At 34.2% G+C, this 72,089-nt stretch overlaps 2 protein-coding genes across 5 annotated transcripts; one reads left to right on the top strand and one right to left on the bottom strand.

Annotated features, from left to right (window-relative positions):
• Positions 1–15,303: 15,303 nt before the first annotated feature.
• Positions 15,304–18,819, bottom strand: LOC139899327 (uncharacterized). Of its 4 annotated transcripts, none has more exons than XM_071882153.1 (9): positions 18,634–18,819; positions 17,925–18,146; positions 17,572–17,675; positions 17,297–17,365; positions 17,033–17,167; positions 16,777–16,842; positions 16,004–16,069; positions 15,798–15,857; positions 15,304–15,488 (listed from the first exon to the last, which is right to left on the bottom strand). In XM_071882153.1, exons 2-9 carry the CDS (start codon positions 17,992–17,994, stop codon positions 15,348–15,350), a joined length of 711 nt encoding a protein of 236 aa, XP_071738254.1. In that variant the 5' UTR covers positions 17,995–18,146; positions 18,634–18,819; the 3' UTR covers positions 15,304–15,347. The 4 variants fall into 4 exon arrangements, with proteins under 4 accessions (XP_071738254.1, XP_071738255.1, XP_071738256.1 ...); XM_071882154.1 differs by having other exon boundaries at positions 18,713–18,813; XM_071882156.1 differs by lacking the exon at positions 15,304–15,488 and adding an exon at positions 15,517–15,723.
• Positions 18,820–42,882: 24,063 nt separating this feature from the next.
• Positions 42,883–44,490, top strand: LOC139899326 (probable aspartic proteinase GIP2). The gene has a single exon (XM_071882152.1). It carries the CDS (start codon positions 42,892–42,894, stop codon positions 44,200–44,202), a length of 1,311 nt encoding a protein of 436 aa, XP_071738253.1. The 5' UTR covers positions 42,883–42,891; the 3' UTR covers positions 44,203–44,490.
• Positions 44,491–72,089: the final 27,599 nt, after the last annotated feature.

The raw sequence follows: 72,089 nt of genomic DNA, 5'->3' as shown, positions 1-72,089 counted from the left end.
CGTCATGAAAACATTTTTATAGTTAGCCATGACGACCTCGATCAAATTTCGGGACGAAATTTCTTTAACGGGTAGGTACTGTGACGACCCGAAAATTTCCGACCAAATTTAAACTTAACCTTTATATGTTTCCGACACGATAAGCAGAATTTGTAATGTTGAATCTCAAAAAGTTTGGAACTACATTCATGTAATCAATTATCCTTTGACCGTGTTCGACGATTCACGAACAATTATGTGTATATAGATATGTATATATAATATATAATATTAACTGAAAACATTAACAAAGTATTAGATATATGATACTTTACATGAATGTATTTGTTTCGATATATTTATTGACAGAATTAAGAGATAATATCAAATGATTGAATTATCAGATACATTATGATATGATTACGGGCCTATGTTATGAGGTCCACTGTGATTTAAGAAATCTATTCTTTTTGACCACTCATTACTTAACTAGTATGATAAAATAACGATATTTATATTTTATTTTATCAAATATATATAACGATTTAAATTAATATTATATATATTTATACGCGTATTATAAGTACATAGTTTTATACTTTTACTATACTTTAACTTTACCTTTACTTTACTTTTACTTTACTTTAACTTTAATAATTCATACTTTAATAATTCACTTTAATAATTCATACTTTAATAATTCACTTTAATAATTCATACTTTAATAATTCACTTTAATAATTCAAAAATCTATTATAAATAGAATTCAATAGGTTTTATTATTTCATAGAAACTTGAAAATATATGTCTCTAAACTCTCTCAATCGAATTACACATATATATTTTCTTTGTATTATTTTAAGATATTATTAGTATACATAAAATACTACGACGGAGTTATATTCAGACGATTTTAAAATAAGTTTTCAAACGGAATAGAGCTAAGGAAATTATGGGTTATAGCTATGGAGGTTATGGGTATTGATCGAGGGTATTGCTCGTGAGGTCAACCTAACGTTTATCATTTTCGTTTCGTCTACGTACTTTCCTGCAATATTGAATCTCAATATTGATACGTGAGCACTCATAACTTAACTTTTATATTTAAATAGTGTATCCCTGACTAGTGCTCGAGTATATAGGATTATGCATGCTTGTACATTCGATATTGTCCTTAGATAGGTTTGTTGAATCCTGAATTAGATACATATGCTACTGAGATAGGGTATATGATATGCATGTCATTGGAAAGCTAGCAAAAAATTAAGAACTTTTCACTTAGATATCGAATGGTTTCGATGAACGGATTAGAAGTTATAGTCAACTGAATTTTAGTATTATTGTTAAAATGATTATTATTACTATCGTCGTTATTATTTTAATAGAAATATCATTGTTATTATAAAATATCATTATTACTATTATGTTAGTATTATCATTTTATCATAATAACATTTTTAGTAAATATAAATATTGTTATTTTTTTATAGAATAATAATAATTATTATTACAAAATAATACAACTTTTACTTATTATTATTATGATCAATATTATTTTATCAAATAAATAGGGGATACAAAGATATTTTTCACCACGCGTAATATAATTACATTAATAATACTTACCACTATAGTTTTATGATATTAAGTAAACTTTATAAATTTTACTACTTAAGATATATAAAAGTATATTTTATCATATATAAACGTTAATATAAATTTTTATTAATAAATGACTTTTATTATTATAAAATCTAATAAATATATTTAAATATATAAAATGACTATAGTTAAGTTATATAATAAACACGTATAAATTTTAGAAGTCATTTTGGGTTAAGTTGACTTTTGTTGACTTTTGCATATTAGTCTCGAGCATTAGGATTGTGGTACACTATGACTTGACCAAAAATTGTTAGACAAATATTGACCAACATATAAATATATATAATTAATATAGGTTCGTGAATCCGAGGCCAACCTTGCACTTGTTAAATGACGTTATATGTATTTTTACTACGAAATACAGTATGGTGAGTTTCATTACTCCCTTTTTATATATATTTTTGGGCTGAGAATACATGCGCTGTTTTATAAATGTTTTACGAAATAGGCACAAGTACTAAAACTAATTCTATGTGGGTTTAAACCAGAAATATACCCTTAGCTTGGTAACATTAAACTACTTGTCTATGTACGATAGGCGCGAATCCTAAAGATAGATCTATTGGGCCTGACAAACCCCATCCTGACTATGGGATGCTTTAGTACTTCGAGGTTATTTTAAACACACCTGATCTGGTGTACTTCAGAGGGTAAAACATGAACGTTAAGGCTTGTTACCGGGTGCCTACAACTTATAGAATACTTTTATACACTTGCGAGTGTACGGATATTTATAGAAACTGAAATCTTGTGGTCTATTACTATTACGGAAATGATTGATTATGATAAACTAATAAACTCACCAACCTTTTGGTTGACACTTTAAAGCATGTTTATTCTCAGGTATTAAAGAAATCTTCCGCTGTGCATTAGCTCATTTTAAGGATATTACTTGGAGTCATTCATGACATACTTTGAAAGACGTTGCATTCGAGTCATTGAGTTCATCAAGATTAATATTAAGTCAATTATAGTTGGATGTAATATGAAATGGTATGCATGCCGTCAATTTTTGATGTAAAGAAAGTTTGTCTTTTAAAAACGAATGCAATGTTTGTAAAACGTATCATATAGAGGTCAAATACCTCGCGATGTAATCAACTATTGTGAATCGTTTATAATGTATATGAACGGATCCTTTCACCCGCGATTTATCAAATCCACAATCCGAGCACTAACACCATGCTCATTCCCTAACACTGGGAAAAAAAAAAAAAAAAAAAAAAAAAAACCCAACCAATCTCATACCGAGATATTAATTCCTTAGTGTACTATTACCGAGTACAACGCTAAAAGCAACCAAGTCTCAACCTAAAGTCAACAATTCGAAACGATGAAACCGAACCAAACGAATCCTTACGGATATCACCTAATCATTAAACATCCTTGTAGTGCGCTATACGACCAATACGCAACTACCGTAACAATACAATCCAACGGTTAGAAACCGATAGCGCCCAAAACGGCTATGGGAACGCAAATCCCAAGGGGTACGAAATCATCTATCGTCACACCCGTAACAAACATGTGAGCGAAATACGGCTATCGCACCACTAATCATACCACATGGTCCTCACGACCCCACCATCGACGCATAAAACGACCGATAGTTCCCACAACATGGTCCTCACGACCCCACCATTGGTGTATCAAACAACCAATAGATTACAACTCAACATGGCCGAAACAACCCGAGCCAAAACACATATGGAGGATGGTCGAAACAACCCGAACCTTAGTGAATTCGCACAACCCGAAATCCACCAACCCAATCCATATATCTCACAACGACATGACCGCAAAACCCGAGTCATCGTGAATACGCGCAAACCGATATTCACTACTACCGCCACATAGTATAACCGAGGATGGCCGTACAACCCGAACCTTAGTGAATTCGAACTACCCGACATTCACTACCTCAAACTATGAGCCCAACCAACAGGGACATTCGTACTACCCGAAATATTGTGAATACGAACAACCCGATATTCACGTCCCACAACACAACCCTCTTGATGAAGTCAGCGGACCCCGAAGGTCATGCTCCACCAATCTCAATATCGGATGAAGTCAGCGGACCCGAAGATCATGCTTCACCGATCTCAATACCGGATGAAGTCAGCGGACCCGAAGATCATGCTTCACCGATCTCAACACCACGCTCATGACGAAGTCAGCGGACCCTAAAGATCATGCTCCATCAATCACGTACTCCCATGATGAAGTCAGCGGACCCTAAAGATCATGCTCCATCACGCAACCATACTATAATGAAGTCAGCGGACCCCGAAAGTCATGCTTCATTAATCATCAATACCACGATGAAGTCAGCGGACCCCGAAGGTCATGCTTCATCAACTACATACCATAATCGAGCAAGAACCACCTATATCAAACATAGGTACCGAACAAGAATTCTCCAAAAGAGAACCCGACACACACCTTCCTTAACCGAAGGATTTCACCTTGCTCACCAAACACGTCCATTATCTCTCAACGAGATTTACCACATTACCGCCTCGGTGGGATTCCAATCCAAACCATAAGTACAATTTATCCGAAATCGCACTCTACCACGAATCGACCCAAAACTAGGTCTCGGTAAAAATTCCAGATCTACCAAAATCATCATCCGAAATATCACACTAACACTTTCCTCGCGCAGGAGTGCGACTCCCCCACTTGGAAACACGTTCCTACATCACAACTCGTACACCCGTACGATGCTACCAAAGGTAGACTTTACCAACAATTGGGTACACACGACCCATCACCACACCTTGCTCTAACCTTGAGCACACGAAGGATTTCAATCAATCCTTAAACACTTCGAACGAAAAGTGTACCACGATTACACAAACCATACCCTCGCAATTATCCAATTGCTTTAGTTTGTCAAGTTTCACCTAGTCACTCATGTACCTAAGGGTTTCTCCCGGGACCCTAAGTACAATGTAACCACAACACAATCGGAGTCGACACCACGCTAGTAGGTATAAAAGAGGCACCTAATGTCGCGTCATAAAGACTCCATTACCAACATACGTCAAGATTTTAAACACTCGATCTCAAAGGTTCCAATCACCCGACGAACCCCATGGTTCATCACTTCAACACAGAAGCGAACACGCGCTTAACAATCGAACACCAAATCCATTTCCGTGGCTTGGTAGTAACATTTCCCAAATACTAAGGAATGCTTGGTTGCACCAAGTCTTACGCCATTCGTCCCAAAAATCAAACATCGTCACAGGGTACTTCCATTAGGAACGTCACCCTTAACAATAACATGCACAACACAATGCATCTAACAAATCCGAACCTAAACGCCACATAAATAAATATTCAAAAGACATATTTATTAAAACGAAACGTACCTCAACGTCTCCTTGCGGCATTCGCCGCCGCCAACTCGGGACAATCCGGCTTGCGATGTCCCTCTTTATGACAATAGTAGCACATTCCGTCATCACTTCTCGGCATTGTGCATTCCCACAACTTGTGACCCCTAACGCCACAATTGAAACATCTAGGCGCACGAGATTCCACCGCGCCCTTTACCACTTTACTCGTACTCGCACTCGGACCCTTAGTCCTCTTACTCGGAGCACCATAAGAAACAACCCTTCCCTCACTTGAAGGTTCGCCCTTTTTCGATCGCGTATAAGACTCGAAACCTCTAGCCACCGCAAATAACTCCGCAAACGACTTCGCGTAACCCCGGCTAATTTTGCTTTTCAAGTCATCGCTCAAAGTTCGATAGAAATCCTCCATCAACAAACGATCGTTCCCCAAATATTCCGGGCAAAAACGAGCCTTCGACATAAAAGTCGTCTTTAAAGTATTCAAGTCCATAGAACCCTGTTGCAAATTTCGCAACTCACAACGCAATTCCGATAAATCGGCTGAAGTTCGGAACTCCTCGAAGAATTCCTCCTTAAATTCGTCCCATGATAATGCCATAAACGTCTCACCACCGACAAGATCAATCTTGCCATCCAACCAATCCTTCGCCCTACCTCGCAACAAACTAGTAGCGAGTCTCGTCTTTTTCTCGGGTGGGCATTCCATAGTACGAAAACACCCTTCGACATCCGAAACCCAAGTCGTACTCACCAAAGGATCCGGTTTCCCATCATACATAGGGGGTTTAGTCCTCATGAAGCTCTTAAGACAACGCTCCATTTCACCCCTATTTTGGAATTCGCAATACTTCCCATCCATTTCTTCTCGAAACGCCCTCATTTGCTCCGCAACAGCGGCCGTAACTCTAGCGTTAAATTCCGTGTCGTTCGTCTCGGTCTCGTTTCGCGTCGTCATTCTAAAGAATGCAAAACGATTAGTCCACACACGTATAAAACGACACGCACAACACCCTCCCATCTTGCTAAACACTCGTCGTACATCACTTGTTAGACACGATTTGCACCCGTAATAAGGTCTGCAAGTTCTTATTACGCACGCACGCCGCATCGACTCGTTAGTACAACGACCGCCTCGCTCGATGCTATAAACAAACACAAACAAAATTCTACGCGATAGAAGCACACGCGAGAATTACACCACAACACAAATAATATATTAATAATATCCGCAATACTAATATAAACGTTAGTCGACCTATAAACAAGGCACTAACTAAACCCGTTCCTGACCCGTAATCCTACAAGTCCCGCAACAAATTACGCGCACACAAAAGTCTAAGTCTAGGCACCTATCTCAAGTCACCTAAATCCCTTAGACCATGCTCTGATACCACTTGTAACAACCCAAACCATACCGCGTATAAAACCCCGTTAAATTTCATGACAAAAAAAAAATTTTGCTGTTGGCTGAGTTGCGCGGCGCGCCAACAGGTTGCGCGGCGCGCAGAACCTGTCTGGCAGCCCGCTGTCCGGTTTTCCTTGAAATGTGAAAATGTTTGACCCGTTCCCGACATTTTTAGCCAAAACGCTTTTAACCATGAATTCATACATATAAAACTAACACGTTTAATTAATAAAATTAAGTTTACGAAGCGGGTCCCACATCGACCCATTTTACCACCTTAAGTACCAAAATACCATTTTCGACTTTAAGACTTTAATACAACACAAAGCCGAGCATGGCGATCGGGGATACGCTACCCAATCCTAAACGATCCAAAAGCAAGTCTCTAAAGCAAGCTATGAAAGTCTTCTAGTCCTCGCACTTACCCGAGCCACCGTCCGCATGAAATCTATAAAAATAGTCAACAACGAGAGGGTAAGCTAATGCTTAGTGAATGATAATATACTACATACATATATATGTATAAAATGAATACGCCACACAAAACAAATACCGCATACCGAAGCATCCAAGTATAAAGCATCTACACTAAGCATACCGTACGATCTAAGCAACGAGCTAAAGATACAACACAAAAGATAGTCCACCAACGACAAAGTAAACATCGCCAAATAGCTACACCCGGAGGGTTAGCTACAACACAACAACACATTAATATAATACAATAATAATAATACACAAGGTTAACCCCTTAACCTCAATCACACGAACATTGGCCGAACAACCCGAGCCTTGTGAATTCGCACAACCCGAAATTCACTTCTCAACCATAAGATGACCGAACAACCCGAGTCATCGTGAATCCGCACTACCCGAGATCCACTACCTCAATAAGGTGACCGAACAACCCGAGTCACCATGAATCCGCACTACCCGAGATTCATTTCTCATTACTAAAGCCCACGGTCACGGGATTATAAAATCCACCACATCGGGGTCATCCACAACACAACCATATCAATCCTTCTCCATTAGGGTTATAACAACCAAATCACAACCATGTGTGATAATGTGCACACAAAATGTGCACCTCGCCAAAGATGGTCAACCAAAACGCACAACCATGCCAATTGGACTTATACACAAGTCCAACAAGTCCACCTATATGTGAAGTGAGCTCTATAACCGAGAATCACTTCACCCGACCCGCACCCATCCTACACATACATATGCACATAGGATATCATCACTCACCTTGAAGTCTTGAAGAAAGCTTCCAAGTAAACCGCAACTCGCCAATGGAAAATACCTATTCCATTATCACAAATACCACAACACAATTAGATTGGATTCACAAATTAACCCAATTCGTCACTTAGTGCCATTTCGACCCAAATGCACTTCCAAGCACAAACCGTACCCAAACCAACCAATAATCACTAACACAAGTGAGAATGGTCATAATATGCCAATTAAACCCGAACTCAAGTGTTAAACACGTGTCATACCCATTTTGACACTTAAACCCTAATTTTGACCCATAAAGGCCAAAATCTCATCCTTTACAAGTTTTGACACCAAAACACATTTAACTCGGTTCTATACTTCAACTTAATCCATTTTAAGTTTATAAACCTCATTAAATCGCCAATCGGGTCATAGTCACCACCAAACCCTAATTTGACCCAAAGTCAAAGTTAGTCAACCAAACAACCTCCAATGGGTTCCAATACTTCCATAATCGCTAACTAAAGTGATTAAACTAAATTTCAAGTTCTAAACATGGCCAATTTGTTCACCAACCCAAAATCCACCAACAATTAACAATAAACCCGATTACTAGCATCACTAAACCCATTTCATCACCTAAAAGGGTATTACAACAAATTAACTCAAAACCCTAACTTGAATATCAAATTAAATAGATGAAATTCGGAGTTTGAGCTTACCAATACTATCACCGCGTAGCCGAGAACGAAAGGAACAACTTTAAAACCCGAGACTTTGATCGATTCGAGCTTCTTCTTCCCCAAAACCTCAAATCTCTCTCTAGACCTCTCTCTCTCTCTCTAAGAATGGATGAGGATGATGAATGGATGTGAAATGATCCAAAGTTGGATCTAAACCAACTGATAATGCCCACAAATCCGGCCCCATGTGAAATTACCCAAATACCCTTCATTTAAAATAAATAAAACAAGATAGGTTCTGTCAGCGCGTTTGCGCGGCGCGCGGCCGCTTTGCGCGGCGCGCAGATTGACAGATTCAGCTCTTTTCCAATTTTAATATATATAAATATTCAACGAAGCCCGATCTCATATGCCTTTAATAAACAAGTATACAAAATAAATATTCGGGTCTTACAATTTAAAATAATTCTTTAAACAATCAGGAGACGTTGATGCGCCCATGTGTAAATACTCATCGAATGCATCAGGCGCAATGCCATACGCCAATTGACGTATGGCCGATGTACACTTTTGAAAAATATTGAAACCGAGTTGACCGGTTGCATCGTAACGTTGATCAAAATATTTAAAATAATCGGGTCTCGATTGAGAATCATATGATAGAATAGCATGACCAATACGAATAAACAATGACTTACTCATTCGGTATCGATTTCGAAAATAATCACCCGAAAATGTTGGATTATCCGAGAAATAGTCGTTGTACAAACGATTACCGGTATCAAACCGATCTCTTTGTAACCGGCGTCTTCTAATATATGTACGAGAATTTCGAGCTTCATCTTCTTCGTCCATTGCATCAAGCGAATCGAGTAAGTTAAGCGTGTTGTAATCGTCTTGAATTAAATCTTCATCGAAATCGGACTCTGCGCTATCATTATCCGTCACGCTCTCGTTCTCACTTTGAGAATTCAATAAATCATCCATATCCATTTGAATTTTTTTTGTATTTGTTTGTGAAATATGAATGGAAGATTTGATATGAGGGTGTGATTTTGTTTGTTTGAAGTGGTAATATATATAGTGGTTGTGTATTAAAAGAAAATAATAATAATATAAAAATAGCCGTTTGAAAATTGAAAAAGATAAAACAAAAAGTCTTGTGGGGCCCATCAAAAGAAGCCGTTAGCCTCGTTGCAGCAGCCACTGGCGGAGCCAGTGACGATTTGCCAGTGATGGTGGTCAGGCGGTGGCGATGGGTAACGGACCCAACTCACGATCGATTGCATGTGGCCTAATAGCTTATATCACCAAACAGGCCCCACATTATAGACCAGCATGCATATGCATGCCTTTTGGTTTTCTTGTGGGTTACTATTAATTAAAGTATACAACCATATGAATCTCAAGCCACCATAAACGATTCGTAGTAAAGATGCAGACTACAATTTACTACTTCATATGTGATGAAAATAGTACACGCGCATACAGATGATAAAATAATAGTTCCTATGATTGTTAATTATAAGATAATAATTGAAGATAATTTAATATTTGTTTGTCTTTTTAGAGAATTTTATAAACACTTGTAAGTTTTTTTTTTAATTGATAGGTTCCCACTAAAAACATGAACATAAGTGGTCCATTAATGTGATGCATTCAACACTTTGGTCACTTCTTAATCAAAGTATTAATGGAATAATTTTGAGTGCTCTTAACCTATATATATATATATATATATATATATATATATATATATATATATATATATATATATATATAGAGAGAGAGAGAGAGAGAAAGGATCCAGTGAAATCTTTTTTAGTGTGTGAACTTAAGAACTCCAAAAACACTCAAAATACACTAAAATTCGAGCAAAAAAGGTGCACGGGCGAGCAAAAAAAAAAAGAAATTTGAGCAACAATAAAAAAACACGGACGAACAAAAAATTCATAGTCGAGCAAAAAATATATATATATATATATATATATATTTTTCGAATTTCAAAATGTAGAACACATTTTTGTTCGAATATCAGCATTTTTGTTCGACTACCCGTGTGTTCTACATTTTTTTGTTCGACTATCAAAAATGTAGAACACAAAATTGTTCGCCCGCCTTTTTTTTGTTCGAATATCACTTTTTTGTTCGCCCTTGTCCCATTTTTTGCTCGAATTGCTCTTTTTATGTTCGCCCGTGTCTCATTTTTGCTCGAATTTCCCTTATTTTGCTCAAATTTCCCTTTTTTTGCTCGAATTTCAGTGTATTTTTGAGTTCTCAGGGTTCTACACAAAAAAGTTCTCATTTGATCCCTCTAATATATATATATATATATATATATATATATATATATATATATATATATATATATATAATTCACATCAATTCAATTCAGTAAACAACTTGTGTTTAGTTGGGAGGTTGGAAATATCTACAAGAATACAAAGAATACTTGACATTAGTTTTAGTGTTACTCTTAATAGTGGCACTGAGTTTTCAGTGTTCATCAAATTTGTATAATTATTTAGTTAGCAAACAAACTTATTAATCAGTAATGATTTAAGAAAAACATGATGAACAAGGTAACGTTGACGCGTTCATATGTTTCATTTAGAGAACGATAAGTTATAGGTGAAAGCGACATATCGTTCCGTTAAGGAGAATGTTCACCCGTGTTAAAAAACTTGCAACTTTCTTGTAACTACACTATTCAGAACAAGCTAAACTATTGCATGCCTCATGTGTATCAGTGTATGATGTAATATACATTTGTAATTATAATATATATACATACTGTTGATAAAAAAAAAAAAAGGAACCAGCTAAACTACACGTATAAGATATGTCCTTAAGGTTTTAGTTAATGTGCGATGACATCGACCACTACATTATGCCCTTATAGACTTATGGTATACATATCAAAATGAAAAAATTACGCCGTTGATACCTGTAGTTTGTTCACATTTTCATCACAACACCTAAAGTTTATTTGTGAGGGGTTAATTTGATATGGGTACTAACCACGCAAGTCTAATAAAAACTATGTACCAACAACGCAAAAAATAAACTTTAGGTATTGTGATGAAAATGTGAACAAACCACAGGTACCAACGGCGTAATTTTTTCTATCAAAATTCTTCTGTAAACACTAGTTATTTAAATTCTCTGTATTACAACCTTAATTTGATTTGATTAGTTCGTTACTTATATATATATATATATATATATATATATATATATATATATATATATATATATATATATATATATATATATATATATATATATATATATATATATATATAAAGAAAAGACTCTGAAAATATAGCCTAGGAGATTGAACTTAAGCCTTTACTAGAAATATTGTTAACCCTCAACCAACAAGCTACCCTCGAGGAGTCGAGGGTCTTTTGAAAAGGTATTTGCATATAGAGTGAACCTTCTCTTCATTAATACGAGTAATAAACATCACAATAGCTAAAGTTACGAATCATTAATTTAATGTTGAGCTACAACACATTGCTAGAATAAAACCATAATAGTTATTAATGTTACTAACCAATTATTAATGTACACATAATTATATATTTTACCCAGCTCAGCTCTCTAGATTAATCTAGGGGCATAACTGTAAATTTATAAGAAAAACGTGTACATGGCTCAAAAAGTGGTTTGTGACTGTGTGAGAATCACCTCCCCATACGAAAGTATACTAAATGTATTATTTAAGGTATATATTATTTAGTTTTTGTGTTAATAAGTTAAAAGTTATTGTATGTTATTTTATGTATATCAAATATGACTAAAAACTCATCTAAAAAATAGAAAAAAAAAGCATGAATATTTATATATTTTTAAATTAATATTATTTTTCTTTTTTTCGTGAATATTTCTGTTCTTCAAGATTTTTTTTGGGTAAATTTTAACTGAATTTGATATATATGAAACAACACATTAACTTAGAAGGTGATACTCATACACCAGCTTTTGATCCATACACACCTATTTTACCAATATGTTCTTATTTACAATAATAGTGGTTCAACTCGCTAGATAAATTCAAGGATATAATTGTAAATTTTATAGTAAAAAATGTGTATGGATCAAAAAATGGTGTGTAAGTATCACCTACCTATTAACTTGATTGGTATGGCATACGAAAACAAACGAAATATTTGGAAAAACTCCAAATAATATGATCCAACAATAAATTGAATTATTTTCTTACCGTTCTAAAAGTTGTGTAATTCTTATCATTGTCTAATTACAACAATTTACAACAACGAAACCCATTTACAATTCGTAACAAGGTTTAATTACTACTTAAATCTTTATACATTTCTCTGACGAGGCCAATTCGATCAGGGGAGATGAAATTTAAAAAAAAAAAACAAAAAACAAAAAAAAAATACGAAATAATTTGTAGAAACCAACTACGGGTGTGTTTGGCCGCGCAGCTTGTTGGAGCTTATGGGAGCTTGAGTTTATTTTTTTCATAAGCTTAAGCTAGTAGCATCGTTTGGATGACATAAGTTTTCGAGCTTATGAAAAAAATAAGCTCTAGAAAAAGAAGCTAGTTGAAGTAACTTTTAAAAATAAGCTCCTAATCTTTCTAGTTTATGATATTTAAAATTACACTTTTGTCCCTTATATAATCATCTATCATATATTTTATTGTCTATTTTAGTCAATTTACAAACAATAAGCTCCAGCTCCAGCTACTTTTATCAAACACTTATTAAAAAATAAGCTCCAGTTTACAGCTTGAAAAATAAGCTCCAGCTACCAGCTCCGTCCATAAGCTCCAGCTCCAGCTAGTAATACCAAACACACCCGTATACCAACTATATACTGTTGTGCGCAATGTAGAATGACACAACCTGTTAGCACATTTCAGGGTAACAAACAAAGAATGTCCAAAGAGAACCACATAATACGCTCGTCTTCAAAACTATAACGCCTATCGCTTAATCATGTGAATAATATCACGAAGTCCGCTCGTCTTCAAAATTATTTTTGCATGACGATTATCGAATCTAATGGTACCATATGAGCTCAAACTTATGCAAAATATCGACATCGCGATATATACTTGGTTGTAACATCTGTGTGCAAAATGTATGCTTCCTAACACAAACTGTTAGCACATTTCAGGGTAACAAACTAACACTGCCTTCTGTTTTTCACCCACTGTCAACCTTGGCGCTTGAGTACAAAAGTTGTAAAGAAAGTTGTTGCTTTGCTTACTAGCTATATATTAATTAATATATACCATATAAAATAGTCTAAGAAAAAAGGCAATAAATATTTTAGAATGTTGAGTTTAAATTTCTAATCTAAGAAGCTATGAAAAAAAGTATATCCATCAGTTTCTGCTCATGGGCAAGACTGACCAAAGATTACTGCACATGTATTTTTAATCATTCTACTTGCACTAATTAATCATTCTACTATAACAATACTTTAACATATATTTTTAACTTATAATATATTATATCTATATCTATGATTTAAACCATGTTATTAAAGGCACTTCATGGGCATTTGACCCATCAAAAGATATACAACTCAAATCAATTCACTTAAGTTGGTCGGTACACTATCTTTAAAATAAGCCAAGTTGTACCAAAAACAAAACTAAAAGTGGGAGAGGGCTGGGGTCAATGATAAGAACAGAATAAATGCCTCGAAAGAATATTGACCCTTTGCTGGTACTAAAAAAATGGTGCTCTCTTAATACTCTTAAGTACCTTCTATTTTTGTCCTTATTTGTTGTTTGTGGTCCTCTTTTCTCTTTTACTACTTGACTATATTAACTTATCACCACCAATCTATCTTGATTCCATTTGTGTTCACTTAAAAATGCAAATGAATCGAGCTTATCTGGCATCTGGTTTGAACAATTCAGTCAAGCCACACTAGATCCTGCAATGGGCTAGAGTGTATCTATACTCAAAGGCATATATCTCACTTTTCTAAATTATGCACGTAGGCTAGTCAAGCTCAGCGTTGAGTCGAGGTAGCAAACTAAGTGGCATCTGTGACTTTTGTACATGGCGCCATGATGGTCAGATAAGTTGACCGCTAACATTTTATACAATGTTCAACGTTTATTTGTTACTAGTACTAAACTTAACATCATATGATATAAAACAAGAGAACAAGAGAACATTTTTTAGTTCACAGTTTCAATTTTGAATTAAATCATTTCAAAAAGTTCGAATGCATTTAGATATAAGACAACGGATCCATTCCACCTGTTTTCTCATAAAAACTTCTTTATGCATTTGGCCCATTAGAGATCAAGTGTAACTCAAATCAGCCCATTTGAAACCCTTAAAATATTACAAAAAATTCAAGCATAACTCAAGTTGGACCATTCGCAAGTAAATGAAATCAAAGAGTGTTGTGTGGGACCATGGTTGTAAAAGTCACTGTCTAGACTGATCAGTCCACGACTAGTCGGAATTTTGAAGTAGTCCGACTACTCTTCAATTTGGCCGATTTACTTGGTCAAAGGTGTCAAAAGTCCAATTTAGTCAAAGTCAGATTTATCAGTGAAGAGTCAGATTTATTTAGCTAAAATAGATCAAATACAGCAACGTCCGACTAGTCCCACACTAATCTCCTACTTTGCCGATAGTTCCTACAGGGTCCCAACCGGCTAGTCCTCCACTAGCCTCCGATTTTGCACCTACAAGGTCCCAACCATCTAGTCCTTGATTAGCGACTTTTTACAACATGTGCAGGACAAAACCGATTTACTATCAAACAAAAAAGCATGTTAGTGATAACTAACAGCAATTGGCAATCAAGCTAAATAATAAGCTTTGCCCGTCCACCACTTTTTGGGTCCGTAAACATGACCGCCGTCAAGCGTACCATTCGCATAGTGGCAATAAGGGTATTAGAAATCGTGAAAACTTGCTAGTTAGATATCTCAGTTTTTTTTTTTTTTTTTTTTTTTTTTTTTTTTTTTTTTTTTTTTTTTTTTTTTTTTTTTTAATACCAAAATCTCACTTAGGAACAATAGGCATCATAAAAAGATCTCGTCTTTAGCAGCATGGCTGCTTCTGATGGGTTTTCATCCAACAACTTGCCAATGATGTCATCCAGTGGTCCGCTAGTGGTGCTTTCATTAACAAGGAAATGGCCATATTCCTGTATGTAACTAAAATTAACAGAACATTGGTGGCAATATGGGTGGGTTGGGCTAAGGGTTTAATAAAATGTCAAAATGGGTCATGGCTAAACTTCTACATTGACAATTTAACTTCCTTGATTAGTGAAACTAGGAGCATTATGCATTTGCATACAATATGGATGACAGTCAACCGATTATGAATAGGAAGACCCAAATTAGCCCATTTGAAAGTAAATGTGTCCGATTTGCCACCTATTATAAACATGATCTGGTTTATTAATCACGTGTCTTCGTATAAACATGCATTAAGTCATTAATAGAAATACCTCAAGGTGCATCATGTGATTAGATGTTGGTTCACCTCCCAATCTGTTCTGACTTAGTTCCTGCATCATCGGATTACTTTGAGGTCAAGTAGTTTATGAAAATTTAGAAATTTATAGTCAGTTACAAAGACTGATTTATAAAGTTCGTACACAGAAATCCAGAAACCAGATAGGACCTTTTGCAAATGGTAGTATGCAAAACTCACCTTCAAGTGATGCTGCAAAGACTTAATATAGTCTACACATTTATCAACGATATCTGTTTTATTTCCCTGCAAAAGTAGACCAAATAGATCAAGTGGACTAGAAGTCGCATTTGACATGACAAATGTAACACACTTCGACTTAATCCAGTTATCCTCGTCGGTCTTAAAAAAGTCCGAACGCCATACTCCGATACTCATATTGATTAAGTATTAAACAGAGCTCACCGTCAAACGTTAGTAGCTATTAGAACATAAGTACAATGTTTCTTCTAGGTACCACCTTTTGACTAATTTACAACATGCGATCCCAAAATTTTTGTAATATCAATGTTCAGATAATGTTTACATATGATGTGGTTTTTTAATCAAGGATGGCTAGGAACATAAAGTAAGAGACTAAAAGGTGGCAAAACTGATAGATTGGGTAGCAAGTTCAGATCTCAACCTGACCCGTTAAAATATTTTGTCCAATTTTTCAAGTTTGTAAATAACATCATAACAAAAACTATACCACTAAAATAATATAGCATCTTCTACTAAAAAGAAAGATCTTAGCATTGTAAGCGTTTAAGTTCATATTAGGTGCATTTTAACTCATCTGAACCACAATATCGGTAACTTATTTTATTATATTACGTGTTTGATCCATTATCGATAAACTACAGCCTAAATTAACTCATTTGCATTTATATAGGTTGACATATACTGCTCTACAGTTACAGTACGATTGAACATATTTATGAGAGAAGTGCAACAGAGTATATACATATTACCCCATGAGACAGCGGAAGCGAACTCTCCAATGAGTCGATTGCGGCTGCAATCCTTATTCTTCGACGCTGAATAACAAACAAGAGGGCTGGTAACTAAATGCATATATGTTAGAGACAGAGTCTTGCTTGCAGTAACAATGTAAGTTTGCAATTTTCTTAGGACATGGTAAATATGATCCAAAGAAAAAAATAATTGGTATTCTAGGTGTTACATGTCTAACAGAATACTAATCTGCGATTGGGAAGTTAAACTTACACGATCTGCATCCTTAGCCTTCTCTTTCGAATATCTTTTGCGTGATTTGGTTCCGGTACCTGAGGTTGAGGTTGATGCTGACATGTTTGACTGGTGTTGAGCAACATTATCCTTACTTGCATTCGTTGCTTGTTTCTGTCAAAGATTGAAAAAATAAAAATAGCTAAATAGGACAATAGTGTAAAAATGAGTTAATAACATAAAAGATAGATAGATCCACATTTGCCACAGAATGTACTGAAAGGAACATGAGTTTTGAGTGACCTGATACTCCCAATTGCTTATGTCATATTGCGTATTTTTTGAATTATTCCCGGTTAATTTTTCATGTTCCTGCCAGGTGTGTCTTAATTACTCATCCAGACATATTAAGGGCATCATATGAATATCACATTTACATACTTTAACCATCAATAGAATCTTATTTGCCTATATCCAGTTTCAGGAGATGCCTATATTATATGTGCATGAAAAAATCATGCAGGTAAAAATTCATGATAACGAAATCAAACATATGACATAACGCATCTGGGCTCTACCTGATGGGCATCCATGCTGATTAAAGTCTCATCAGGTGTAGAACTGCATCCGATTCCAATGCTTTTACACGGTCTTTCTTCTTGTATGTAACAACTCCCATTTCCTGCAAGATACTCAGCATAGTATGGAGCCAAATCAGTGGCGAATCTAGGATTAAAATTCAATGGGGTCCCAAAATTTTTTTCTATTACAAATTATGTTTGAAGAGTATTTTAGTGGTCGTTTACCTTCAAAAATCTATAAATCCTGAATATATATGGGGTCCTATACTAAAATTTAGTGGTGATCTACACAGTTTGAAGTATAAATTATTAAAAAAAAATTAATCATGTGGGGTCATAGGACCCCATACCCTTTAAGGTAGGTTCGCCCCTGAGCCAAATGCTCGAATCCGATCCAATGAGGAAGAGAATAGTTATCATAATCTTCTGGTTGGACTAGGTACTGTTGGTAAAAGGTATTTTCAGCTGAAGGGGGGTACATAATTGAAATTTCCTAGTAAAGTAGATAACGAAAACTGCAAATCTGAATTATTTTGTAGAACATATTCCTCCATCTTATCCAAAGCATTAAACTGCATGGAAAATAATTGTAAAAAACAATCGTATCAACAAAGTCTTTCAAACATCTTCAGTTCATACCAACAAATTAATGCTCTCAGTAAATCATATCCTCAAAATTTAAGAAATCATAAACTGGACTTTAGAGCAGAGCTGGTAGTAAGCAGTGCTCAATCACCAAAACAAGGGTTAAAAAAAGACCTATATACATAACAAATTTAAAAATAATGTAGGAATCTTAAATTTCATAATAAATAATAAATCATCAACAAGGAACTAATCTAAGTAACCTATTTAAGTAATTCGAAACAAACAAAGCTACAGGTAAGCTTAACTCATAAGCATCCGATTAAATAATAACCAGTCCACAATTTATTGATAATTGAAACAAGGGAGGCTGATAAACGTCTAAGAATTAGTAGCAGAGTAGCAAACTGTCATATAAACTTGCTCTAACATCTAATATTCATTTCGGTAATAAGGTATATCAGATTCAGATACCTAATGAAATCGCACAAGTTTTACACGCGCTATATATCTGTGTGTGTGTGTGTGTGTGTGTGAATAGATATATACGTACACACACGAAAGTTACGAGTGTAGCGATGAATTAGGGTTTTGGAAGAAACGATTGATTGTGTGAATTTGGGCGTTTTTTGTTCATTCTGTGTTTTCCGTACGTACTTGAAGCTGTGCGCATGGATGGCACTACATTTTCATTTGTTATCTATTTCATTTGTCTATTTTATCTTTGTTATAATTCAGTAGGCTTATAACTTCTGTGCAGCCTGATTCTCTCTCTGGAAATGAGGGTGCCCTCGATTGACATTTATCATCGAATAAGGAATCCTTCCATGGATGAGAAGGTTGAGTTACAGTACAGACTCCGTTGGCTTTCGCAAGGAAGCATCTCGAAAGTTCCGCAATCTATGGTGGATGCCTCACTCGAACTCTATCCCATACCCTACTCGATGCTGAAGCTACTCTGCCTTTCGGAACCTATCTTTAGTGGTTCTTGACTGTAGAAGGTATATAGAGATAGAGATACTGTAAAACGGAGAAAACAAAGGTTGAACAAAAGGTATGAGTAATTGGTTTTTTATTTATAGAAAAATGTACAATGAGAGTTTGGTGGCATTTGGAATCTAGAGAGAGAGAGTGTTTTTGTTAACCAAAAAATACATACAATAAACTCTAACTCAACACACCTATTTATACTCATAAAATATACTATGCAATATCTATAATAATAATAAAATTATCATCCAATTATTACTTTTATAACACTCCCCCTTGGATGATAATTTTATTAGTGAATAACTAGTACTGCCTCGTTAAAAACCTTGCTAAAGAAAACCCTTTGGGATAAAACTTTAGCTAAGTGAAAAAGAGTGCAGCATAGAGTTGACTCCCCCTCAAGTAGGCAACGCCTGAGTTGTTACATCTTCTGAACATGCCTCATGCCAATATTATGAACGTGTGTTCTGAAAATAGCAGTTGGAAGTGCTTTGGTGAAAAGGTCAGCAGAGTTTTTGCTGGACTGAACATATCTCATTTCAATCTGGTTGTCCTTAATGAGATTTTGAGTGTATGAGAAGAATCTAGGGGGTATGTGTTTTGTTCGGTCACTTTTGATATACCCTTCTTTCATCTGTGTTATGCAAGCTACATTATCTTCATAGATAGTTGTTGAACTTTTATTGCGTTCTAGTCCACAAGAATCAGTAATGAGTTGTGTCATTGATCTCAACCAAAAACATTCCCGACTGGCTTCATGTAATGCAATTACTTCGGCATGATTTGATGATGCTGCAACAAGTGTTTGTTTTTGAGAACGCCATGATATTGCGGTACCTCCATTTAGGAATACATATCCATTTTGAGATTTAGCTTTATGTGGATCAGATAAATAACCTGCATCTGCATAACCAACCAAATCTTGTTTTGATTCGTTAGAATAAAATAATCCTAAATCAGTAGTTCCTCGAAGGTATCGAAATATGTGTTTGATCCCATTCCAGTGTCTTTTGGTAGGAGCTGAGCTGAACCTTGCCAACAAATTAACTGCAAAAGAAATGTCAGGTCTTGTACAATTTGTAAGATACATAAGAGCTCCAATTGCACTAAGATATGGTACTTCTGGTCCCAGGATATCTTCATGATCTTCACAGGGACGAAATGGATCAGTGTCAACATTAAGTGATCTAACAACCATAGGAGTACTTAATGGTTTTGCCTTGTCCATATTAAAACGTTTTAAAATCTTTTCAGTATATGTTGTTTGATGTACAAGTAAACCATTAGGCATATGTTCAATTTGTAAACCAAGGTAATACTTGGTTTTTCCGAGATCTTTCATTTCAAATTCTTTCTTTAGAAGTTGAATGGCTTCATGGATCTCTTTATTTGTACCTATGATATTAAGATCATCAACATAAACAGCTATGATCACATATCCGGATGTTGTTTTCTTAATGAAAACACATGGGCAAATAAGATTATTGGTATACCCTTTGCTTATCAAGTAATCACTTAATCGTTTATACCACATGCGACCCGATTGTTTCAACCCATATAAAGACCTTTGTAACTTGATTGAGTACATTTCTTTGGGTTTTGCATTGGTTGCTTCTGATACCTTAAATCCTTCAGGTATCTTCATATATATATCACTATCAAGTGATCCATAAAGATAAGCAGTCACAACATCCATGAGATGCATTTCTAAATTTTCAGAAACTGCCAGGCTGATTAAGTATCTAAAAGTAATTGCATCCATAACAGGAGAATAAGTTTCCTCATAATCAATTCCCGGTCTTTGATAAAAACCTTGAGCTACAAGTCTAGCTTTATACCTTGTAACTTCATTTTTCTCATTTCTTTTTCGCACAAAAACCCATCTATATCCCACAGGTTTTACATCTTTAGGTGTGAGAATGATAGATTCGAAAACTTTTCTTTTATTGAGTGATTCAAATTCAGCTCGTATTGCTCCTTTCCAATGATCCCAATCATGTCTATTTTGACATTCCATGACAGATTTTGGTTCTGGATCATCATCATCATTCATGATGTCATATGCAACATTATATGAAAATATCTCATCAAGATTTTTCATTTCATTTCGGTTCCATAATATTTTTGAATGTGCGTAATTGATTGAAAATTCCGTATTGACATCATCAATCTCCTCTGCAGAAGGAGTATTGATTTGTAGTTCTTCTTGAACACTTTCTTTTACCTCATTATCAGCTGATTTTCTTTTCCGAGGATTTTTATCTTTGGAACCAATTGGTCTCCCACGTTTCTGGCGTGACAAAGACTCAAGAATAACATTATTGCCAGTTTTTGGAATTTCAATTCGAGCTGGAGCATTTGCTGCTGGTATATATGATTTAGTCACTCTTTTTGTATCTGTAAATGCATCAGGCAATTTATTTGCAAGTTCTTGCATATGCATTATTTTTTGAACTTCGATCTCGCATTCTTTTGTGCGAGGATCAAGATACATTAATTGAGGTTCACACCATGAAACATCATTTTCTTTATTTTTTATTTCTCCCTCTAATCTAGGGAATAATGTTTCATTAAAGTGACAATCAGCAAAACGTGCTGTAAAAACATCACCCGTCATGGGTTCAATATATCTTATTATTGAAGATGTTTCATATCCAACATATATTCCCATCCTTCTTTGAGGACCCATTTTAGTGCGTTGTGGTGGTGCGATAGGGACATAAACCGCACAACCAAATGTTCTAAGGTGAGAAATATTTGGCTGATGACCAAAAGCAAGTTGCAAAGGAGAATATGTATGACTTGCGCTTGGTCTAATGCGAATCAATGATGCAGCATGCAAAATTGCATGGCCCCATACAGATACTGGGAGTTTTGTTCGCATTATCAATGGTCTAGCTATTAGCTGCAATCGTTTAATTAATGATTCAGCTAAACCATTTTGTGTATGCACATGGGCAACGGGATGTTCAACAATAATCCCAATAGACATGCAAAAGTTATTAAATGCTTGAGACGTAAACTCACCGGCATTATCTAGTCTCACCCTTTTAATAGTATAATCAGGGAAATGTGCTCTCAATTTAATAATTTGAGCAAGAAATTTTGCAAATGCCATATTTCGACTTGATAATAGACAAACATGAGACCATCTACTAGATGCGTCTATTAGAACCATAAAATATCTAAATGGTCCACATGGTGGATGAATTGGTCCACATATATCACCTTGAATTCTTTCAAGAAACATTGGTGATTCTTTTTCAACCTTAAGAGGTGATGGTCTTATTATCAACTTTCCAAGTGAGCATGATGTACATGGGATAAGTGCATCATGAGGGATCCTTTGATCCGCCAATGGATGTCCATGTGTATTTTGTATTATTCTTTTCATCATTGTTGATCCTGGGTGACCTAATCTCTCATGCCACAAACTGATCATTACAGGATCACATAATTTTTCTTTAACTACCACATTTACTTCAGGTACATTTATATGTGTATAATGTAAACCAGAATGAAGTCTTGGTAGTTTTTCAATTACACGATTCTTATCAGTGATACTTAAATATTTTTCATTTTCTGTTGTCACTGACTGATAATCATATCCATTTTGGTATATGTCAGAGAAACTTAACAAATTTCTCTTTGACATGGGAGAAAATAAGGGATTATTTATCAGAAAATTCGTACCATTTGGTAACATGAATTTTGCCTTTCCCATTCCTTTTATTAAGTCCACAGGACCTGGTATAGTATGTATAGTTCCTTCCGTTGCTTTCAAGTCTGTGAAATATTTTTTATATTTGAGTATGGTGTGAGTGGCACCACTGTCTGCAATACAAATATCTCCACCATTTGACTGATTTTTTACTCCAGCAGTATACATCATGAACTTCAAAAAAAAATATGAGAAACAAATAATGAGTATATAATTCATCAATATATTACATTCAAAACATGTTACAAACGATAGCACATAATAAGGAAATATGTAGTAAACTAGATATGGTGTAGATTGAAAATCTACAACCATTTATTTAACGAGAACATATAATAGGATATATATATATATATATATATATATATATATATATATATATATATATATATATATATAGATATTAGAAATTTATTCATTAAAGTAGTCACAAGTTGGCTCAGTGATTTTTGTATCAAGGTCATCCACAAGATTTGCTTCTTTTCCTTTTCCCTTTAGGGATTCTTGATACCGATTAACAGAATGCTGATTTGTTCGGCAGTTTTTAGACCAGTGGCCAATTTTACCACATCGGTAACAAGAATCTTCAACATTCTTTGAAGAGCCTTCTTCAACATTGTGATTTGTGGGATTGTATGGTGTTTGGATTTTATAATTTTGTGGATTATTATTTCTTTGTCCACGACCACGACCACCACGACCACCACGACCACGACCACCACCACGACCATTACCATAAGGGTGATTTCGAACATAGTTATGATTTTTATTATTGTTATGGTAATTTCCATGATGATGGTTTTGGCCAATATGGCTACGACCTCTTCCATGTAGTGACCCGAACTTTTCCATGTTTATATATATTAATTGAGATTGATATTTACATGATTAAATGTTTCCAACATGTTAAGTAATCAAACTTGTTAAGACTTGATTAATTGAAATATGTTTCATATAGGCAATTGACCACCCAAGTTGACCGGTGATTCACGAACGTTAAAACTTGTAAAAACTATATGATGACATATATATGGATATATATATAGTTAACATGATACTATGATAAGTAAACATATCATTAAGTATATTAACAATAAACTACATATGTAAAAACAAGACTACTAACTTAATGATTTTTAAACGAGACATATATGTAACGATTATCGTTGTAAAGACATTTAATGTATATATATCATATTAAGAGATATTCATACATGATAATATCATGATAATATAATAATTTAAAATCTCATTTGATATTATAAACATTGGGTTAACAACATTTAACAAGATCGTTAACCTAAAGGTTTCAAAACAACACTTACATGTAACGACTAACGATGACTTAACGACTCAGTTAAAATGTATATACATGTAGTGTTTTAATATGTATTTATACACTTTTGAAAGACTTCAATGCACTTATCAAAATACTTCTACTTAACAAAAATGCTTACAATTACATCCTCGTTCAGTTTCATCAACAATGCTACTCGTATGCACCCGTATTCGTACTCGTACAATACACAGCTTTTAGATGTATGTACTATTGGTATATACACTCCAATGATCAGCTCTTAGCAGCCCATGTGAGTCACCTAACACATGTGGGAACCATCATTTGGCAACTAGCATGAAATATCTCATAAAATTACAAAAATATGAGTAATCATTCATGACTTATTTACATGAAAACAAAATTACATATCCTTTATATCTAATCCATACACCAACGACCAAAAACACCTACAAACACTTTCATTCTTCAATTTTCTTCATCTAATTAATCTCTCTCAAGTTCTATCTTCAAGTTCTAAGTGTTCTTCATAAATTCCAAAAGTTCTAGTTTCATAAAATCAAGAATACTTTCAAGTTTGCTAGCTCACTTCCAATTTTGTAAGGTGATCATCCAACCTCAAGAAATCTTTGTTTCTTACAGTAGGTTATCATTCTAATACAAGGTAATAATCATATTCAAACTTTGGTTCAATTTCTATAACTATAACAATCTTATTTTAAGTGATGATCTTACTTGAACTTGTTTTCGTGTCATGATTCTGCTTCAAGAACTTCGAGCCATCCAAGGATCCATTGAAGCTAGATCCATTTTTCTCTTTTCCAGTAGGTTTATCCAAGGAACTTAAGGTAGTAATGATGTTCATAACATCATTCGATTCATACATATAAAGCTATCTTATTCGAAGGTTTAAACTTGTAATCACTAGAACATAGTTTAGTAAATTCTAAACTTGTTCGCAAACAAAAGTTAATCCTTCTAACTTGACTTTTAAAATAAACTAAACACATTTTCTATATCTATATGATATGCTAACTTAATGATTTAAAACCTGGAAACACGAAAAACACCGTAAAATCGGATTTACGCCGTCGTAGTAACACCGTGGGCTGTTTTGGGTTAGTTAATTAAAAACTATGATAAACTTTGATTTAAAAGTTGTTATTCTGAGAAAATGATTTTTATTATGAACATGAAACTATATCCAAAAATTATGGTTAAACTCAAAGTGGAAGTATATTTTCTAAAATGGTCATCTAGACGTCGTTCTTTCGACTGAAATGACTACCTTTATAAAAACGACTTGTAACTTATTTTTCCGACTATAAACCTATACTTTTTCTGTTTAGATTCATAAAATAGAGTTCAATATGAAGCCATAGCAATTTGATTCACTCAAAACGGATTTAAAATGAAGAAGTTATGGGTAAAACAAGATTGGATAATTTTTCTCATTTTAGCTACGTGAAAATTGGTAACAAATCTATTCCAACCATAACTTAATCAACTTGTATTGTATATTATGTAATCTTGAGATACCATAGACACGTATACAATGTTTCGACCTATCATGTCGACACATCTATATATATTTCGGAACAACCATAGACACTCTATATGTGAATGTTGGAGTTAGCTATACAGGGTTGAGGTTGATTCCAAAATATATATAGTTTGAGTTGTGATCAATACTGAGATACGTATACACTGGGTCGTGGATTGATTCAAGATAATATTTATCGATTTATTTATGTACATCTAACTGTGGACAACTAGTTGTAGGTTACTAACGAGGACAGCTGACTTAATAAACTTAAAACACCAAAATATATTAAAAGTGTTGTAAATATATTTTGAACATACTTTGATATATATGTATATATTGTTATAGGTTCGTGAATCAACCAGTGGCCAAGTCTTACTTCCCGACGAAGTAAAAATCTGTGAAAGTGAGTTATAGTCCCACTTTTAAAATCTAATATTTTTGGGATGAGAATACATGCAGGTTTTATAAATGATTTACAAAATAGACACAAGTACGTGAAACTACATTCTATGGTTGAATTATCGAAATCGAATATGCCCCTTTTTATTAAGTCTGGTAATCTAAGAATTAGGGAACAGACACCCTAATTGACACGAATCCTAAAGATAGATCTATTGGGCTTAACAAACCCCATCCAAAGTACCGGATGCTTTAGTACTTCGAAATTTATATCATATCCGAAGGGTGTCCCGGAATGATGGGGATATTCTTATATATGCATCTTGTTAATGTCGGTTACCAGGTGTTCACCATATGAATGATTTTTATCTCTATGTATGGGATGTATATTGAAATATGAAATCTTGTGGTCTATTATTATGATTTGATATATATAGGTTAAACCTATAACTCACCAACATTTTTGTTGACGTTTTAAGCATGTTTATTCTCAGGTGATTATTAAGAGCTTCCGCTGTCGCATACTTAAATAAGGACGAGATTTGGAGTCCATGCTTGTATGATATTGTGTAAAAACTGCATTCAAGAAACTTATTTTGTTGTAACATATTTGTATTGTAAACCATTATGTAATGGTCGTGTGTAAACAGGATATTTTAGATTATCATTATTTGATCATCTACGTAAAGCTTTTTAAACCTTTATTGATGAAATAAAGGTTATGGTTTGTTTTAAAATGAATGCAGTCTTTGAAAAACGTCTCATATAGAGGTCAAAACCTCGCAACGAAATCAATTAATATGGAACGTTTTTAATCAATAAGAACGGGACATTTCAGTTGGTATCCGAGCGTTGGTCTTAGAGAACCAGAAAATTTGCATTATTGTGTCTTATCGAGTTTGTTAGGATGCATTAGTGAGTCTGGACTTCGACCGTGTTTTCTTTAAAAATGATTGCTTAACATTTTTGTTGGAAACTATATATTTTTAACATATGAATATTATGTGATATATTAATCTCTTAACGTGTTTGATATTATGTGATAGATGTCTACCTCTAGAAATTATGTGATAGATGTCTACCTCTAGAACAAGTCCCATTGACTCACCTAATAATAATGAAGAGTCAAATGTAAATTGGAATGATTTGTGGACTGATTCACAAGTTCCCGAAGAGGAACCGGAAGAAGAGTCGGAACCGGAAGAAGAATCGGAACCGGAAGAAGAATCGGAACCGGATAAAGAAATAGAACCAGTGGGAGAAATAATAAAACGGTTAAGTAAAAGAAAATCCTCAACCAACCGACCAAAGTTAATTATGGTCAATGGTGTTTCCGCCAAGGAAGCAAAATATTGGGAGGATTACCAATTCTCCGATGAATCGGATTCCGACGAGAATTCCGATGATGTTATAGAAATTACCCCAACTGAATTTAAAAAGGCAAAAGAAAATAATAAGGGAAAGGGCATAAAAATAGAGAAATCTAATTCCAACCCCGATGAACTTTATATGTATCGTCAACCCCCGAAGTCCTTAAGTTGTAACAATGACCCGGGAACCTCTAAACCACCAGGTTTTTCTAAACCAATGTGGACAACGACGGCTCGTATTAGGGGAACATCATATATCCCTAGAAACTTGGAAAAACGAACCAAAACCGAAGAAGAAGAAACGAGCGAGTCGGAATAAGATAGTTGTATTCGTGTGGTGTAATATATGTAATATAGTGTTCTTATGCTTTATGATATATGTAAAAATTGCTTGTATTAATAAGTATTTTTTTTATGAATCTAACTCTTGTCTATTTTACAGTTTAAAAACACAAAATGGATAGACAACCCAATATTTTAAGAGACCTACCTGGAGACATGATTGATGAAATCTTGTCTAGAGTCGGCCAGAATTCTTCGGCACAACTATTTAAGGCGAGATCAGTTTGTAAGACATTCGAAGAACGTTCCAAGAATGTCTTGGTTTATAAGAGACTTTCGTTTGAAAGATGGGGGATATCACATTGGGAAACCCATAAGTTACGATGTGTTTACTTTGACACATATATTGCGGGGAACCCAAATGCTATTTTACGCAACGGGTTAAGAAATTATTTTGACTCAATATATCCGAATATTGGACTTCGTGATTTAGAAAAAGCGGCTAACATGCAACATAAAGAAGCATGTTATGCTTACGGATTAGTAATGTTCGCTTCTCACCAAAGTGAGAACAAGAACATCGGGCTACAACTATTAAACAAAACGTTCCCACAAGTGACGGAGTCGGTAATTGGGGTTAGAAATGAGGTTTTTAGATTGTTACGGGACTGTTGGACATTACGTAACCCTCATCCCCTTGACGATGTTATAACACGCTGTCTTATCAACGGCCATAACGGTTATGTTCCACAAGACCAAGGATGGGAAGTAGTCCTAGTAAAACCAGAATGCATGACTTGTTTCTGGACGTATGAATTACGTGTCTTTATTGCCTTTGCTGAACGACTTGTGTACTAGCTAGAATTATCTTCACAACCATCTTGTATCAAATTTATTGTGTGCTATATTTCATGCTATATGTAAAATAAGCGGTATTGTAAGTTTGTAAAATATTGTGTAAAAGTTTGAACGCGAAATATTATTATAATCAGTTTTTCATATAGAATTGTAGTAGTTGAATTGTATATTAGCTACTAAGTATGAACTTAACGGGTAGGTACTACCCGAATTTAAACTTATAAAACGCTAATATGAAGAAAAAGCTTTTATAAATGAGTTCATATTATGCTACGAAATACTATTAACTACTCTTAATATTCTGTATGATTAACTTGTTCCATTTAACTATTTTGAAGGAAATGGCACCGACTACTCGACACACCGTGAATATGAATGAAGAGGAATTCCGTACTTTTCTAGCTTCAAACATAGCCACAGTACAGGCTGCGCTACATACCAACAATAACCTTGGATCTACCAGTACAGGAAATCGTGTAGGATGCACCTACAAAGAATTCACTGCCTGCAAACCTTTGGAATTTGATGGAACCGAAGGACCGATCGGATTGAAACGGTGGACCGAGAAGGTCGAATCGGTGTTTGCCATAAGTAAGTGTACTGAAGAGGACAAAGTGAAGTACGCTACGCATACCTTCACAGGTTCTGCGTTAACATGGTGGAATACCTATCTAGAGCAAGTGGGACAAGGCGATGCGTACGCACTACCATGGTCAGCATTCAAGCACTTGATGAACGAGAAGTACCGTCTCAGAACCGAGGTCAATAAGCTCAAGACAGAACTTAGAGGGTTACGAACCCAAGGATTTGATATTACCACGTACGAAAGACGATTCACAGAATTGTGCCTATTGTGTCCGGGAGCATTCGAAGATGAGGAAGAGAAGATCGACGCGTTTGTGAAAGGATTACCGGAAAGAATCCAAGAAGATATAAGTTCACACGAGCCCGCCTCCATACAACAGGCATGTAGAATGGCTCACAAACTAGTGAACCAGATTGAAGAAAGAATTAAAGAACAGACTGCTGAAGAGGCCAATGTGAAGCAAGTCAAAAGAAAGTGGGAGGAAAACGGTGATAAGAATCACCAATACAACAACAACAGCAATTACAACAATAATCGCAACAATTATCCCAACAATCGCAACATCAATCGCAACTACAACAAACGGCCCAACAACAACAACAACAACAACAACAACAACAGCAACTACAACAATCATCCCAACAACAATAATAATCGCAACAACAACAACAATCAGAAGCAGCTATGCCAAAGGTGTGAAAAGAATCACTCGGGGTTCTGCACCAAATTTTGCAACAAGTGTAAAAGAAATGGTCATAGCGCGGCGAAGTGTGAGGTCTACGGACCAGGGGTTAATAGAACGAAAGGAACAAATGGTGTCGGAACGAGTAATGGCGGAGCAAGTAGTGTCGGAGCAAGTTATGCCAATGTAGTTTGTTATAAATGTGGAAAACCAGGCCACATTATTAGAAATTGCCCGAACCAGGAGAACACGAATGGACAAGGCCGTGGAAGAGTTTTCAATATTAATGCGGTAGAGGCACAGGAAGACCCGGAGCTTGTTACGGGTACGTTTCTTATTGACAATAAATCTGCTTACGTTTTATTTGATTCGGGTGCGGATAGAAGCTATATGAGTAGAGATTTTTGTGCTAAATTAAGTTGTCCATTGACGCCTTTGGATAGTAAATTTTTACTCGAATTAGCAAATGGTAAATTAATTTCAGCAGATAATATATGTCGGAATCGAGAAATTAAACTGGTTAGCGAAACATTTAAGATTGATTTGATACCAGTAGAGTTAGGGAGTTTTGATGTGATAATCGGTATGGACTGGTTGAAAGAAGTGAAAGCGGAGATCGTTTGTTACAAAAATGCAATTCGCATTATACGAGAAAAAGAAAAACCCTTAATGGTGTACGGAGAAAAGGGCAACACGAAGCTACATCTTATTAGTAATTTGAAGGCACAAAAACTAATAAGAAAAGGTTGCTATGCTGTTCTAGCACACGTCGAGAAAGTACAAACTGAAGAAAAGAGCATCAATGATGTTCCCATTGCAAAAGAATTTCCCGATGTATTTCCGAAAGAATTACCGGGATTACCCCCACATCGATCCGTTGAATTTCAAATAGATCTTGTACCAGGAGCTGCACCAATAGCTCGTGCTCCTTATAGACTCGCACCCAGTGAGATGAAAGAACTGCAAAGCCAATTACAAGAACTTTTAGAGCGTGGTTTCATTCGACCAAGCACATCACCGTGGGGAGCTCCTGTTTTGTTTGTCAAGAAGAAAGATGGTACATTCAGGTTGTGTATCGACTACCGAGAGTTGAACAAACTTACCATCAAGAACCGCTACCCACTACCGAGAATCGACGACTTATTTGATCAACTACAAGGCTCGTCTGTTTATTCAAAGATTGACTTACGTTCCGGGTATCATCAAATGCGGGTGAAAGAAGATGATATTCCAAAGACTGCTTTCAGAACACGTTACGGTCATTACGAGTTTATGGTCATGCCGTTTGGTTTAACTAATGCACCAGCTGTGTTCATGGACCTTATGAACCGAGTGTGTGGACCATACCTTGACAAGTTTGTCATTGTTTTCATTGATGACATACTTATTTACTCAAAGAATGACCAAGAACACGGTGAACATTTGAGAAAGGTGTTAGAAGTATTGAGGAAGGAAGAATTGTACGCTAAGTTTTCAAAGTGTGCATTTTGGTTGGAAGAAGTTCAATTCCTCGGTCACATAGTGAACAAAGAAGGTATTAAGGTGGATCCGGCAAAGATAGAAACTGTTGAAAAGTGGGAAACCCCGAAAACTCCAAAACACATACGCCAGTTTTTAGGACTAGCTGGTTACTACAGAAGGTTCATCCAAGACTTTTCCAGAATAGCAAAACCCTTGACTGCATTAACGCATAAAGGGAAGAAATTTGAATGGAATGATGAACAAGAGAAAGCGTTTCAGTTATTGAAGAAAAAGCTAACTACGGCACCTATATTGTCATTGCCTGAAGGGAATGATGATTTTGTGATTTATTGTGACGCATCAAAGCAAGGTCTCGGTTGTGTATTAATGCAACGAACGAAGGTGATTGCTTATGCGTCTAGACAATTGAAGATTCATGAACAAAATTATACGACGCATGATTTGGAATTAGGCGCGGTTGTTTTTGCATTAAAGACTTGGAGGCACTACTTATATGGGGTCAAAAGTATTATATATACCGACCACAAAAGTCTTCAACACATATTTAATCAGAAACAACTGAATATGAGGCAGCGTAGGTGGATTGAATTATTGAATGATTACGACTTTGAGATTCGTTACCACCCGGGGAAGGCAAATGTGGTAGCCGATGCCTTGAGCAGGAAGGACAGAGAACCCATTCGAGTAAAATCTATGAATATAATGATTCATAATAACCTTACTACTCAAATAAAGGAGGCGCAACAAGGAGTTTTAAAAGAGGGAAATTTAAAGGATGAAATACCCAAAGGATCGGAGAAGCATCTTAATATTCGGAAAGACGGAACCCGGTATAGGGCTGAAAGGATTTGGGCACCAAAATTTGGAGATATGAGAGAAATGGTACTTAGAGAAGCTCATAAAACCAGATACTCAATACATCCTGGAACGGGGAAGATGTACAAGGATCTCAAGAAACATTTTTGGTAGCCGGGTATGAAAGCCGATGTTGCTAAATACGTAGGAGAATGTTTGACGTGTTCTAAGGTCAAAGCTGAGCATCAGAAACCATCAGGTCTACTTCAACAACCCGAAATCCCGGAATGGAAATGGGAAAACATTACCATGGATTTCATCACTAAATTGCCAAGGACTGCAAGTGGTTTTGATACTATTTGGGTAATAGTTGATCGTCTCACCAAATCAGCACACTTCCTACCAATAAGAGAAGATGACAAGATGGAGAAGTTAGCACGACTGTATTTGAAGGAAGTCGTCTCCAGACATGGAATACCAATCTCTATTATCTCTGATAGGGATGGCAGATTTATTTCAAGATTCTGGCAGACATTACAGCAAGCATTAGGAACTCGTCTAGACATGAGTACTGCCTATCATCCACAAACTGATGGGCAGAGCGAAAGGACGATACAAACGCTTGAAGACATGCTACGAGCATGTGTTATTGATTTCGGAAACAGTTGGGATCGACATCTACCATTAGCAGAATTTTCCTACAACAACAGCTACCATTCAAGCATTGAGATGGTGCCGTTTGAAGCACTTTATGGTAGAAAGTGCAGGTCTCCGATTTGTTGGAGTGAAGTGGGGGATAGACAGATTACGGGTCCGGAGATTATACAAGAAACTACCGAGAAGATCATCCAAATTCAACAACGGTTGAAAACCGCCCAAAGTCGACAAAAGAGCTACGCTGACATTAAAAGAAAAGATATAGAATTTGAAATTGGAGAGATGGTCATGCTTAAAGTTGCACCTTGAAAAGGCGTTGTTCGATTTAATAAACGAGGGAAATTAAATCCAAGGTATATTGGACCATTCAAGATTATTGATCGTGTCGGACCAGTAGCTTACCGACTAGAGTTACCTCAACAACTCGCAGCTGTACATAACACTTTCCACGTCTCGAATTTGAAGAAATGTTTTGCTAAAGAAGATGTCACTATTCCGTTAGATGAAATCCAAATCAACGAAAAACTTCAATTCATCGAAGAACCCGTCGAAATAATGGATCGTGAGGTTAAAAGACTTAAGCAAAACAAGATACCAATTGTTAAGGTTCGATGGAATGCTCGTAGAGGACCCGAGTTCACCTGGGAGCGTGAAGATCAGATGAAGAAGAAATACCCGCATCTATTTCCAGAAGATTCGTCAACACCTTCAACAGCTTAAAATTTCGGGACGAAATTTATTTAACGGGTAGGTACTGTAGTGACCCGAACTTTTCCATGTTTATATATATTAATTGAGATTGATATTTACATGATTAAATGTTTCCAACATGTTAAGTAATCAAACTTGTTAAGACTTGATTAATTGAAATATGTTTCATATAGGCAATTGACCACCCAAGTTGACCGGTGATTCACGAACGTTAAAACTTGTAAAAACTATATGATGACATATATATGGATATATATATAGTTAACATGATACTATGATAAGTAAACATATCATTAAGTATATTAACAATAAACTACATATGTAAAAACAAGACTACTAACTTAATGATTTTTAAACGAGACATATATGTAACGATTATCGTTGTAAAGACATTTAATGTATATATATCATATTAAGAGATATTCATACATGATAATATCATGATAATATAATAATTTAAAATCTCATTTGATATTATAAACATTGGGTTAACAACATTTAACAAGATCGTTAACCTAAAGGTTTCAAAACAACACTTACATGTAACGACTAACGATGACTTAACGACTCAGTTAAAATGTATATACATGTAGTGTTTTAATATGTATTTATACACTTTTGAAAGACTTCAATACACTTATCAAAATACTTCTACTTAACAAAAATGCTTACAATTACATCCTCGTTCAGTTTCATCAACAATGCTACTCGTATGCACCCGTATTCGTACTCGTACAATACACAACTTTTAGATGTATGTACTATTGGTATATACACTCCAATGATCAGCTCTTAGTAGCCCATGTGAGTCACCTAACACATGTGGGAACCATCATTTGGCAACTAGCATGAAATATCTCATAAAATTACAAAAATATGAGTAATCATTCATGACTTATTTACATGAAAACAAAATTACATATCCTTTATATCTAATCCATACACCAACGACCAAAAACACCTACAAACACTTTCATTCTTCAATTTTCTTCATCTAATTAATCTCTCTCAAGTTCTATCTTCAAGTTCTAAGTGTTCTTCATAAATTCCAAAAGTTCTAGTTTCATAAAATCAAGAATACTTTCAAGTTTGCTAGCTCACTTCCAATTTTGTAAGGTGATCATCCAACCTCAAGAAATCTTTGTTTCTTACAGTAGGTTATCATTCTAATACAAGGTAATAATCATATTCAAACTTTGGTTCAATTTCTATAACTATAACAATCTTATTTTAAGTGATGATCTTACTTGAACTTGTTTTCGTGTCATGATTCTGCTTCAAGAACTTCGAGCCATCCAAGGATCCATTGAAGCTAGATCCATTTTTCTCTTTTCCAGTAGGTTTATCCAAGGAACTTAAGGTAGTAATGATGTTCATAACATCATTCGATTCATACATATAAAGCTATCTTATTCGAAGGTTTAAACTTGTAATCACTAGAACATAGTTTAGTAAATTCTAAACTTGTTCGCAAACAAAAGTTAATCCTTCTAAATTGACTTTTAAAATCAACTAAACACATGTTCTATATCTATATGATATGCTAACTTAATGATTTAAAACCTGGAAACACGAAAAACACCGTAAAACCGGATTTACGCCGTCGTAGTAACACCGTGGGCTGTTTTGGGTTAGTTAATTAAAAACTATGATAAACTTTGATTTAAAAGTTGTTATTCTGAGAAAATGATTTTTATTATGAACATGAAACTATATCAAAAAATTATGGTTAAACTCAAAGTGGAAGTATGTTTTCTAAAATGGTCATCTAGACGTCGTTCTTTCGACTGAAATGACTACCTTTATAAAAACGACTTGTAACTTATTTTTCCGACTATAAACCTATACTTTTTCTGTTTAGATTCATAAAATAGAGTTCAATATGAAACCATAGCAATTTGATTCACTCAAAACGGATTTAAAATGAAGAAGTTATGGGTAAAACAAGATTGGATAATTTTTCTCATTTTAGCTACGTGAAAATTGGTAACAAATCTATTCCAACCATAACTTAATCAACTTGTATTGTATATTATGTAATCTTGAGATACCATAGACACGTATACAATGTTTCGACCTATCATGTCGACACATCTATATATATTTCGGAACAACCATAGACACTCTATATGTGAATGTTGGAGTTAGCTATACAGGGTTGAGGTTGATTCCAAAATATATATAGTTTGAGTTGTGATCAATACTGAGATACGTATACACTGGGTCGTGGATTGATTCAAGATAATATTTATCGATTTATTTCTGCACATCTAACTGTGGACAACTAGTTGTAGGTTACTAACGAGGACAGCTGACTTAATAAACTTAAAACACCAAAATATATTAAAAGTGTTGTAAATATATTTTGAACATACTTTGATATATATGTATATATTGTTATAGGTTCGTGAATCAACCAGTGGCCAAGTCTTACTTCCCGACGAAGTAAAAATCTGTGAAAGTGAGTTATAGTCCCACTTTTAAAATCTAATATTTTTGGGATGAGAATACATGCAGGTTTTATAAATGATTTACAAAATAGACACAAGTACGTGAAACTATATTCTATGGTTGAATTATCGAAATCGAATATGCCCCTTTTTATTAAGTCTGGTAATCTAAGAATTAGGGAACAGACACCCTAATTGACACGAATCCTAAAGATAGATCTATTGGGCTTAACAAACCCCATCCAAAGTACCGGATGCTTTAGTACTTCGAAATTTATATCATATCCGAAGGGTGTCCCGGAATGATGGGGATATTCTTATATATGCATCTTGTTAATGTCGGTTACCAGGTGTTCACCATATGAATGATTTTTATCTCTATGTATGGGATGTATATTGAAATATGAAATCTTGTGGTCTATTATTATGATTTGATATATATAGGTTAAACCTATAACTCACCAACATTTTTGTTGACGTTTTAAGCATGTTTATTCTCAGGTGATTATTAAGAGCTTCCGCTGTCGCATACTTAAATAAGGACGAGATTTGGAGTCCATGCTTGTATGATATTGTGTAAAAACTGCATTCAAGAAACTTATTTTGTTGTAACATATTTGTATTGTAAACCATTATGTAATGGTCGTGTGTAAACAGGATATTTTAGATTATCATTATTTGATCATCTACGTAAAGCTTTTTAAACCTTTATTGATGAAATAAAGGTTATGGTTTGTTTTAAAATGAATGCAGTCTTTGAAAAACGTCTCATATAGAGGTCAAAACCTCGCAACGAAATCAATTAATATGGAACTTTTTTAATCAATAAGAACGGGACATTTCATTCCACGCCCTCGTCCATGTGCATTTCTTCTTTTATTATTATTATTATTATTATTATTGTTAATAGCATTAGCTTCAGGAAATGCTAGCGCACCGGTAGGACGAGATTCTTGATTTTTCATCAGTAATTCTTTATTAACTTCTGCAACTAAGAGATAAGTTTGAAGTTTGGAAAAAGTTTTATAATTCTGCAATCTTAAATTTTCTTGCACAGTTATATTTGCAGAATGCATTGTGGAGAAAGTTTTCTCCATCATATCAGCATCACTTATTTCTTGACCACAGAATTGAAGCTTTGAACGGATCTTGAACATGGCCGAGCTGTATTCACTTACCTTTTTGAAATCTTGGAACCTTAGATTTCTCCATTCTTCCCTCGCAGCTGGAAGTAATATTTCCTTTTGATTATCGAATCTACTCTTGATACTTTCCCATAAAACATGTGGATCTTTGATAGTGAGAAACATATGTTTTAAGGTGGTATCAATATGTTTGCGAATAAAAGCAATTGATTTTAATTTATCTTGATCGGAACAAGTATTATTTTCTTTTAAAGTTTCTAGAATACCCAATGATCCAAGATTTATTTCTACGTCCATAACCCATGATGTGTAGTTTGTTCCCGATACGTCTAAGGCATCAAACTCAAGCTTTGATAAGTTTGACATTTTCTATTTTCAGAAAGATGAACAACATAAATCATAATCATAATCATAATCATAATATTTTTTTTCGTAGATAAATAACAACATGCAATTAGAATTAGTTTAGATTCATAAGTAGTAAACAAAGGAATAATGGTATGATTACAAATAATAAAATCATAAGGGAATATAGGTTCATATTATATTATATTATTAATGATATTATTATAATATATATTAAGTTATAATATATATTATTATAATATATTTTTCTTATTTTAACCTTTAAGATTTACTTTTAATAAAAATACAAACTACTTTTCTTATTTTAACTTTTAAGATTTACTTTTGATAAAAATACAAACTACTTTTTTTATTTTAACTTTTAAGATTTACTTTTAATAAAAACACAAACTATTTTTTCTATTTTAATTTTTAAAATTTACTTTTAATAAAAATAAAAACTACTTTTTTTATTTTAACTTTTAAGATTATAAATTTAAGAATAAACATTAGTATGCATGAAATAAATAATGATTAATTGCATAAGTAATCATAAATGTTAGATAACATATAAAGACCCCATCGTATTCGTATTGATCGGAATTAATCTCGACCCATGGTACCGTGTTGTCAAATGACGTGTTGCGTACATAAAGTACCGTGTTGTCAAATGACGTGTTGCGTACAATCATGAGGTCTTATTAACATAAATATAAATGTTAGTGAAGTTAATAAGAGTTAGATTACAGAAAATATAATTCAGGTGGTATAACCGACCATATATAACTTAAATAACATAAATATAAATGTTAGTGAACATAACTGTAAATGTTAGTATACATAAATAAATGTTAGATAACATAAATGTAAATGTTAGTATACATAAATAAATGTTAGATAACATAAATGTAAATTAGGCGACAGTGTCGACCATATATCATTTAGGTGGTATAACCGACCATATATTAGTTAGGTGGCAGAGCCAACCATATTTAGTATAAATGTTGAGATAATCGTGCTGATAACGTGTTATAATTCAGTAGGCTTATAACTACCTTTAGTGGTTCTTGACTGTAGAAGGTATATAGAGATAGAGATACTGTAAAACGGAGAAAACAAAGGTTGAACAAAAGGTATGAGTAATTGGTTTTTTATTTATAGAAAAATGTACAATGAGAGTTTGGTTGCATTTGGAATCTAGAGAGAGAGAGTGTTTTTGTTAACCAAAAAATACATACAATAAACTCTAACTCAACACACCTATTTATACTCATAAAATATACTATGCAATATCTATAATAATAATAAAATTATCATCCAATTATTACTTTTATAACAATCTTTTTAATTATTAACCATTAATTATATAATTATAATTATATTTTTATGTACAATTTCCATGTACACGAATCAATCAATCAATTGTTAAGTAACATTACCTCTATATCCGGGGCTTGAACAATTATTTGGAAGGGCCGAACATGATGTTTTATCGAGATATCAAATCATTTTAGTGTAGATTGAAGAATATTAATTTTGAGTATGTTGGTGATATCTCGAGAGCAAGTGACCTCTACGAAATCGGTGAATTTTAGGTAACAATCAAAATGAAATTTGCTATCATTTGAATTACGAATATTTCTGTTTGAAAGAGAGATAACTAAAACGGTGACAACTCGTAAATTCTACCAACTTTCACTAAAAATTGTAAAAATAAACGAAATAGTATAATTCAAAAAAACATTGATAATAGAGACATGGAGTGAATAACAACGTTGATCATTAAAACTCATCACATCAAATGCAACTCACAACGGGTCACTTGACTGAAAAAATGATTAAGAAGTTGAAGACAAGAAAATAAAATGATCAAAATTGAATTATTTTCCATAAAAGAGTGGCATCGACGAATCTTTCTTGAACTTACTTTTCATAACAAAAGAATACAGTTAAGACTAAAATTTTTGACGACTACCATAAGATTGCAAGATTATTATCTGTCTATCTGAAAGTAACAGTGATACAAGTTGACTCACACAAAAACAATTCGTCTTGTCGACTTTAAAACCCTCAAGAAACTCTTTAAGAATATACAGTATTGTTTTTATAGTCTAGTCTTAAAATTTTGACAAGACAGTAATCTTTAAACTATTATTATCATGTACACTTTGATTTTGTTTTAGTTTTGATTTTTGAGATTTTTTTAAGATAACCCCAAGTGTTGTCATTAAAAAATAAATGTGTACATAAATAAGTGGTACATATATGGTGGTGGTTTTTAGTAGAAAGTTGTTAGGTATATTCAACATACAACTGTTTGATGCAAGTCTGAATGTCTTAACGATAGTATTTAGAGTTGTCCTTAGAAAATTTCTTGATTTTTATATAAATGATTATTATTAAACTTTAACCTTTTACTGTATTTTGTTTTCATATACATTTTTGCCACTCCTAAATCATCTTTATTGTCTTATTTGCATCCGTATATTAAGCAATATGTAAACTTCCATGTCATTTGTAGATAAATTGACATTTTTATTTCATATTGTATTACCCAACTTTATATTACTTGTGCCTAGAAAGGAATTTAAGAATATTTCAGCAAAAGAAGAGATCTGAGGAAGAATTGATTGTTGTGATTAACAGTTTCATTCGTTTAAAGTTGCTGCTTGTTAAGGTGAAGAGATCAGATGCTTTTCTAAAAGTGACGAGTTTGTGGGGTTTAGTATGGATCAATGATTAATATAGCTTCCATTACGGGTCAGGTTGGGTCAGGTTGAGTCGAGACCCATATGGGTTTGGATCGAAACGGGTCATGGGTTGAAACGGGTCAGAATATAAATGGGTCAAACGGGTTGGGTCGGGACCCGGGTTGGGTTGGGTCTGAGTGGGTCGAGACCTAACGGGTCGGGTCGGGTCGAGGACCATTTTTTCAATAAAATTTTAGTTTTAAATAATTTTTTTATTATTTTTTATTTTATTCTGAAAAATTACATCGTGCAACTAAAATTCAAAACTTTACAGCTCGACCCGTTGGACCCATATACAAGACCCGTTAGACCCGTCTCTATTTGTTGGACTTGGTGGATTTGAACCCGGTCGACCCATTTCTTATTTTTTGGTCTAAGACCCCATATCTTTTAAAAAAACTCATTGGACCAATTTTTAGGGATGCGAATCTCAAAAACTGAAAACTTTACAACTCGACCCGTTTTGACCCATATGTAAGACCCATTAGACCCAAATTGAACACTTTGGCTTTGATTTGCCAGGTATAGTTGTATGTTTTGTTGTTGGGCTCATTTGGTGTCCCATTGTTTTTGTCTTTTTTATGGGCTTTGGGTATGTCCAGTCTTGTATGCAGTTTGTGATTAATATATTCTTCTTTTTTGTCGGAAAAAGGTATGCAATTTATTTAAAAATAACAGTGAGAAATTGATTGCAGAGAACGACTAAAAAAAATTATAATGTTATGTCGAGGTCAGCAATCAGAAAATAAAAAATGTTAATAGCGTCATGATGACGTCAACGTATAAGATAAAATATATAAATAGAAAAAATTCTACATAAACTTAAACCATATGTCACAGTTTGATTCCCACTGCATAGCTGGTGATGTGCACCCAACCCACACTCAAAAATGAGGTTACAATGCGTAAGTGGAGGCGTGGGCGGATATACAACGGCCAAACTCATGGGTGTGGGTTTGGAATGAAAATTTGATTGCTTAATTAGTTTTAATATATTATTTTTATCTCCTTTTTAGTCACTTTTTCAATCATATTTTATCATATTATTATAACACACCTTATCCACATTCATAATCCACGCCACCATAACTTCACATTTTCAACTCCACATCATAAAAAAAAACACTTGCCATCAACTCACTCAGACCGCAGTAACAAATAGTCTTATAAACACTAACCACACAACCTATCAGCTTGCGCTGTAAATAGTAGGGAGTAGATGGTATGATTTCATCAAATAAGCTAATCCAACATGTACATGTTGTATGTACTTTTGTGGCCAACAGATTTAATTACAGGTCAAATCTTGACAATTCTAGATCATATCTTTTGTTTATTTGAATCATTCAACATATGCTATTACGGAGTATAACGTAACAGCGTGTCATCAGACAAATCAACTTCACAAACTTTTTATTATTATTAAATCTTTGATTGGAAAAGAAAACACACAAAGCTATAATATAAGTTCAATAATGAAAATAATTTTCAATCAAAGTTCGCCATTAACACGTTAAAATGTCATACAAAACGGTTATTTATTACTTTTAATGTGACGATTATTATATTATAGAATATCTTAGTTCGTGTTAACAGAACCCTTGTAGTTAAATTTAGAAAAATCCACTAACTATATTTTCCACTTATAAAAATTTCATTTTAATTATTAGAATCTCTTTTCTTCAAATACAAAATGAGCAATTATGATTTTGAACAATTTCGAAAAATAAATGTAGTCATTTGTAATGGGTGAAAGTAACACACTAATAATTTTAATACGTTTAATGCTTAAAATGTATAGAAAAGAATAATTTATATATTAACATTAACTAATAGACAAAAGTTATGAATAGTAATCAGGGGCATTTTTGACTTTTCACTGTTTTTTAATTTTAACTAAATTTCATTTTACCAACAACGCCCCCACACTTTTTTGACAAATTCAAATCGACCCCCCAAACAGGGGAGTAAAGTGTCAAATAACCATTTTCATAAAAAATCTTAAATAAACTCCACCCAAATATTCAACGTGTCATATCTTCTCGCTCGCAACGAGTTAAATTTTTCCGACACCATCGTTAAACTCGAAATAATTTTAGGAAAACAATGTCACTAGCTATACGCAAAACGGACATTTTTTAAAAAATACTAAATATTTGGGGTACTTTTCATACACGTTGATTTTGCGTTAAATTTTTAAAAGTCGACAATTCCATAGCGAAACGCGGAGTTGCACATATATTGTTAATTTAAAATAACATTTAAATCTCTCACGGGTTATACCTTTTAGTTCGACTTGAGTTGTGCATCAACGACATCATCGTTAGCCACAAAATAATTTTACTAAACGCAATAAAATACATTGAAAACCAAACCCCCGGCGCGAAGCGAGGTTTCGAAACTAGTTAAAACTAATCACCAAGTATCAGAATAGAGAAAACATATAATATCAAAGGAATTCAAGTCAAATTTGATTTTGCATACTTGAAATTTCTGGATAATACAGAGTAATTTTATTTTAAAAGCAGCTTTCATTGACTTTTTGGTTTAATTCGTTGTTGTCTTCACGTAATCTCCATAATACGTGACCTTTATGATGGAACCCAGCTACTATAAATTCGTATACAATTACCTCTAATTATGAAACAAAAAAATTTCAGAAAAAAATGTCTTCTTCCAACGTACAACTACTATTTTTCTCCTTTTTACTCATTCTATCTTACTCTTCCGGGCAACCATCTTTCCGGCCATCCGCACTCGTAGTTCCGGTGAGGAAAGATGCTGCCACCAGTCAATATGTCACTAGAATCAACCAAAGGACTCCATTAGTGCAGGAAAACCTTGTGGTGGATGTTGGTGGTCGGTTTTTATGGGTGGATTGTGATAACAACTATATATCATCGACTTACATGCCAGCTCGATGTCGGTCAGCTTTGTGCTCGTTGGCTAGAGCCGATGGGTGTGGGGACTGTTTCGGTCCGGCTAGACCGGGTTGTAATAATAATACATGTGGGGTGTCGCCTGACAATCCTATTACTAGGACTGCTACAGGTGGCGAGCTAGCAACGGACCTTGTTCAGGTCCGGTCCACTGACGGGTCAAATCCAGGTCGATCCGTTAATGTGACTAGGTATTTGTTTTCATGTGCACCCACGTTCTTGTTACAAGGACTTGCTAGTGGTGTATCTGGGATGGCTGGGTTAGGTCGTACAAGAGTAGGACTCCCAACCCAGTTGGCCTCAGCTTTTAGCTTTGATCGAAAATTTGCAATTTGTTTGTCATCATCGACGACATCAGATGGTGTTATATTCTTCGGAGACGGTCCGTACAAATTTTTACCGAATATCGACGTTTCACAGTCACTTACGACAACCCGGCTTTTTATCAATCCAGTTAGCACAGCTTCCTCGTCTACGCAAGGCGAGCCTTCAGCTGAATACTTTATAGGAGTGAGTTCTATCAGGGTTAACAATAATTCAATATCACTAAACACCTCGTTGCTCTCAATCGATACCGAAGGAAACGGTGGGACCAAGATTAGCACTGTTAATCCTTACACGGTATTGGAGACCTCAATTTATAATGCTCTGACTACGGCCTTCATTAACGAGGCCGCAGCCAGAAACATAACCAGGGTCTCATCCGTAGCCCCATTCGATGTGTGCTTTAGTACAACGAATGTGTTAAGCACACGTGTGGGACCCTCGGTCCCATCTATCGAGCTAGTGTTGGAAAGTGAGAGTACTGTTTGGATGATCACGGGATCAAACTCTATGGTGCAAGTAAATGATAATGTACTATGTCTTGGATTTGTTAACGGTGGATCGAACCCTAGGACTTCGGTCGTTATCGGTGGATACCAACTAGAGAACAATCTTCTTCAATTTGATCTCGCAACTTCGAATCTCGGGTTTAGCTCGACTTTACTTGGTAGGCAAACTACTTGTGCCAACTTCAATTTTACGACCAGTGCATAGATCGTGTTATTATTTATGTATTAATAAGAGCCGGTTTACTTTTACCCAGGTTTATGTTGTAAACATATATAATTATACGAATAATAAAATATACGCGTGAATAGTAAAATTATGGTTTCAATGTAATTACTAATTACTACAGTAATAAAATGACAAAAGATTATTAGTTCTAGTTTCGTTGAAGAAATCCGTCTTTAGATGATAATTAAAAGTAACGATGTGGAAAGGTAAAAGTAGACGTGTAGTGCCATCTGGTTGCCGCTTCTTTAATAATGAAAACTATGTGATCTTCGAGCCTACATAATGAAAACTATGTAGCCTCTATTGAGTCGACAGCAATCGTCGATTTATTGGCGACTTGACTGACTTTTTGAGCCTAAATTAAATTCCAGGCAGTATTTAAAACCCATGAAAATTTGATTCTACCATTTTCATGGCGTCTACTTATTTTTATTTTATTATTTTTTATTTTTTTTAAAAACTTTTTCCTACTTAAAGGCCGGAGGTCCTCTCGGAAGCAATCTCTTTATCCGTCGAATAGAGAGAGAGATGACTTTCTCTACTTTTGAGAGTGTTTCACTCTGGGTGGAGAAATGACTTGTCTTTATTCTCGGATAGGGGAAGGATTGTCTACATCTCACCTCCTCATACACCACTCATGTGGTATTGGGTGTTGTTGTTGTTGTTGTTGTTGTTGTTGTATGTGATCTTCGACTTTAATTTATTTAATAGATAAACACTACCCCAATAATTAATTTAAGAGTAAATTATATTTTTTTTTTTTTTGTAATAGTAAATTATAATGATAGTTTTTATGGTTTGTACGGAATGACACTGATAGTCCATATCTTTATAAATTGAACCAATCGTCTCTGAAAAATTTAAATGAATGTGTCGGGTGATCGTCCTATTAAAAAAAAAATTCCGTTAAGTTATACCACACAAATTTTGGAAAATTTTGGGTACAAATATCATTTTAACTACTTTCACTTAAATCTACTCACATAATCAATTTTTAAACTAGCGGGCAAATATATGAGATTCCTGGCAACAAACTGTAGATTTCGACAACCACCTACACATCCAACACATCCCAACTACTTGCAACTTCATGTTCTGTTACACTCACCATAATTCATCTTTTCATCTTATAATAACTATCACCGTAATGAATAAGTTTTGATGAGTCTTGTATAAAAATTCATAACTCCAACGATAGCTTATTAGCCGTCCGTGTATAGAATACTTTTTCCCCTTCCATCCCGTTCTTACCATATCACGGGCACTTGAGTTGGAATCTGTGTGATAGTTTGAGAATCTATTAAAAAAGGGTCACAATCTCCATTGGAACAAGAATCCGAGACCAAGAATTAAGACATACATAGTCAAACTAATTCTTTTTTTTTTTTATTATGTATCGGACTTTTGATTATTGTCATGAATTTTTAAATATTACAATGACTTTAATTGTGTGTTTATTGAAGTGACATTAGATTCAAAATTATACGTGTTTTAAATAATTACAATGTGAGTGAATTAATAGGCCTTAACTATATATACCATGTTAAGTCATGCGTACACAAAAATAAGAATATGATACAAATTCAAAACTTTCAAAAAGAACATTAAAATGAGTAAATATTATTTTCGGCATCTAGACGACCTTGAATGGCAAGACACTTTCAAAGAGTATTACTCGTTGGGCCGTTTTAGGATGATCCTGAGAATTTCAGTCCACCAAGCTGAAACAGAAAATTACTCGCCGCAAAAAGCTACTCCATTTGACGACACATATCTATGAGTTTAATTGTGTGTTTATTGAAGTGACATTAGACTCAAAATTATACGTGTTTTAAATAATTACAATGTGAGTGAATTAATAGGCCTTAAAACTATATATATCATGCCAAGTCATGCGTACACAAAAATAATAATATGATACAAATTCAAAACTTTGGAAAAGAACATTAAAATGAGTAAAATATAATTTTCGGCATCTAGACGACCTTGAACGAAAAGATACTTTTAGAGAGTCATGCTCGTTGGGCAGTTTTAGGGTGATCTTGAGAATTTCAGCCCATCAATGTGAAACCTAAAATTACTCACCGCAAAATGCTACCCCATTTGACAGCGCATATCTATGAGTTAAATTGTGTGTTTATTGAAGTGACATTAGATTCAAAATTATATATGTGTTACATAATTACAATGTGAGTGAATTAATAGGCCTTAAAACTATATATATCACGCTAAGTCATGCGTATACAAAAATAATAATATGACAGTGACTTGTCAAACCCAAAAAGGCAAGTCTGCGTTTCTTGATAATCATTTAAGGTAATCTCATATTTGTCATAATCATTTGTTTGTATTTAACACACCTGCTTAGGTGCTATTGGCTAGTCTGTAGTGACCCGAACTTTTCCATGTTTATATATATATTAAATGAAATTATTATTTACATGATTAAGTGTTTCCAACATGTTAAGCAATCAAACTTGTTAAGACTTGATTAATTGAAATAGGTTTCATATAGACATTTGACCACCCAAGTTGACCGGTGATTCACGAACGTTAAAACTTGTAAAAACTATATGATGACATATATATGGTTATATATATAGTTAACATGATTTTATGATAAGTAAGTATCTCATTAGGTATTTTAACAATGAGTTATATACATAAAAATGAGACTATTAAATTAAGAAACTCGAAAACGATATATATAACGATTATCGTTATAACAACGTCTTACTAAGTACATATGAATCATATTAAGATATTGATACACTTGGTTAATTATGTTAAATGATAAGTAAATATATCATTAAGTGGATTAACAATGAACTACATATGTAAAAATAAGACTAATAACTTAATGATTTCGAAACGAGACATATATGTAACGATTATCGTTGTAACGACATTTAACTGTATATATATCATACTAAGATATATTATATATCATAATATCATGATAATGTAACAATTTAACATCTCTTTAGATATAATAAACAATGGGTTAATAACATTTAACAAGACCGTTAATCTAAAGGTTTCAAAACAACATATACATGTAACGACTAACGATGACTTAACGACTCAGTTAAAATGTATTTACATGTAATGTTTTAATATGTATTCATACACTTTTGAAAGACTTCAAGACACTTATCAAAATACTTCTACTTAACAAAAATGCTTACAATTACATCCTCGTTCAGTTTCATCAACAATTCTACTTGTATGCACCCGTATTCGTACTCGTACAATACACAGCTTTTAGATGTATGTACTATTGGTATATACACTCCAATGATCAGCTCTTAGCAGCCCACGTGAGTCACCTAACACATGTGAGAACCATCATTTAGCAACTAGCATGAAATATCTCATAAAATTACAAAAATATGAGTAATCATTCATGACTTATTTACTTGTAAACAAAATTACACATCCTTTATATCTAATCCATATACCAACGACCAAGAACACCTATAAACACTTTCATTCTTCAATTTTATTCATCTAATTGATCTCTCTCAAGTTCTATCTTCAAGTTCTAAGTGTTCTTCATAAATTCTATAAGTTCTAGTTTCATAAAATCAAGAATACTTTCAAGTTTGCTAGCTTACTTCCAATCTTGTAAAGTGATCATCCAACCTCAAAATATCTTTCTTATTTACAGTAAGATATCTTTCTAATACAAGGTAATAATCATATTCAAACTTTGATTCAATTTCTATAACTATAACAATCTTATTTCGAGTGAAAATCTTACTTGAACTTGTTTTCGTATCATGATTCTGCTTCAAGAACTTTCAAGCCATCTAAGGATCATTTAAAGCTAGATCTATTTTTTTCATTTCCAGTAGGTTTATCCACAAAACCTGAGGTAGTAATGATGTTCATAACATCATTCGATTCATATATATAAAACTACCTTATTCGAAGGTTTAAACTTGAAATCACTAGAACATAGTTTAGTTAATTCTAAACTTGTTCGCAAACAAAAGTTAATTCTTCTAACTTGACTTTTAAAATCAATGAAACACATGTTCTATATCTATATGATATGCTAACTTAATGATTTAATACCTGAAAACACGAAAAACACCGTAAAACCGGATATACGCCGTCGTAGTAACACCGCGGGCTGTTTTGGGTTAGTTAATTAAAAACTATGTTAAACTTTGATTTAAAAGTTGTTCTTCTGGGAAAATTATTTTTCTTATGAACATGAAACTATATCCAAAAATCATGGTTAAACTCAAAGTGGAAGTATGTTTTCTAAAATGGTCATCTAGACGTCGTTTTTTCGACTGAAATGACTACCTTTACAAAAATGACTTGTAATTTATATTTCTGACTATAAACCTATACTTTTTATGTTTATATTCATAATATAGAGTTCAATATGAAACCATAGCAATTTGATTCACTCAAAACGGATTTAAAACGAAGAAGTTATGGGTAAAACAAGATTGGATATTTTTTGATTGTTGTAGCTACGGGAAATATTGTAACAAATTTATATTAATCATATCCTAGCTAACTTATATTATATTATATATGTATTCTAATATATTATGTAATCTTGGGATACCATAGACACGTATGCAAATGTTTTGACATATCATATCGACCAATATATATATATTATTTGGAACAACCATAGACACTCTATATGCAGTAATGTTGGAGTTAGCTATACAGGGTTGAGGTTGATTCCAAAAATATATATACTTTGAGTTGTGATCTAGCCTGAGACGTGTATACACTGGGCCGTTGATTGATTCAAGATAATATATATCGATTTATTTCTGTACATCTAATTGTGGACAACTAGTTGTAAGTTATTAACGAGGACAACTGACTTAATAAACTTAAAACATTAAAACGTATTAAAAATGTTGTAAATATATTTTGAACATACTTTGATATATATGTACATATTTGTTATAGGTTCGTGAATCGACCAGTGGCCAAGTCTTACTTCCCGACGAAGTAAAAATATGTGAAAGTGAGTTATAGTCCCACTTTTAAAATCTAATATTTTGGGATGAGAATACATGCAGTTTTATAAATGTTTTACGAAATAGACACAAGTAATTGAAATTACATTATATGGGTGAATGATCGAAGCCGAATATGCCCCTTTTGCTTGGTAACCTAAGAATTAGTAAACCGATCTACTAATTGACGCGAATCCTAAAGATAGATCTATTGGGCCTAACGAACCCCATTTAAAGTACCAGATGCTTTAGTACTTCGAATTCGTTTTTATCATGTCCGAAGGATTTCCCGTAATGATAGGGGATATTCTTATATGCATCTTGTTAATGTCGGTTACTAGGTGTTCACCATATGAATGATTTTTATCTCTATGTATGGGATATATATTGAAATATGAAATCTTGTGGTCTATTATTATGATTTGATAATATATAGGTTAAACCTATAACTCACCAACATTTTTGTTGACGTTTTAAGCATGTTTATTCTCAGGTGATTATTAAGAGCTTCCGCTGTTGCATACTAAAATAAGGACAAGATTTGGAGTCCATGCTTGTATGATATTATGTAAAAACTGCATTCAAGAAACTTATTTTTGATGTAATATATTCTTATTGTAAACCATTATGTAATGGTCGTGTGTAAACGGTATATTTTAGATTATCATTATTTGATAATCTACGTAATGCTTTTTAAACCTTTATAGATAAAATAAAGGTTATGGTTGTTTTAAAAATGAATGCAGTCTTTGAAAAACTTCTCATATAGGGGTCAAAACCTCGCGATGAAATCAATTAATATGGAACGTTTATAATCAATATGAACGGGACATTTCATAGTCAACATGTCATTGTCAATATTATCATAATTAATCATTAAGCATATTATAATTTATCTTTAAACTTGCACATAGATTAATTATGTGTGTTTATGATATCTTACCAAGTGAAACATGTAAGTTCAATTAAGCTCATTATAAGCAAGATATCATATTAATCAAGACTCAACCATATTTAGACATGTTGCTAGACTTAAACATGTTTCTTGTGATATTTCAATGTGTGTGTTAATAATCCTTTAAGCATACAAGACCATTTGATTATGAACCTTCAAATATTATCAACCAAGTTACACTAATGCATTGGAGTAGGCTAAGCATACATTTTTGGTTTCCTAACTTAGAAAATATAGCAAGACAAAGATTATATTATCATTCATACATATTCAATGAGTATAAGCAAGTTGGCAATTAGCACATAGTCAAGTAATACTCATGTAATGATAACAATAATTCACTAGTGATCAATCTAAGATCAAATATAGTGATGACATAGCAATACACTAAGGCTATGTAAGTTTACTTGCAATATAGTACATTGCAAGATTAATGTGTAAGTACACATTAATATCCAACATATGTAGAAGGGAAGAGCAACTCTTGGTTGGGACTTGATGACCATCCTAAGTATGTCTAGATACATTTTAGGAGCACAAGTTATTTTGTAACACTTATGTGTTATCCTTAATCGAGGCTAAAATGTCATTAAGATGTCATTAAGTGTAATTAACCAAGATTAGCGTTCTAGTGACCAAAAATATTTTAGATATGAAAGGGGAAACTTCTAAGTATGTTAAAAAAGGTTTCATGAATTATACATGCTCCGAAGTAGTCAAACATTATTTGGTCAAGAATTTTGGACAAAACAACTGCGGTCGAACCACGGTCTACCGTGGATGTGACGACCCGAAAATTTTCGACCAAATTTAAACTTAATCTTTATATAGTTTCAACATGATAAGAAAAGTCTATAATATCGAGTCTCAAAAAGTTTGAACTGTTTCATATATTCAATTGACCTTCGACTGCTCTCGACGATTCACGAACAATTAATTGTAAATAGATATGTGTGTATGTATATATAAATAATAATTCGAAATATAATTTGAAGTATTATATGTTGTTGTTATTAAAAATTAACAAAATAAAAATAGGATATTATAATAATTTTTATTTAAAATATATCTATATATATAAATAAAGTATATTAAAAATAAATATTAAATGATTGTAATAATCGTTTGATGTTTCGATTGATATTAAGCAAGTTAAATTCAAACTTATGTAATTTTAAAATAAACGGTGATACGGAAATGAGTAATATAAATTTTAGGCTTATTAAAAATGTATTTAGGAACTATTTGTTGAATTTTAAAACTTTTTATATTTTACTTGGGATTGAGGGTGAATAATTAATGTAATTTTTATTTAATATTTAATGATCAAATTTTATACCATAATGACCAAAATAAATAAATATATTTAAATTAAACATTTTGGAATTTATCTGAGTACTTTTTATCCGCAACTAATTTATAACAGAGTACGATTTAACATTCCGCGAATTGAAAATATCTAAATGTCGATAGAGTAACTATTTCTTTCTTTATGCATGTGGTTCTTAAAATATGTGCACATATAATAATATGTGGATGAACGTGTTTTATGGGATATAATTGAGGGTACAAGTATTAACATGTAGTACAAGCTTGTAGGAGCATAACTACAATTTATGTATCACTATCTCATTCAATTTCTATTAACCTCTATTTCACACACGTTACAGAGAAAAACCGGAAGAGGAATAAAACAGACCATCATCTAAAAACAATCTTCCACAAACCTACCATGTATTGATCACCAAGAACACCATTCTATCACCTTTAACATGTGACTATTCTTGGTCATCCGTCACCCTAAAACCATCTTATTCGGATACCACAAACCCCATAAGTTACTTTGTTTTAAATTTGGTTAGTGCTGATATTATATACATGTAGTTTTGTAAAATCGTCAACACACTACTAATAGAAACAAATGTAATACGTTGGTAAATGGGTCAACACAACTGTACCAATTATATGTATGATTCAAGGCAAGTGCATCGGTTATCTAAGTCCTATGCAAGTCTCGGTGTCTATGCTTTTGTAGCTATTACCGTCCACTGATTTTAATCACCAATACCCATCAACACCTACACTCGCCAACCTCCACTATTTTTCTGTTATTCACCGCTTTCATTTTTTCTTGATGTTGTGTTGATCGAGACCATCACCAAGCCAACACCAAAAACTGTTACCCGAATGAATTATTGATACTACTGTTTTGAGCATGTCACTACCTCCATGAAACTCAACAAACAGCCACCTTCACCCTCACCATCATCGATCACCCTTGACTGCTGTTCGAAGATCATATCACCCTCACTTTCATCAAATATCACGACACCCTTCTGTTTCTGTTTGGCAGCTTGAATAAGACTAGGAACTGAAAGCTTTTGAGTTGCTACTGCTAGATGAGACCATCACCAACGAATACCACCATAGAACCATCACCACCTTCCTTCAACCCACCTTCGTGACTCCATTACAACACCCTTCTTCTTTTCGTGACTAAGATCATAAACCACCATCACCCATCTCAAAACCACCCAAACCGCCACCTATCAACCACTTCTGTTGCAGTTTTACGTTTCCCATTTGTGAATTCTTCGGTGCTTCTATCTCCTTTCTATTTCTATTCAATTCTAGAAAAAAACTGCACGTATTTCTCCTTCTTTTTCTTGTGACCGACACATAACCCAAATTGATAAATATTAATGCACTAAAGTGAACTGCACGTGCTTTCTTTCCTTCTTTTTTTTTGCTGGCAGACAACCTACTCTCCCCACTTGATGATTTTAATGTTTAATATTTGATCTTAAGGAATGAACTGTAAACATACACGAATTACTGATGGGCCGTATTCCTTTTCTATTAAACTATGATCCAATTCCTTTTTGCCACATTTGTTTTGTTGGACTAAAATCCAACATATAGTTTGGGCCGTAGCCAAGCCCTATTCGTTTTCCATTTTGCGAAACCTAATTACATGCTGCTGCACTCTTTCCTGTTTGTATTATAATGAAGAAGAAGACAGGAAACAGAAAGAATAATGATGATTATGATATACGAAGAAGATGATACGTGATCGTGGTATACGATAATGATGATACATGGATTACGATAATGATGATGAGTTACATGTGCTTCTCATTTATTCTATTTTGCAGCCGACACCACTCTTATTTTCTGTTTACTACTGCTGTACTTGCTTTATTGATCGAAACTATTACGGCTCTACACTTCCTGGTTAATGGATCGATTACTATATCAGATTGTTGGGCTACTTGGGTTTTTAATGGACTAACAACTTGGACTAACTAAATTACTTATGGATAATGGACCACTAGAGTTTTTGCTTTGGGCTTCAAGTGTCAATGTGTTAAAATAATTAAGCAAGGGGTTTAATTCAAAAATGAAATGGACGGTTCAATGGTTAGACGTGTTGTTGGGTGAACGGGAGGTCGCGGGTTCGAGCCTGGTCTGAGGCATATTTTTTTTAGGAAAAGCTTTTGAGGTAGTTATTATTATTATTATTATTATTATTATTATTATTATTATTATTATTATTATTATTATTATTATTATTAATATTATTATTATTATTATTATTATTATTATTATTATTATTATTATTATTATTATTATTATTATTATTTTTATTATTATTATGTTAATTAGTATTATTAATATCATGATTATTATTGTTATCATCATTAGTAAAATTATTATTATAACTATTATTATTATTATTATTATTATTATTATTATTATTATTATTAACATTATTATTATTATTTTTATCATTATCATTATTATTAGCATTATAGCATTATTAGTATTATCATTACTAAAACTATCATCATCATCATCATTATTATTATTATTATTATTATTATTATTATTATTATTATTATTATTATTATTATTATTATTATTATTATTATTATTATTATTATTATTATTATTATTATTATTATTATTATTACTACTACTAGTATTATTAAAAATTATCATTTTTATTATTATCATCAATAATATTATTAACATTATTATTATTATTATCATTATTATTGTTAGTTTTATCATTATTATTATTATTATTATTATTATTATTATTATTATTATTATTATTATTATTATTATTATTATTATTATTATTATTATTATTATTTTATTAACATAATTATTATTGTAACAAACCAAAGATATTTATATAAAATTATAATTATTACATATATCATAAGTATATCTAATTTACTATTTTAATATAAAAATAAAATAATAATGTTAAACATAATGTTAATATATATATATATTATATAAAAATAACATAATAATGTTAATAAAAATAACATATATATATATATATATATATATATATATATATATATATATATATATATATATATATATATAACATTTGAAATAATAAGTACATTACTATTTTAAATAAAGTAATGTATTATATAATTAATATATACAAATTGGTTGAATACCATTATACGTTCATTATATGTTTTAATATAAATAAATGATATAGGTTCGTGAATCCGAGGCCAACCCTGCATTGTTCAGTTTCGTCGTATGAATATTTTTACTACAAAATATTGGATTGTGAGTTTCATTACTCCCTTTTTAAATGCTTTTGCAATATTTATATTTTTGGGACTGAGAATACATGCGCTTTTATAAATGTTTTACGAAATATACACAAGTAATCGAAACTACATTATATGGTTGTATGGATCGAAGCCGAATATGCCCCTTTTAGCCTGGTAATCTAAGAATTAGGGAACATCACTAATTTTGAGAATTAGTGCACCCCTAATTGACGCGAATCCTAAAGATAGATCTATTGGGCCCAACAAACCCCATCCGTTGTAGCAGATGCTTTAGTACTTCGATGTTTTTTTATCATGTCCGATGGATGTCCCGGAATGATGGGGATATTCTTATATGCATCTTGTTAATGTCAGTTACCAGGTGTTCAATCCATATGAAGGATTTTTATGCAGATGCATGATGTTTATGAAAAATGGAAATGAAATCTTCTGGTCTATTAAAATTATGGAAATGATTGATTACGATAAACTAATGAACTCACCAACCTTTTGGTTGACACTTTAAAGCATGTTTATTCTCAGGTATGAAAGAAATCTTTCGCTATGCATTTGCTCATTTTAGAGATATTACTTGGAGTCATTCATGACATATTTCAAAAGACGTTGCATTCGAGTCGTTGAGTTCATCAAGATTATTATTAAGTCAATTATAATTGGATATATTATGAAATGGCATGCATGCTGTCAACTTTTGAAGTAATGAAAGTTTGTCTTTCAAAAACGAATGCAATGTTTGTAAAATATATCATATAGAGGTCAAGTACCTCGCAATGAAATAAATTGATATGAATCGTTTATAATCTATATGAACGGGTCCTTTCAGTGGAGTCGACCGTGTACCCGGTTTCTCAGAAATCATGTACAGGAAACCCACGGTCAGATCGCGGTCGACTGTGGACCCAAACCGTGTATCACTTGAGTTTTATATTCTTTTTTATTTTTCTAATGTTGTCACTCTAAGCTTCATTTGGTTCGGTCATTTGCTAGAGTAAGTGTGGATTAGTGAACTTGTATGTTTATGTTAAGATGTCTACCGTCACTTTTGGTTTTGTGTGTGTGTGTGTCATCATCAAAACACTTATTACCGTTGGTTAAGATTAATATTACCGTTAAGCATAAACCAACATTCTCCCCTTTTCTGATGATGACAAACACATAAGTGATGGTGGACATTTATCTATAAATACGCAAGTGTTAACATCACTTGTACTCATAACCTTCTCCCTCTTTTGTCGAAGCAAAAAGGTTAGCTCCCCATGAAACTAAGCGCGCCCTTAGAGCAATGCTCCCCCTTAAAATCGTACATGGTGAAAATTAACAACCAAAAAACACACAAATATTAATCATTTATTCATTCTACGATAGAGAGCTACAAGATGGACTCATGCATTCACAGTATCTCACTATAGATTTGCATGATGATGGCATAGATCTAAGTATTGTGATGAGAGAAGCGACGAATGCCCTTGATGATGTTTTCAAGCTTGGTTAAGAATCGTCCAATTTCCAGAGTGTTTTTATGAATCACTTTTCGCTGTTCTTGAGGAGAGAGAAAGTTAAAATTCAGATGGTCATCTAATGATGATTCACAGAATGGTCCTATCGAGGCTCTGCTGATTGGGCACGAGGAGATTTGAGTAGCATAATAGAAGGAGGTGTTTAGTCCAACATATGCGAATAGTTTGTTTAGGTGAAGACCATAAGGGAGAAGCAGATGAGAGTTTTGGGTAGCATTTTTCATTCTTGACGCCATAAGATATACAATATTTACTTCAAGAAATCCCGAGAGACACCATAGAAGAGTAATTTCATTGGCATTTAGTCTCAAGATTTGTTCTCCCTTTCCGTAGACATTCATAGTAATGACTTGTTGCCAAAGATCATACGTTGAAGAGAGATGAAGACATAGAAGTCCATCATTGTTGATAGAGTTGGGTTGGAGTGATCCATCACATAATATTTCAAGAACACTATTTCTTTCCATCCAATCAGGGAATTCATCAAAAGTGTTTGGATTTAGAAAGAACTTTAGTCCTTTACTTGGAATATTCATGATGTTTTCAAATTCTTGAAGTGACAATGAGTAGTTTTTTCCATACAGAGAAAATAGTATTTTCTCATCATGTGAAAAGAAAAAATTTTCATAGAATTCTTGGATGTGAAAAAGTACAATGGTCCTTTCAGGTTGAGAAAAGTATCCCATTTTATTGCCAAGAAGTTAGCAAGAAAGTATGTCAAGAATTGATGGGTGAATACTTCTCGTCCTTCTGCTATGAGTCTCATCCATTGAATTTGATTTGGATGGTGGTGGACTTGTTTGCTTAAAGAGGTGATTCTTATAAGCATTTTGGACTACACAAAAGATAGCATACTTCAATACTTTCTTTCCAATTTGGTGTAATTGAGTCTTTTAATGTGCAAAGCCATATTTAGAGATGAGAGATTATGTTATGTGAAGTAACCTCTTTCTGAATTTTGAAAGAACTTTAGTTGATGTTTGAAATTTTGTGATGTAGTTAATTTTTTTACAAGGAGAAAGACCAAACTTCGACAGATTGTCCACGGTTCTACCTGCAGTCGACCGTGGTGTTGACCGCAAAAAGTCTGGTTAATTTTTGTGGTTTAGACTTATTGATCTTTTTATTACTTAAGCATGCTAATCAATTTTAAACACATAGTTATCTTCATAAACCAACATTTTTTCAAATACATTCTTAAGCATAAGTCTCACAAATAAAAATTTGAACACATTTTCTTCCTTCTACACTCCTTTGCATGAAAGCGCCTTCATCATGTCTTTCATGACCTTCTTGATTTTGGAGTTGTTCTTTCTAAGCTTCACTTCATTATCAAGAATTTTGTCAACCATTGCATTCCTGTTCATGTTCAGGAATTCTTGATAGTTTTCCTCCATGTTATCTTCCTCGCTTTCAGAAGCAATTTCTCTTTCTACGTATGCCTCACCGGGGTTGTATTTTTCAATATCTTCTGAATCGCTACACGATCTTGCATGTGTCTTGCGAGATGTTCCTTGTTGATGACTGCTTCTGATAACAGTGAGTTTGTTGATTGGTTCAAGAGAGGGAGCATGTGAGATGTGATGGGTGATCTTGAGATGTGAAAACAACAAGTTGAGATGTAGACCATAGAGAAATGCTTTAGTTGTTTCAGTGAGCACTTTGTTCATTCGTGAGGCCATAATGAAAGCTGCATTGATGGTCTTATCAAATTCAATAACCCACATGACAAATATCTGAGTGACATGAACATTGGCATGATTTCCCCTTTGCAATAAATGTTGTGATCTATTATTTTGTTCCAGACATCTAACTTAGGTAGTAGATCCATTCCCATCAATCCCCTAGAAAGAATCTCTGAGTGATCAGCATTCGGTTTGCAGAAGTGATTCAGGACATTAGTTGGTTTTATGAATTCGGGAAAATTTTCTAACTTGTGTTTCCTATTGTAGAAGCAAAGCCCTTCGGCGGGAACACAAAAAATTGTGCCCAATTCCTTTAAAGAGAATTCATGCCATTGTTTGTTGAAATGGAATTTTACTTTGTCATTCTTGAAACCGATGTTGGCATATAATTCTTTCACGAGATCAGGATATACGAGTCCTTTCAAGAGAATGAATGCGGCTAGTCCCAGATGAGAAAATTTATCAACTGCTTCCGGAAATGCACTACAATTTACCGTTCTTCCTTCTACAATTTTTTTGGAACTGATCCATCTCTTGTTATAAGCAATTCGTGCTTTTTCACTTTTGGGTGGATAATAAATGCCTTTATCTCTTGATTCTGCATCCTTGGTCCTCGCCATTTCCTATACAATAACACTTTAACTAAATTTAAAGTGTACAAATAAATGATTTAATTTTGGAATCAATGTTTTACAAACTTAGCTAACATTAATACATGAGTGTGTTGATGTTAACTTTCTTCACATTCTCACTCTCATTTAGTGACAATGTGTTTGCAATTGTATGAACACCGATTTTCATAATGTTTATATGTGTTAATGATTTGCAAACTTGGTTATCATCAATACATGAGTGTTTTGATTAGAGATCGCAATGGATCCAAATAAATCTGAGATTCGTGGGTACCCGCGCCCATTATGGGCAGATAAAATCAAAAATCTTTACCCGCGGGTGGGTGATGGATGTAATCTTATACTCGCTGATGGGTCGCGGGTGGGTAATGGATATACCCGTTCTAAATTGATGGAAATTTCCACCTCGAATAAATGACCAATAGATAATAATTTACTCCGTATAAGTGTCTACATTCCTCATATCATATTGGTATCAAACTTTTAAGTACCTGGAGCATCCCACAACTATGTATATTATATAATCAAATAACGTTGTTGTTTGTTTCGTTTATTAGACTATCTTAATAAATCTAATTTTAGTTATCACTTTAGTAATCGTCAACCCCCCAATGTTTGATTAGTTTTAGCAACTAGATTTTGATTGTTAATTTGAAACATCGTAGCTTCGCATATATTAGCAAAAAAAAAATGTATAAACAAACTATGTTTTCTCATTTTATTATATCATAAACATGGGTATATTATTAGATGATGTTTTTCATGTCACTTTGAATTTTGTAATGATATTTAATTTTGATTTTTGAATACTTTAATTTACACATACTTCATGAATAAGATATGCCATGGATCTAAAAATAAATCTGTTAACTAAGATCTGCGGGCTAATGGATCATCAAAAAATCTGCGGATGCCGGTGATGGATGTAGTGGATCAGGCCCACGACCCATAAATGCCATCCCTAGTTTTGATGTTACCTTTCTTCACATTCTCACCATCTTTTAGTGATAATGTGTTTACACTTAGATTAACAATAATTTTCATAATGTTCATATGTGTTAATGATTTGGAAACTTGGTTATCATTGTGTTTTGATGTTAACTTTCTCTACATTATCACATTATAATGTACTTGCAACATATGAACAATGATTTTATGAAAACCTAATCTAATTGTATGATAAACCCTAGAATTTAACTTGAATTGATGCATTACTAATCACAGTTTCAACGTTTTGGATGTTTCAAGAACACATTTAATTATTTGAATCAATTTAAAGTTTATGATTTTCTAGTTAGGGTTTCTTCACGAGGAAATTGAAGATTTCATCATACAAACACAATTGAATGAAAGAAGTTCATAGATTACTCTTACCGAGAATGGAGATTAAGATTGAGTGATAGCGAGTTCTTCGGTGTGCGGTCCGAAGCCTTGAGCCTTGAGAGAGAAAGAGTGTATTTGATTCCGAGGGAAATGAAAAGTGAGGGCTTATTTTAAGATTTAAAAGCCGTCAGAGGTCGTACGGTCGATCTATGATCGACCGTGGATCCAGCCGTGGAGGAGAAACACTCTGCGGTTGAGTGTACGATCTACCGTGGTTCGACCGTGTAGCTTCAGATAGAGAAATTTGACAGTGTCTTCAAGTTGAGCGCGTTTTGGTGATTTTCTCGTTCCTGAGGACACATTTTCTTTGCTTAACATTGTATGATCACATCCAACCGATGTTTGATCATCAATGACACGTATGCAAGCGCACACACACACACACATACACACACACACACACACATATATATATATATATATATATATACACACACACACACACACATATACTATATTATACACATAAGTCACTTTGACTTACATTTACCATGCAATAAGATTTCTCATCCTTTCAAGTTAAGCATTCATTCCTATGCCAAAATTATTCACACTAAGTGTCTTTTATGATCATTTTGAGGATGTGTTATTTTTAAGATTGATTATCAAGAATGACAAATTCACTAATGTACTCAAGGGCCATTGAGTTTTAGATGCACTATCCTATTTCCTTTTTGTTTAATCATACCTTTTTATTGTAAGAAAGTCTTTCATTAGTTTACGTGCATTATGATCATTGATTGTCATTTATCCTTAAATTACTCAACCCTCGATTTATCCCTTCCATTGAATAATTATTGCTTGATTGATTTAACTTTCCCAAGTCTTCAATTTTCCTAATGATTGACATTGAGCTTAGAGTACTTGTTTTATAGGTACTAGAGTCGTGACATAATTCCAAATCAATTTTATTTCTTGATGATTTAAAATTCTTTTTGACCTTTAAAGACCTTTTTAGATAATTGTTTTCATCAATTAAAACTTTGTTAAATTGATTGAATTTTTGTAATTCATTTTTCAGTAATTTTACTTTATCACGACTTCTAGTATATAAATTTTTTTATCGTTTTGTGCTCATCTAGCAATTCATCATAATTAGTAGGATAGATTACATATACCTTATTGCATTCAAAGCTTGAGTTCTCCTCCTTCTTCTTATTGGAAGCAAGATTCAATTTCATCTTCATTATGATCATCTTGAATCGGATAGTTCCTTGAAGCCATGAGACAAAGATCTTCATCTTCATCTTGATTTTTAGTATCTTCCCAAGCTTCTTCAAGATACTCAAGTCTTTCTATCTTTCTCTTGAACAAATTTTTCTTCAAGCAACTTGAGGTCTCTTCATCTTGAGTACATAGTGTATCCCAACATTCCTTTGCACTTTCACAAGAAAGTATTTTGATTCTTTCTTCACTTGACAAAATTCTATGAAATAGTGATATAGCATCAAATTGCTTTAGCACTTTGTCCATTAATTCACTATTTTAGAATGTTGAGTACACCATACTTGAAGATTCTTGAGAAACAAGATTTCCTACTTTGATGATCCTCCATATGTCATAATCATTTTATTTGACATAAATCTCAAATCTTAAATTCCACACATAGACACCCTTTTTATCAAAGATTGGTGTTTTTTTTGTCAATCCTTCTAGGTATGCCATTTTTGAGCTGATCCTAAGAAAGTTTGACTCAGGTTTCTGCACCAAATAATTTTTGACACAAGCAAAAACATTTTTAGAGCAAAAGTCGAATAACCGCTCTGATACCAATTGTAAGTAACTAGAGGGGGGGGGGGGGTGAATAGTTACTTAATACGTTTTTAAAACTTTTTTGATGGTAACAAGATTTAATCAACTTTGATCAATTTAATAAACTCAAACTAAATATGTGTAGTGTTTATGTTTGAAGTAATGTTGAAAGTAAAGAACATAAACACAAGGATTTATAGTGGTTCGGGTGGATGTTAACTAATCCACTTCTCAATACTTCTTATTCGAGAGTTTGCTTCACTAAGTATTTTCTCCAAACCCGATGGAGATCCGATTTACAAATCTTGTACCCCTTATAGACAACACATCTAATCTTTCTATCCCTTCGAAAGATTACTTCTAACTCAGATCAACTTGTCTGCACCTGGGAAAAGTATTAATTCCCAATGGAATTAATCAACCTCTTAGTTCCCTTTAAGGAAGATGATCCCTAAGTTAGCTTTTGATTCTATTACAAGGTACAAGATTTACTCTTTTAGTAATGATATTCCTAAGACAATTCAAAGGATAATATTACACTAAGTAAACTCACAAAGATAGTAATTTGAATGTAAGTTTACATAAATTCTACAATCTATGAGATTATAGAATCTCTCTCTTGCTAATCACAAACATATATGAATAAAGGTCTTGTAATTCTATGATATATTTAGAGTTGAAGCATGCAAGAGAGTCCCCATTTGAAGTCTCTTCAAGTCTTGCAATTTATAGTGAGAGAAAAAAATAGTTGTTGCCACAGCTCAGGTCACGATCGACCGTGGGTCGACCACACGTTGTCTGGTCACTATCACCTAGCCGTTGTATGGCCATTTGAATCTATTCAAACCTGATTCTTTTGGCTTCTTTACTTCATTTAATACATGCAACAGATACCCAACATCCTATACAAGTACTATATGCATTAAGTGCTTGATTCCTCTTGGATGTATTACCTTGATAGTGACTTGTCATACCCAAAGAGGCAAGTCTACATTTCGTGGATACATTTCTTGATAATCATTTGAGGTAATATTAGATTTGTCATAATCATTTGTTTGTATTTAACACACATACTTAAGTGCTATTGGCTAGTCAACATGGCATTGTCAATATTCTCCTAATTAATCACTACGCATATTATAATTTATCTTTAAGCTTGCACATAGATTAATTAGGTGTGTTTATGATATCATACTAAGTGAAACATGTAAGTTCAATTAAACTCATTATAAGCAAGACAACATATTAATCAAGACTCGACCATATTTAGACATGTCGCTAGACTTAAACATGTTTCTTGTGATATTTCAATGTGTGTGCTAATAATCCTTTAAGCATACAAGACCATTTGATTATGAACCTTCAATTGTTACCAACCAAGTTACACTAATGCATTGGAGTAAGTTAAGCATACATTTGTGGTTCCTAACTTATAGTATATAGCAAGACAAAGATCATATTATCATTCTTACATATTCAATAAGTATAAGCAAGTTGGCAATTAGACGTAGTCAAGTACTACTCATGTAATGATAGCAAGAATTCACTTGTGATCAATGTAAGATCAAACACATAGTGATGACATAGCAATACACTAAGGCTATGTAAGTTTACCTCCAATATAGCACATTGCAAGATTAATGTATAAGTATACATTAATGTCCAATAGATGTACAAGGAAAGAGCAACTCTTGGTTGAGACTTGATGACCATCCTAAGTATGTCTAGATACATTTTAGGAGCACAAGTTATTTTGTAACACTTATGTGTTATCCTTAATTGAGGATAAAAGAAACAAAAACGAAAATAAGGTTATGAATCTAAAAAAATAAAAAAGCGGCTAAAAATACTCGAACAATAAAACCAAAACGTTATAAAAGCAGCAATGTTTTGTGGCTAGTGTTGAGATAGTAGCTCCAACAAGATTATCCATGTACCTAAATACAATATTAAATAAAAACAAGTATCATAGTGATATTTAAACATACACAACATTTCACATGTGAAGGTATTACTTATCGTGCAAAATTCACCTATAAAAATAGTAAAATGTCATTTTTGGCATCTAAACTGCTTCGAACGGGGGAAAGAATTAAGGAAGCCTTGCTCGTAGCGCCGTTTTCTAGTTATCTTGCGAAAATGGACCTAATCTGAAATCGAAAATTTTTTGAAAAATTCTCCACAAAATTTAGCCCGATTTTGTGGGAAATGTAGTGACTTCAAATATGTGTTTTTGCGGCCATTAATTATCATCAAAACGAAACTACACTCTCATATATTCACATTGAATATGAAATTTAGAAACAAAAACAAAAATAATGTTATGAATCTAGACAAATAAAAAAGTTGCTCAAAATACTCGAACAATGAAACCAGGACGTTATAAAAGCAGCAAGGTTTTCTGGTAAGTGGTGAGATAGTAGCCCCAAAATGATTCTCGATGTACCTAAATACAATATTAAATAAAAACAAGTATCATAGTGCTATTTAAACATGCACAATAATTCACATGCGAAGGTATTAATTATCATAAGATTTGAAAGTGCAAAATTCACCTTTATAAATAGTAAAATGTCATTATCGGCATCTAAACTGCTTCTAATGACGGAAAGCCTTAAGGAAGTCCTGCTCGTAGCGCCGTTTTCTAGTTATCTTCAGAAAATGGGCCTAATTAGCAATAAAAAATAGTTCGTAAAATTCTCCACAAAATTTTGCCCGATTTTGTGGAGAATGTAGTGACTTAAATAAGTGTTTTGCGAACATGAATTATTATCGAAATGAAACTACACTCTCATATATTCGTATTCAATATCAAATTTAGAAACGAAAACAAAAATAAGGTTATAAATCTAGAGGAATAAAAAAGCGGCTAAAAATACTCGAACACTAAAACCATAACGTTATGAAAGCATCAAGGTATTGTGGCTAGTGGTGAGATAGTCTCCCCAACACGATTCTCGATGCACCTAATTACAATATTAAATAAAAACAAGTATCATAGTGGTATTTAAATAGACACAACAATTCACATGTGAAGGTATTACTTATCGTAAGATCTAAAAGTGCAAAATTCACCTTTAAAAATAGTAAAATGACATTTTTGGAATCTAAACTGCTTCGAATGGGGGAAAGCCTTTAGGAAGTCTTGCTCGTAGCGCTGTTTTCTACGTATCTTGCGAAAATGGGCCTAATATGCAATTAAAAAAATTTTGAAACATTCTCCACAAAATTTAGCCTGATTTTGTAAGGAATGTAGTGACTTCAAATATGTGTTTTTTGCCATTAATTATCATCAAAACAAAAATACACTCTCATATTTTCGCATTCAATATGAAATGTAGAAACAAAAACAAAAATAAGGTTAAGAATTTAGAGAAATAAAAAAGTGGCTAAAAATACACGAACAATAAAATCAAGACGTTATAAAAGCAGCAATGTTTTGTGCTTAGTGGTGAGATAGTTGCCCCAAAATAATTCTCGATGTACCTAAATACAATAGTAAATAAAAACAGGTGTCATAGTAGTATTTAAATAGACACAATAATTCACATGCGAAGGTATAAATTATCGTAAGATCTAAAAGTGCAAAATTCACCTTTAAAAATAAAATTTTATTTTCGGCATTTAAACAACTTCGAACGAGGGAAAGACTTAAGGAAGACTTGCTCGTAGTGCCGTTTCCTAGTTATTTTCCAAAAATGGCCTAATCTGCAATCAAAAAATTTTTGTAAAATTTTCCACAAAATTTTTGTAAGACCCGAAACCGGTTTGTACATATTGTATATATATATATATATTTTAAATAGCTGAAATTCGTGACTGAAGTAAAGCGCGGCGCGCTTTGTTCTGCGCGGTGCGCAAATTGAGCTGACAGCTCACTTCGCCTTTTTAGTTATTCAAAGGGGCAAATTGGTATTTTCACATGTGGGACGAGTTTAAGGCCCCAAGATCAGTTTGGTGGGTGTCATTAATCCATTCTTATCTACCTTTTTCCTTTCCACTTCAAGTTTAGAGAGAGAGATTTCTAGTGTGAGAAAGCTCAAATCAAGAAGGAAGAAGCTCGATTCATGTTTAAGCTCGAGTGTTAAAGTTGTTCATCTAGTCTCTAGCTACATTTTGATTGCGGTGGTAAGTCCTAATCTTGACTTAATTAGTTTAAGGGTTAGGGTTTGGGTTAGTGATGAACATAAAACCCATTTGTTAGTGATTTGGAGACTTAGCGTTATACTTGCAATGGTATGCTATTTTGGTTGCTAGCGTGTATGCGATAATGTGTAAGTGTTTGCAAGTAGGTATATTATATATGTATGTGTATAATTATTGCACTCACTAAGCGTTTTGCTTACCCTCTCGTTGTTTACCTTTTTAGGCTCCGGCGTGGACAAAGGCAATGGTATTCATTTGGGTTAGAGATTTCCCGCTTTTGATATAATAGTGGTGGCTTTTGCGTTTCGACCTAGGTTTTGGGTAATTTAACCCCAAACACCATGCTCGTCTTTTGTTTGGTAATTAAACTCGTGGGTCGAAAACATGTTGGTGATTATGGGTCGTCGTACCCCTGTTTGTAAACTCTAATCTTTAAAATTATGTAAATTATATTTGGTCGTAAGCAAATTAACGATGTAAGAATGCGGTTTGGAAAGTTTTGGCTTTTATGTGTGAAAATGGCAAACAACCCGTTTTATGTACTAATGCACGCCGCGCATACGGGGGGGGGGGGGGGGGGGGGGGCGCCGCTCAAATGTGGGTTACAGGTACCTGGTGCCATACTTGGGGTCTGACCTGGTTTCATGCTTTAATGCGCGCCGCGCATCTGTTTGCGCACCGCGCAATCCCCCAGGACAAATCACTGCTTATTTAAAAAAAACAAATGTGTCGTGTTTCGGTAATCGAGGTTGGGTCGTTATAAGTGGTATCAGAGCATGGTCTAAGGGATTTAGGCGACTTGATATAGGTGCCTAGACTTAGACTTTTGTGTGTGCTTATTTATGCGGGAGTTGTAGGACTACGGGTCGGACCGGGATTGGTTGGTGCCTAGGTTTAGGTGAACTAACTTTGTTATAATTGTTTTGTTTTGTGTTTGTAATCATCAAGCGAGATAGACGTTGTACTAGCAAGTTAATGCGACGTGCTCGCGTAACAATGACTAGCTACCATTGTTACGGGTTCAAATCGTGTCAAACGAGCGATGTACGATGATTGTTGAGCAAGATGGAGCGGTGAGGTGTATATGTATATTTATGTCATTTCCTTTCATTTAGTTGTTTGACCTATTCCGTTTTATAGAATGAAGATGAGAAACGGACACGATACCGATAACGGAGGTACGAGCGAGGACTCTGAGTTCACGGCCAAGGTTGAGGCCATTATGCAAAGGCATCACACGGCCTTTTTAGAGGACGTTGGGAAGATGTTCCTAGATTCAATTGACGAGCAAGTAGTCAATCTAGTCAAGGAACAAGTTAAGGTTGTTCTTTATGAAGATAATGTGGGAAGGCGAGACTTCTACTACAAGAATTTCAAGGATGCTCATCCTCTCACTTTTGATGGTGAACGGGATCCACTAAAGAGCAATCGTTGGATCTCCGATATAGAAGGGACTTTCTGTACTTGTGAATGCCCTCTCGATAAGAAGACGAGGTACAGAAGTAGCATGTTAAGGGGTGATGCCAAAATATGGTGGGACGAAAAGATTCGGCTTTATGGTGAGGAACAATGTATGAAATTCACGTGGGATGAATTCAAGGCGGAATTTTTCAAAGAATACCCAACTTCGGCCGATCTTTCAAGGATTAAGGACGAGTTGTGTGCTTTGAGGCAAGGGTCGATGGACTTGAACACTCTCAAGTCCACTTTCTTATCAAAGACACAATTTTGCCAGGAGTATGTCTGGAATGATCATATGTTGAAGGAAGATTTCTATCGAACCTTGAACGACAACTACCAAGAGAAGATTAGTAGGAACTGGGTGAAAACTTTTGATGAGTTGTTTGACATAGCTAAGGGTTTTGAGTCGCTCGTTTCGAAAAAGTGTGGTTTTACTTTTAGCAAAAGAAAGTTTGAAGCTACTAGTCATTCGAACAAGAAGAGTAGAGGTGCAACCAAAAGTGTCGGTAGTGTGAAGAAGAGTGTTTCTGGAGGTTTTCCTTATTCTTGTCACAATTGTGGACAAAAGGGGCATATGGCTCGTGATTGCCCAAAACCATCTTCAACAACCAAACTCACTTGTTTCTATTGTCAAAAAGAAGGGCACCGAAAGTCGGAGTGTCCCGAGTTGCGTATCGATCAAGTTACAAAGCTAGAGAAAGCGGTGGGTATGGCTAGGGGACGAAATTATTTGATGACAAATGATGAAGCCAAGTAATCTAATGAAGTTGTCTCAGGTACTTTCATGGTTAACTCTAATCCGACGAGGATACTATTTGATATCGGTGCTAATTTATCGTTTGTATCTTCGAGATTTGTGCCTAAGTTAAATAAACCACTAGCTAAGTTAAGTCATCCGGTAGAGGTCGAAATATCGGATGGTAAGACGGTCCTAGGGGTTGATGTGTGTGAAAATTGTAATGTTGTGTTTGGTGCCAAAACCTTTAAAATCGATCTTATCCCGATGACTTTGGGTGAGTTTGATATTGTCATTGGTATAGATTGGCTCGATCGTTATAGAGCCGATATTGCATGCCATGAAAAGTCTATTCGTGTGAAGATCCCAAGTGGGGGAGAGTTAATTATTCATGGCGAGAAATGAAGAAGACTTGTGCCATTATGCATTTATGCACGGGCATGTCGTTTTCTTAGTAGTGGTGGCTTGGCTTTTCTTGCCCAGGTAGTTGATACTTGTGAAGAGCCACCATCCATTCGTGAAATTCTGGTGGTTAATGAATTTGAAGACATTTTTCTGGATGAGTTACCGGGTGTTCCGGCGAAAAGACAAGTTAAATTTCGCATTGAGTTGGTTCCGGGGGCGACTCCCATTGCTAAAACTCCTTATCGTTTAGCACCAACAAAAATGCAAGAGTTGTTAAATCAAACCCAAGAGTTGCTTGAAAATAGTTTTATCTGACCGAGTGCTTCACCATGGGGCACTCCGGTTTTATTCGTGAAGAAGAATGACGGTAGTATGCGGATGTGCATCGATTATCGGGAGTTGAACAAAGGGACGATCAAGAATCGTTATCCATTACCTCGGATTGACGATTTGTTTGATCAACTCCAAGCGCGACTTATTTTTCTAAAATTGACTTACGGTCTGGTTATCACCAAATGCGGGTCCGTGAGAAAGATATTCAGAAAACCGCCTTTCGAACTCGCTACGGGCATTTTGAATTCGTATACCTTTTGGTCTTACGAATGCACCGGCGGCATTCATGGATCTTATGAACCGAGTGTGCCAACCTATGTTGGACAAGTCGGTAATTGTATTCATTAACGATATACTTGTCTATTCGAAGAGTATGAAGGAACATGAACACCATTTGCGCGGAGTGTTGAAGACGTTGCGGAAGGAGAAGTTGTATGCTAAATTCTCCAAGTGTGAATTTTAGCTAAGGGAATTGCAATACCTTGGTCATATTGTGAATAAGGAAGGTATTCAAGTAGGTCCGGGAAAGATAAAAATGGTGAAGAGTAAGGGACAACCGACTACACCTACGGAGATTAGAAGTTTTCTCGGATTGACTGGTTATTATCGTCGGTTTATCCAAGACTTTTCTAAGATCGCTTCTCCATTGACGAAGTTGACGAGAAAGAACGCGGGATTTAATTGGGAAAATGAGCAAGAGATCGCTTTCTAATTGTTGAAAGAGAAATCGTGTCAAGCTCCGGTGTTAGTGTCGCTGGAAGGAATTGAAGATGTGACGGTTTATTGTGATGCCTCATTAAATGGGCTCGGGTGTGTTCTAATGCAACAGGTTAAAGTCATCGCTTATGCCTCTTGATAATTGAAGGAGCACGAAAAGAGATACCCGACTCATGATCTTGAATTGGCGGTGGTGGTGCATGCATTGAAGATTTGGCGCCACTACTTGTATGGTGTCAAGTGTACGATTTATTCAGATCATAAGAGTTTGAAACATCTTTTTGATCAATGAGATTTGAATTATCGCCAACGTAGATGGATGGACGTGGTAAAAGATTATGATTGTGAGATACTTTATCATCTGGGTAAGGCGAATGTGGTCGCGGATGCGTTAAGTCGAAAGTGTCAACATCCGACGATACGAGTAGGATCGTTACGCATGATTATTACTAACGATTTTCTTGTAAAGCTTGGAGAGATACAAATTGAAGCTTTTGTTAACAACAAGCATGAAGAACGAATCATGGGGCAAACAGAGTCTATTACCTTAGGCCCGCATGGTTTTTTATCTTTTCAAGGAAGAGTGTAGGTACCTAAGATGGGTGATATCCGACAAGTGCTACTTGATAAAGCACATAAGTCAAAGTATTCCATTCATCCGGGTGCGACGAAGATGTATCTTGATTTGAAGAAAGAATATTGGTGGTCAGGCATGAAGCGTGATGTTGTTAAGTACGTTGAACAATGCATCACGTGTTTGCAAGTTAAGGTCGAACACCAAATGCCGTATGGTATGTTACAACCGTTAGAAATTCCGAAATGAAAATGGGAGCACATCACCATGGATTTCATTCAAAATGACCAAAGACAGCGAGAACCCAATTTGATACGATTTGGGTGATAGTTGACCGGTTAACAAAAAGTGCATTGTTTCTTCAATTCGGGAAACGATATCGTCGGAGACCTTGTCTAAGTTGTTTATCAAGGAGGTGATATTGAGACGCAGGGTTCCTATATCTATTGTTTCGGATCGGGATACTCGTTTCACGTCTCGGTTTTGGAATAAGTTTCATGAAGATATGGGTACACAATTGAAGATGAGCACGAAGTACCATCCTTAAATGGACGGTCAATTTGAACGTACGAATCAGATATTGGAGGATATGTTAAGGGCGTGTGTTTATCAATTTCGGTGGAAGTTGGGATGAACACTTGCCTTTGGTGGAATTCTCGTACAACAGTAGTTATCATGCTAGTATTGGAATGCCACTGTATGAGATGCTTTATGGGTGAAGGTGTTGAACTCCTATTTGTAGGGGTGAAGTGGGACAAAGGGAAATCAGGAGTACCAATTTGGTTTTAGAGACGAATAGTAAGATTGAGATGATTCGGACTCGATTAAAGGCGGCGCAAGATAGACAAAAATCTCATGCTGATAAACGAAGGCGACTAATTGAGTTCCAAGAAGGTGACATGGTGATGCTTAAGGTTTCACCGTGGAAGGGTGTTATTCGATTTTGAAAACAGGGAAAGTTAGCTCCTCGGTTTATATGTCGAGAAACCAATTGCCATTCTTGATGAAAAATTTAAAACGTTGCGTAACAAAGAGGTAAGGACTTTCAAAGTTCAATGGCGTCATCGGAAGGGTTCCGAGTTCACGTGGGAATCTGAAGAGTTTGTGTTGGTGTATCTTCCTGCTTGTCATGCGGCTTGGATTGCCAGAACGCAATCCGAATCAAGTGGGGGAGAGTTGTAAGACCCGAAACCGGTTTTGTACATATTGTATATATATTTTAAATGGCTGAAATTCGTGACTGAAGTAAAGCGCGGCGCACTTTGTTCTGCGCGGCGCGCTTTGTTCTGTGCGGCGCGCAGATTGAGCTGACAGCTCACTTCGCCTTTTTAGTTATTCAAAGGGGCAAATTGGTATTTTCACATGTGGGATGAGTTTAAGGCCCCAAGATCAGTTTGGTGGGTGTCATTACTCCATTCTCATCTACCTTTTTCCTTTCCACTTCAAGTTTAGAGAGAGAGATTTCTAGTGTGAGAAAGCTCAAATCAAGAAGGAAGAAGCTCGATTTGGGTTTTAGCTCGAGTGTTAAAGTTGTTCACCTAGTCTCTAGCTACATTCTAATTACGGTGGTAAGTCCTAATCTTGACTTAATTAGTTTAAGGGTTAGGGTTTGGGTTAGTGATGAACATAAAATTGTTAGTGATTTGGGGGCTTTTGGGTAAGATTGAGTCATGAGGACTCAAGAATGACTAACCTAGGGTTTCAAGGTGATGATTGTGGGTTATGAGTCTTAATTGGTTAGTAAATTACTAGCACACCTTAACCAAATGGGTGTGTTAACCTTGAAATGGGTCAAATGATTCTTTGATGACCTAAGTTGTTAATAAGTGTGAAAATGCGATACCCTTGTGTTAAAAAGTGTATTAAGACCGTAGTCGAATTGATGTTAAGGGTTTGACATAATCCCAAGCTAGTGTTAGAATTAATAGGTGCAAATGGGTCACATTTTCACTATGGGTCAAAA

Source organism: Rutidosis leptorrhynchoides, chromosome 3, assembly GCF_046630445.1.
Source record: "Rutidosis leptorrhynchoides isolate AG116_Rl617_1_P2 chromosome 3, CSIRO_AGI_Rlap_v1, whole genome shotgun sequence".
Lineage (NCBI taxonomy): Eukaryota > Viridiplantae > Streptophyta > Magnoliopsida > Asterales > Asteraceae > Rutidosis > Rutidosis leptorrhynchoides.
Note: the sequence above shows the minus strand (reverse complement) of the source record. Positions and strands in the feature narration are given on the sequence as shown.

Bases quoted from the DNA above. Each gene is read 5' to 3' on its own strand.
- LOC139899327 (XM_071882153.1), bottom strand. From the start codon at position 17,994: ATGATAACTATTCTCTTCCTCATTGGATCGGATTCGAGCATTTGGCTC. The intron at 17,168-17,296 runs GTCACTCAAAAC...AATCTTTGACAG, and splicing joins TAAGCAATTGGGAGTATCAG to AAACAAGCAACGAATGCAAG. The intron at 15,858-16,003 runs GTGAGTTTTGCA...CCGATGATGCAG, and splicing joins CTTTGCAGCATCACTTGAAG to GAACTAAGTCAGAACAGATT.
- LOC139899326 (XM_071882152.1), top strand. From the start codon at position 42,892: ATGTCTTCTTCCAACGTACAACTACTATTTTTCTCCTTTTTACTCATT.